This window comes from Physcomitrium patens, chromosome 23 (genome assembly GCF_059467195.1).
Source record: "Physcomitrium patens ecotype Gransden chromosome 23, ASM5946719v1, whole genome shotgun sequence".
NCBI classification, from domain to species: domain Eukaryota; kingdom Viridiplantae; phylum Streptophyta; class Bryopsida; order Funariales; family Funariaceae; genus Physcomitrium; species Physcomitrium patens.
Genome location: NC_143432.1, coordinates 365,407 through 426,354, shown reverse-complemented (window position 1 = coordinate 426,354; position 60,948 = coordinate 365,407). Strand labels below are relative to the sequence as shown.

Below are 60,948 nucleotides of genomic sequence, written 5' to 3'. Positions count from 1 at the left end.
AGCTGAAAAGGACTATTTGATTGGGGCAGTAGTAGTAATTGAAACAGATTGCTTGCCATTGCTTGGAATGATTATTAACTGTTCAACGCCAGATATTGCAATGTTGAGATGGATTGCTTATATTAAGTCACTAAATCTAAAATTTAAGCATATTACTGGGAAGGACAATTTAGTAGCAGACATGCTATCTCGAACAAGATACGAGAGAGAGGACAAAATGGTTGAAGACATTGATGACGTCGGATTGAAATTCTATTCAATATCAAATCTCAACAGAGAAGACAAGCTATTTCTTGAAGAATCTTATGAAGGAGAATTATTGAATATTGGTCATTACTTGAATACCTTGACTAAGCATGGGAATTGGTCTACAGAAAAATTCAAACAAATAAGAAAAAAAGCATATGGATTTTTACTTCGAGATGGATTCTTATGGAAGAGACCGAAGAAAGGAATTGAGATGCCACAACGAGTGATAGGCAAAAGGGAAGAAAAACTAAAATTATTAAAGGAGTTTCATGATAGTTTATGGGCAGGGCATAGAGGAATCTGGGCTACTTTTGCTAAACTCAAGGAACGATATTGGTGGAAAAATATGTATCGAGATGTGCTCTCATTTGTAGAGTCATGTGAAATCTGTCAATCGTATTCTAATATCCAACATCGAGATGGTCTTCATCCTACGTATCCTCTCGTTATTCATTTTAAATGGGTTGTTGATTTGGTTATTATGCCGGTTGGGTTATGGCAGATGAGATATTTGGTTTTAGCTCGTGAAGATTTATCAAATCTAGTAGAAGGAAGAGCATTGAGGACAAAATCTACAGAGGAGATTTGTAGGTTTTTGCTTGAAGATGTCATTTGCAGTTACGAGTGCGTAGGAAAAATCACTGCAGATCGTGGAGAATTAAATGCACAAGAAGCTCGTAAGTTCTTTGAAAAATGTGGAGTTAAACTATCACTGACTACTGCTTATAATCCGGAAGGGAATGCGAAAAGCGAACGCGGTCACCAGCCGATTGTGAAAGCATTGGTTAAAGCTTGTAATGGGAAGGTTAAAGAGTGGCCACGGCTTTTGTCATTTGTATTATGGGCTGATCGAACAACACATAGTTCGGTGACAGGATATATGCCAGTAGAACTTATGACAGGTCAAAAACCAATTATGCCGATTGAAGAAAAGGTACTTACTTGGAGTATGCTACCATGGGAAGATGGATTGACAAGAGAAGAACTTCTGGCTATTAAGATTCGACAATTGGAGCAAAGAACGGAAGATGTCCAGATAGCATTGGAAAGATTAAAAAGAGCAAGGTTACAAAACAAGGCGCGATTCGATAAGCCACATCGATTGAGACCAAAAACAATTGAGGAAGGTCACTAGGTACTTGTTTATGACAATAGTCTGGATAATCAACATAGTACTTTGCGGAAATTTTCAAAACGTTGGTTTGGACCATATGTTGTAACAACTGTTCATGATAATGCGACTTACTCATTACGGGAGTTAGATGGTACAAAATTAAAAATACCAATTGCAGGGAAGCGAGTAAAAATATTTAAACGAAGACACGTCGAGATGAATATGGAAGACCTTAATGAAGGTATAGAGATTCCGCAGCAAGAAGATGAAAGTGATTTAGATAATGAAGGTGATGATGACGAATTGGGCAAAGACGTAGAGGATATATTCTGAATCAAACATCAATTGAGTAAATTGGTGCATACCGGAGGATGCACAAGTTCAGAGGGGGTGGATGTCGTATTGTAACACGAGTATACCGTGAAAATATAAAGAAAGGGGACTTTTATTAATGTTCAGTTACCTTGAATATTGGGAGCAACGACCAACTCCGGTGCAAATACTGAGTGGCCAGGTTCAGTCACCCCGTTACAATCAGCCGAGGGATACTGAAATGCTCCATTCAATTCTAATAACGAGAGTCAGCAGGAAGAGAAAGGACCAATTCACACGACGGGTGAGCCTGGTTCGAAGAGCCAATTGGATCCAATTTCAAGAATCCAATCCGGGTCCTCTTACCCAATACGAGACCCACATTGGTCGGGCAATCCAATGCAGTCTAATTACGGGAAAATCCAGGTCTTACTACGGGCCTCAGCTAGTTTGATGCGAAGGACCAATTTGATCCAATTACGGGAACATCCGGGTTACTACGGGCATCTTACTCAATATGAGACCTGAATTGGTCGGGCGACTCAATGTGGACCCGAGTATGGGGTTTCGATTCTATTTCAGGCTGTCCTATTCTCCGTGTCGTTTCAGGGAACGTTGTTTTTGGTAAATGGATCTCTTAAAGGTAAAAACGGAAGAGAAAGCTCTGACGACGAGAGCCAATTTTGGATCTAAGCTCTGACGGTGGGAACCAATTCCGTATCCAAGACGGAAGATTGAAGAAATTCAGAGGATAAGGTTTAGGGGGGGTTTTTTGGATCGAAGAGCTAGCTTCAAGTTTTTTTTTCAAGGTTACTAGTTCGGTTTCATTAGGGATTTTTTGAAGATCAGGGGGATTGGAGAGGAGCTTCATGCTTCGGGTCAGGGAAGAAAAGACAGAGAATTGGGTTTTTCTTCTTCATAGGGTTTTGGGAAGACTGAGGCAATCGTTGCTGAAGTCAGTATTGTAATGGTGAATCGGGATTTTTTTAATGAAGTGGATTTGATTACTCTTGACTGTTTTATAAAATCGAGTTACGTCTGTGATTAAAGAATTAAAAGGGTGTCTATAGGATTGAGTATGCGAAGTGAATGAAATTTATTGGGTTAATCTAACAAGACAGTCAGTGGATACAAGATCATAAGTACAAAGCGGTATCGGAGATTAGGAGATTGGGTTATTCGGTCATCAGCCTCCATCTTTGACTTTAATATTGATCTTCTAGCAACAATAATTTTTTATTGAATTATTAAATTAATCTCAAATTTTACATAAGTATTAGAAGTAAAGTCAACTATTAGCTCCAATAAAAATCACTTCAATCCAACTGGCAAATTATTATAAATCTTAGATGACTTTATTAGGTCTAAAAATATAATTTTGAGACTTTAATCGACTTGAAATTTAATAACCTCCAATCTAACCATCCAATTAAGCTCAAATTTATAACACATGTTCAACACAACTATATTCAAAACTTTAAAAAAAAATTACTTGTAGATCTGCTACAAAACTCACAAAATTATTCAATTTATAAATCCTATTTTATTCCACAAAATCAAGAGTCACCTAAAATAATCTTGACTTTATAAAGCTCTTAAAAATTTATTATAAATTCAAATCTCTCAAAATCAATGTTCTAAAAAAACTTATAAAGTCTTCTCTCAAATTTTACTTTCTAATTTGTAAAAAAAACCAAAAAGTCATTGTAGATGCATAATTTTGTATCCTAGGGTCTAATTTTAATCCAAATTGATAATATGACTTTTTTTAGTATCAATTTTTGATAATTTGAGGTAATTTTTGCTTTAATCTATTATTAAATCTTTTTTAAATATGTCTATATCAATTTCTTACATCATTTATTTTAATTTAGATCATTTATTCTTCTAAAAAGTAAATAGAAGTATCTTCTATAAAAAATAGTATTTAGATTAAATCTTTTATTACCTTTCTATCATTTATCTTAATTTTTCCATTACATCTTTCTACTAGATATTTCTATAATAATATCTATATTTTTTTTATTATATATTCATGTTATCACATGGCATCCATTTCTTCAAAATTTGTACATCCTCTTATATGCAGCAAATAATCCAAATCTTGTATGATTCACATTATGTTCTCATTGTCTTCATCTAAATCTTCTTTAACATTTTTACTATGCAAGTCAAATTCATCTTTTTGTCTTAAAAGATTTATTTCTTTTATAAGATTTAATGAATCTTTATAATCAAAGATCAAATATCATATTTGCCATAATTTACTTCTCATAATGATCAAAACAAAAATCCATTTAAAATGAATAGCCAAAAAATATGTTTGATGTAGACTATTTTGATGTCATATATTAGAATACATTTGACAAGTTTCATAGAATTCTACAAATAAAGCATTTCTCAATACATATTATTTTACCAATATTATTCTATAATTTTAGCAAAAGTAATTCATATTTTCCTCTATCATGCCTATGAACTATTGTGAAATCCTTTTAATAATTTTTTTTGCTCTTTCATATTCATATGACATGTTATAGCATCTTAGTCTTTTTTTTTTTATCTTTATAATAACTTCTAGTATTTGAAAAGACTCAAGTATAGGATAAACCTTCCTTAAATGAATTTCTATAATCTTATCATTCTCTTCTAATCCAATAGATGCAATTAATTCCAAAGAATCTTCCAATCAATTTTCTTCATAAACACCTAAAATCTTCTCATTATTTTTTAATATTCTTAACTTATAAAATTCTTTTTTAATATATATATATATCTTCAACTTTCTTACATATAATACTTTCATTTTCAAACATGGTAATAAAAATTGTATCAAAGGCATCTAAATCTTACGAGAGTATCTCCCCTTTCGAATCTCTATAATCATAATTTATAGTGGTATTTCTCCAAAATCCTTAAATTCTTCAATAATTCTTGACAATAGCTTTTCTTTCAACATATCTCAATTTTGTTTATAATTAGGAGGTATAGTTAAAAATTATACTATTTTCCTTCCATCTCTTTTATGTATCCATGCATAGGCTAAATAATCATCAAACACTTTTGTTTCCATCCATATTGCTATAGTATATGGTTGCCTTAAAATCATCAGATAAGATGTTGTATCTTGAAGAAAAAAATGTTGTTCTATTGGAACATCCTTAATTTGGATTGTAACATTTTAAAAAATTCTATATAATTCACCTTGTATGTCATTAACTGCTCATATTTTTCATCCATGCTCCATATTTATTGGCCAGTTTTGCTTCTTATAAAGATCCTTAGACATAAGATTTAACTTGGAATTGTGGTCAACTAAAGCAATAGTTGTTTCTTTTATATCTACTACTTTCATCAATACTTTTGTAGTTGCTCTTGCCCAATGCTTTTGAATAAAATAGCTTAAAGGTTCTATTTCCTTATTACTATAATCTTCAATATATATTTTTTAATTATAATCATTCTCTTCACTTCATAATTGTTTGTAATAATTATCAACTTCTTCTTCATCCTTATATATCTTTATATCAATATCATAATTCATTCCAACTTCATCTAGTATTATTATTTTTTTTAATGCTATCAATAATAACATCATGAAATTCTTTCTTTATAATATCATCAAAATTTCTTTGTCTTTTTTCTTCCATCAAGGCTTTATATTAATTCTTAGCAATATAGGCATAGATTGAAAGAACCTCTATAGGATCTTACTAATCTGTTGCACCACATATTATTATAGTAGTTTTTAATAATACTTTCCAAGTTTTTTTTTTTTTTTTTTTTTTTTTTTTTTTGCATTATAGAAATGGCAAAAGTTTAAAATCTTCTTATCTCTATACTTTTATGAAGGTCATCATCTATTCTAACACCATAACTTATACTTTCTTGTATTACTACTTCATATATTATCAAATAGTCTTGAATTAATACTTTCATACCTCCCTTAATAAATTTGGTTTGAAAGAGGCCTTATGTATCTTTTAATGCTACCTTTCTATCTTTCCAAAAAATCACTCTTTGTTACATCATACCATTAAATTTATTGCAATCCTTTCTAATATGAGAAGCATCATAATACCAAAAGTATCATTGTACATATATTTGTTTTAAAATAACCTTTAATTTTTTTTTATAGAAGTCTTTACTTCAAGTCTTATCAATTTGATTTGAAGATTTTGCATATCACATATAATCTCTTCAACTTCCATATCTTCTTTCTTTAATATAATTATTGCAAATTGAGTAATAGGTATTATTAATTATATTATATATACTTGAATTTTAGGTACTTATATTATTTTTGGAATATTTATCCTATCCTTTTTCTTCTCTCATTTTACAAGAAAATCCACAATGTCTTTAATATTTTTGTACTTTTTAGTCAATCTTTCATCTTTCTTTTTTTTTCTTTTTTTTTTTTAAGAAGTAATTTCAATTTTTCTTATAATTTTCTATTGGTTAATTGAAAAAATAATTCAACCTTATTTAGCTAAAATACTAATTTTTTATCTTAATAATTAAAAATATTATCTTTTGAACTTTCTTAATAGTTTTGTTGCTAATAAATTCTTGATAGGCCATTCAATCTATTTTAGAATTATTTTTTTAATAACACAATCAATGTCTTTTAAGAAATATTCATCTTTTAATGTAAAAAAAAATATCTCCTATAAAATTCTATAATACTTTATAATTGATATAATATATTCTCATATCTTTGATTGCCATAGTATCAAAGATATGAGAATATATTATATGAGCAATTTCAAATAGCTCAATCGTCTTCTTTTCAAAAATTCAATTTAATTCTATTTCTTGTACATAACATCTTAGATATTTTGAGATGTTGCTTCACTCAAATTGGTCAACTTTATTAATCACTGCTTGTAATGCTTTGGTTGCCAATGCTTCTTTGCCATCATTACTTTGTTTTTATTGCATAGACAATATAAAAAGCTTAAAACATGCTTATAATGGTTAGATCAATATACATACTTTTTCATTTAGTTGAAACTCCACAAGAAGCTCTACTTCAAGTTCTACTTGAAGCTCCTCCTATAGCTCCTTCAAAACCCTTATTCTCATTCTTCATTAAATAAAAATAAAAATAAAAATGTACAAACTTCAAGATCTTCTATCTCAAGCTTATATGTTAAGTTTACCACTTATGTTATATTACATGAAGTCTTGCTTGAGAATGTGGTGGGCACCTAAGAAACAAAAAAAAAACGTCATAATTTACACACATGTTGATTGGCTTCTAACTTTGATCTTAATGTTGGTCTTCTAATAGCAATAGTTCTTATTAAAATATTAATTTTCTTTCAAATTTTTCTTAAATATTGGAAGTCAAGTCAACTATCAACTCTAATAAAAATCACTTCAATCTAATTGGAAAATTATTGCAAATCTTAGATAACCTTATTATGCCCAAAAATCCAATTTTTGAGATCTTGATCCACTTAAATTTCAAAAAAATTCAATCCAACTATCCAATTAAGCTTAAATTCATAAAATATATTTAACACAATCATATTCATAATTTTACAAAATTTCACCTTTAGATCTACTACAAAATTCACAAAATTGTCCAAATTATAAACCCTATTTTATTTCATAAAACTCAAAGTTACCTAAAACAACCATGATTTTATAAAGTTCTTATAAAGTCATTACAAACTCAAATCACTCAAAATTAATGCTTTAAAAAATCATATAGAATATTTTTTCTAATATTATTATCTAATTTGCAAAAAAAATCCCAAAGTCATTATAGGTGTCTGATTTTATACCTTGAGATCTGATTTTGATCTAAGTTGACAATAAGTCCTCTTTGAATATCAATTTTTAATAATTTGAGGTAATTTTTGCTTTAATCTATTATTAATCCTATATTAAATATGCTTACATTAATTTCTTATCTCATTTGCTTTGATTTGGTTATTTATGCCCTTACAAAGAAAATAGAAGTATCTTTTACAAAAAGTAATATTAATATTAAATCTTTTATTACCTTTCTATCAATTTTTTTTTATTATCTCTTTTTACTTGATTCTTCTGTAATAATATCTATATTTTCATAATTTAATATAAAATCATGTTACCATATAATAATGCTAAAAAATTGTGTAGTTGAAAGAAGCAAGTAAATCAGCTTCATAACCAAATTAACAAAAATTTTCTTCTACAAACATAAAGGAGGCAAGGATTAGTATACTCAAGAAATTTGATAGAATAAGATCAAAATTTTGAGAATTTTTTCAATAAATTAAGTTCTATGGAAGCTTGCATCTTTTTTAATACCCCGATAGATTTACTTAAGTTGGATTCATCTATATATATATATATATATATATATATATTTGGAAGTATTCTTACTTTGTTTGTATTTTTAATGAAAAATAATTCACAACTCTTTTATGATTTTAATTTATTCTTAAAAGTATTTATGGCTATATTTGGAAAAAATGATCAAAAAAGAGTAGCAAAGACTAAGCTCTTATTTTTATGATAAAGAACACAATCAACCACCATATATATTATTGAATACCAAAACCTTACTTGTGACATGGATTGGAATGACAAAGCCTATATCAAACAATTTCAATATGGATTAAAGAATAACATCAATGATTTATTATTAACAATATCAAAAGCAAATTCTTTGAAATAATTTATTACTTAAGCCATTGCATGTAATAATTAACTATTTGAAAGGCATCAAGAATAAAGATTTGGTTGGAGAAGAATAAGTCAAGTAATGACAATGGCTTCTAAGCTTTCAAAAACTTATTCATCAAAGTATGAATTAATGCAAATTGATATAATACGCTTTAAATCTCTTACTAAGTAAGAAGAAATTTAATGTTGTCGAGAAGGTTTTTGCTTATATTATGGAGAAGCTAAAAACACTATTCAATATTGTCCAAAAAAGCAATGCAATTACAAAATGAGGAGCACAATTGCCAAAGAAGACAATGTCTTGAAAAACAAATTTCTCGAGGTGTAATAGAGGCTATGCGGCTAGAATCATATACAACATCTATTAAAGATTCATTTCTTTTCTTAGATTCTTTACCTTATTTCATAATAGATATGTATTTAGAATCTAAAAATCATAAAGTCTTTTTTTTTCATTAGATTCAAGGACATCAACTTATTTTTATAAATGAAGACTTTGTCAAAAAACAAGAAATACCATTAGTGAAGAAAATTAAATCCATATTTGTAGAAATCATAGATGGTCTTTTGTTGTCTTTTGAAGATGGTATTTATAAGATTATTTTTTTAGATGTAGCAATTAAAGATCATAATAGTGTAGTAATATTGAATATGATAAGATCTCCCTTGAATCCAATTATTTTAGAATTATCATAGTTATTAAAGTATAATCTTTAGATAGATTGGATTTTTTATAACCTTAAATTTTCTTATTAAACCTATAGACTATTGAGGACTTTATAAGATCATCATTAAAAATAGGTATCTCCTATCTTTAATTTTAGGACTTTTTGATCTATTGATTTAATAAAAGATCTATATAAAAATAGATATCTCCTATCTTTAATTTTAGGACTTTTTGATCTATTGATTCAAGCAAAGATCTATATAAAAATAGGTCTATAAGAAGAATATAATTTGATATGCATTAAAAAAATGTAATATATAAAAAATTATATTTGAAACCAGATATTGATATTTTGAATATAATGTCATGCCTTTTGGACTCATAAATGCACCAAATACTTTTCAACATCTAATAAATAATATCTTATATGAATTTTTGGATGGTTTTTTATTTATTATTTAAATGAAAACTTAATTTACTTTAAGAACACAGAAGAGTATGAACTTCAAATTTGTTATATGTTAAAAAAACTAAAATTTGTAGGATTATAAGCCAAGATAAAAAAAAAAAAGTGTGTATCTTAAACTATTCAAGTTGACTTCTTAGAATACATCATCTCAAAAAATGGTCTTATGATAGATCCTAAAAAATTTTAGACTATTATGAATTGAAAGATCTTAAAAATGATTAAAAATATGTAATTATTTTTTAGAATTTGCCAATTATTATTAGATCTTTATCAAGAATTTTTTTGTAACTTGTAGCTCCTCATATATACTTAACATATAAAGACAAACTTGAATGGAGTAAAGAAGCTCAAACATCTTTTAAAGCGTTGAAGACTATATTTATTTTTGTACAAAACTTATATCATGTCATTTTTTTGAAGGTGTTCTTTATAAAAAAAAATGCATTAGACTTTGCTATGAGCATTGTTTTGTAAAAAATTAGAGTAGATGAGAAGCTCCACTTAGTATCTTTTCATTCTAAGAAATTTTCAACAATCAAGATTAATTACAAGATCCACAATAAAAAACTTCTTGTAATTATAGATTCATTTCAAAAATTACATCATTATCTAGAAAGAAATTCTAATTCAATCATTGTATATATGAATCATAAGATTTTTAAATATTTTATATCAATGTATATTTTAAATCATCACCAAATCCATTAGAGCATGTCATTATTAAGATTTGATTTTAAGGTCACTTATTGATTTAAAAAACAACAAGATTTGTTAAATGTATTTTTTAAAATATTCTTATTTTGTACCAAAAGAAGGAAATACAGTTTTTTATCAATAAAAAATAATTCTCTTAAAGCTAAAGTATTTTTATCTTCAAGCAATGAAATAAACATTGATTGTTGACTTAATATTTTTCAAGAAAATCCAATTAAGTATGTCTTATGGTCTTCATATTCACAATATTAAGAACAATTCTTCTAAGTCTCACGATACTTTTAAGTTTGAATTCAAGAAAAAAAATTCTCTATTTTGAGGGGAATTAATATTTTCAAAGACAGTGCACAATTACATGTTTTTTAAGATCATCACAACTTTCTTGCAATCGGATATTTTGGATAAAATAAGATTTTGGAATTAATATTAAGAGATTTTTGGTGGCCTCAAATGTAGAAGGTAGTTAAAGACTTTGTATAATCATGTGACATTTGTTCAAAATAAAAATAAAAATGAAAAAACTCCTTATTATTGATCTTATGGACTTCTTCAGCTATTATCTATTTCAAAACAACCATGGTTTTTTTTTCTATGGATTTTATCATAAATCTTCTAGCATTAAATTCGTATGATTCTATATTCATGATAGTAGATTTTTTTATTAAAATCGCATATTTTGTACTATATACGAAATCTATCATGTGTGAAGAAATAGATGAGTTCTTTTTTTACAATATCTATCACTATTATAGATTGTCCAAAGATATTATATTAAATATGGAGACTTAATTTGTGTCTATATTTTTAAAAAACCTTTTTAAGATTCTAAAGATAGATATAAAGCTCTCTTTGGCTTTTTATCCTCAAATCAATTGAAAAATAAAGCATGTAAATCAAAATTTTGAGAAATATTTTAGATGTATTATCAACTATCAACAAGATGATTAGATAATTCTTTTGCTATTAGTAGATTTTACTTATAATAATATAATATATTTTTTTATGCAAAAAATATATTTTTTTTAATTAATTATAATTATCATTCATATCTTGATGTTTTGACTTGTTAAAAGGTGATAATCTTATAGTAGAAGATTTGACAAATTATTTATTTGAGTTACATACAACAATGAAGATACAATTAAAAAATAAAATAAAAAAAAAACTCAAGAATGATAAAAGACCAAAGCAATTGCCTATTACAAGTAATAACTTCGATTTTATATTAGCAATAATATATGATTATTTTGTGACAATATCAAGAGTAGTCACTCTTGTAACAAGTTAGATTACCATAGGCTTGGACCATTTTTTATTTGTAAACAAATCAATTATGTTGATTATCCATTATATCTACCAAAATCTATGAAAATCTATCTTGTATTTCATGTGTCTCTTCTTGAGCTACATAAGATAGTGAACATCTTGAGAAGAAGACAAATGCCATCTTTTCTTATAGAAGTGGATAATAATCAAAAGTTTGAAATAGAAGAAGTTTTAAATTTAAAGTTACATTAAAATAAGTTGGAATATCTTGTTCAATGGCATAGATATGGTATTAGTGAATGTACATGGGAGCTAACAAAGAATCTTGCAAATACAGCCAAGAAAGACAAGACTTTTTATTAATGACATCTATCAAAACTAAGATAACAAAAATAAAGATCCATGAAAGATGATGACCACTTCTTGTAGAATTTGTCTCTACAAGGAAGGATAATGCCATAGATATATATATATTTAATCTAATAATTATTTAAATGATTAAATAGAAGTAGGTAAAAATAAAATTAATTTTATAATATCTTTTAAAATATTTTCTTAGAAGCTTCATAGATATAGTGTTAAAAACATAAATCTTAAAAAAAAATCCTCAATATACTCTTGTGTCACTCAAAAAAATTAAAAAATTACTTTTAAATGTTATAATATTAAATTAGAATCGCTATTGCTAAAGACAAAAAATTTTAAAAGTCTTGAAACAAGACTAAGGACTAAAAAGATGTTGACAAGAGTGAAGAAGGCTTCACTATTGCTTCTATATACACTCTCTAACTAAGAGCTACATGGCAATATTCTACACGATCTTAACATGTTTTGACTTTGCTAGATACATGACTTAACTTGCAAGATAAGTTATTTATATATATCCTACATAACTAACTTGTTCTACAAATTATTTACATGTGCGTCATGTAGTTAACTTGTTGACCAAGTTTCTAGTCTACCAATCAATTACAAACACATGTAAAGTCAAAGTAGCATCTATGAAGCTTCTAAAAATCTTTTTTAAAAGATATTATAAATTTAATCTATTTTTATTTACTTCTAATTAATCTTATAAGTAATTATTAGAATAAATATGTATGTTTATAAAAAAATAATTTTGATTTTACATGTGTTTGCAGTTGATTGGTAGGTTAGAAATTTGGTCAATAAATTAACAATGTATTGCACGTCTTGATAACTTGTGCAACAAGCTAACTACATGGTGCATATACAAAAAACTTGTCTACAAGTTAAGATAAATGTCTTACAAAGTCAACATATATTAGAGGTCCTATAGAACATCACCATATTGCTCCTAGTTAGATAATATATATGAGGCAAGAATGAATCTTTCTTCAATCTTATTAAAGCCTTTTTAGTTCTTAGTCTTGTTTCAAAACTTTTTAATCTTTTTGTCTTTGGAAATACCTATTTAAATTTAATACGATGTCATCTTTGAATGATTATTTAGTCTTTTTGAGTGACACAAAAATGTCTTGATCTTTTAATTCTTTAAGATTCATATCCTTAATATTTACTTCTAAAAAAAATAAGAATAATAAATTATGACCTTTGTCAAACTATCAAGAATATAAACCACAAACAACTAAAAATTAAATATATTCTTTTGTTATTAAAGAAAAATAGATATTTATTTAAAAATAATATAATATCATAATTAGAATAGCTATTGCTAAAGGCAAAAAGATTAGAGACTCTTTAAACAAGTTTAACAAATAAAAATGTATTGATAAGAGAAAAGAAGGTATCATTCTTGCCTCCATATGTATTATCTAACTATGAAGTACATAATAATGTTCTATAGGACCTTCAATACATGTCCAACTTGCAAGACATATGTCTAATTTTCATACCAAGATCCCTATATGTCCATTATATAGCCAACTTGTATTGCAAATTATCAACATATGCAACAAATAGCGAATTTGATAGCCAAGCTTTTAACTTATTAATCACCTACAAATACATATAAAGTCAAATCTAAATCTATAAAGCTTCTAAGAAGCTTTTTTATAAGATAATATCAAATTTACTTACTTTTACTTACTTCTACTTACTTCTATTTAATTCTTTTAATTTATATAAATATGTATGTCCATGATATTAATTATAAAAAATTTAATCATATTTATTTTTATTATAAATAATTTTGATACTTTTATTTAATGATATACATATTAGACCTTATTTTTATATTTAGTTTATTAATAATAATACATAAAAAATATCTTGTTGTAAATATCTAAATAAAAAATAAAAAATTAAATAAAAATTTTATCAAATTAAATATATGTATATTTTAACAAAATAATTATTTTTAGAGATATTTCTTAAATTCACAATAGAAGTAGGCCAAATCATGGAAAAGTAAAATGTCTTGCTACATCACTTTTTGTAGAACTGAAAATATAAAATTATTCTTTTATCTTTATGTTGTGCTTTCCATCAAACACACATACGATATATATATATATATATATATATTTGACCACCTACTCTGTCTAAGAAGTTCTTTTGAAATTCTTCCAGAATGTTTTTTTTCTGGACACAATATTTTTGACCCAAGAGGATACTTTACAGATATTTAAACATTCCATGAATTCCAAAAACGTTTCTCCCTTATTTCATTTCAATAAATGGTAAGGAAATTACATATCTCACAATATTTGATTCTTCTGAAAAAAATAGTTTAAAAAAATGATTGTCTTTATTTAATATTTCTCTTGAAAATTTATAAATTTTTCTACACATTTTTCTACGATTAAAAATTCCTCCAAGATTGTAGATTGGGTTTATACAACATGTTTCCCAAAAACACTCAGTCTACTCTAGTTCTACAAGTTTTAGTATTATTTTTTAAGTCTTTATTGTCTTCCTAATCAAAATTTATCTTGTAAATAAGTGCCTGATCATTTATTTTATCTTATTTTTATATTATAGAAAATATCAAAGAATATCATCATTGCAATTGTTTTGTAGTATAAAATTCTTTGAATTGCAAAGCAATAATTTATTAAAACTGCATTTTTTATTAAATACTTAACTGTTTTTCATTTTTTTAACAATTGCTGCTGTTGTTGTTATTATTAGTATTTAAATGTTAATTTTAATAATACATCCAATTATAGATGTATTTTTGTTCAAAACAAATTATTTAGTTGTACTTACACGATACAATTTCTTAATAAGAAATGATGCTAATAATACGAAATATGCATGTATGTATGTACATCATTATTGAGTAGTACTAATAAAGTTCAATGTTGAATAGTATCTTTGGCTTTATTCAGATGGAAATAGAAGCTACTAAATTATTTATTTATTCATTATTTATTTATTTTAAAACAAAAATTTCTGTAAAGATGAAGATCTTAAAGCATTGAACAAGACAATAATAATTATACATGAAATAATATCAATATTAGCCATTTGTATTGTACATGCTGTAAAATAAAAATGTTTTAGAAATGGTAGAATAAGAAAATCAAAAATCAAAAAATCAATCTAATTTTGATCTTCTTTGTGCATGTTTACTCATTTTTTGTATATCTTCCTTGTAATACATCTTGTAATATTAAAATTACTTTTATTTTATTTTATTTTATTAATATTAAAATGCTAAATTTAAAATTTTAATAATCTCAATACATTTTGTGAAAAAAATCAATCAAAATATTTTTGCACAATGAAATAATCCTCATCTAATATTAGATTTTGAGAATATTTTAGTTTAATCATATTTCAAACATGTTTAACAACAAGTGAATTTGTGTGTGTGTGTATATATATATATATATATATATATATATATTCTTTTCATCTTCCTTTGGCTTCATGACAATCTTTAGTCAAGCATATTTTATTTTAATTTGGTTTAAATTGTTAATAAACTCTTGTTACATTTACTTTAAAAAGTGATTCAAAACTATACATGCTTACACAAATGATTTTAGATATTTTGAATAATATACATTTTTTTTTTTTTTTTTTTTTTCATTTCGTGACAATCCCAGTTTATTTTCATTATTTTATTTTATTTTTACTGAAACATGACTCAAGTGTTTCAGTAATGAAACAGAAATTTGTACGAAGATGGTATCGATAATCCACACATTGACTACGTGGTTGTGAACCACCACATCGTCTGCATATCACATGAACCTCTCACTCACTCTGGAATAGGTCTGTATGTATGTATGTATGTATGTATGTAATTGGCTCTTGACCACCCTGTAAGATTAATTTTCACTTCATTGTAGTTACATTAATATTTTAGTCTTATCCTATCTTATCAACTTGGATTCCATTGAGTAGTACTATAACTCAATTGCCAAGATTACTGCCATTTGCCGTGCTTTCACAAGAAAGTTCAAATGCCGGCGCTGAGAATCAGTGAGAGTGTGTGTGAGAGAGAGAGGCAAAGCGCATCACCAGAGGACCAACAGAACAGGTGGAGATTCGAATGCACACACGCTGACAACTTCCAACGGAACACCCATCGCATCCGAGAGGAGTAGTCTCTTAGTGGAGTCCGATTGTTGGGAGTGAGTGGTAAGCCACAGCCAGTGAAAGGCAAATACTATATAAAGAAAAAGAGGGTGCGAGGGGGACACGACTCCTTCTTCACCCACACCCAGAGCCAACAGCTCACCAGCGCCAGCGCAATGGCGATGAATGCCCAGGCAGGCGGGAAGGAAGGAAGACAAACGACAAACAAGACAAAAGAAGCTCCCTCTCAAAAAGAAAAAAAAAGCATGTATATATATACATATATATACATATATAGATTGCAGAATGGAGACCCCAACCCCAACCCCACTCCCTCCCTGCCACCTCAATCTGGATTGATTGTGAGGAGGGGGGCCAAGACCAAGAGGATGAGGAGGTGGGGCATGGCGCGGCGTGCGTCCGTGCGATCATGCCAGTGCCCCAGTATAAGCCAATGTGTGCCGTCGTCGCAGCTCCCCCCGGCCCCCTTCCCCCTTTTCTCTTGCGCTGCTGCTCTCAAGGGGGAAAGTGAAAGAGCAGGTGAAAGGGACTTTAGTACACCCAGGCAGTGCCAAAATCATCGAGACCCACACCAAGGCACACAAGCCAAAGACATCTTCCTAGACCCAATAAGAAAGTAAGTGGAGTTGTGTCGGGCTTAAAAGGAACTAACTACTCGGAGGGAGGGAGTCCTTCTGCGCGAGGAGGGTGCCCGAGCTGGGACGGGGAAGGGCTCTTGATTGCACTGCTGGCTGCCACTGAGCCCTGGTGCTGCTACTCACTCCCCTGTGGAGGCCAAAGTGCCCCAAGGAGGAGGGGCCCGCGTTGTTTGTGGGGCGCCTAGGCAGAGACAGACAGAAGGGAGAGAGAGGCGCAGGGCACACTGCAAGGTGGTCCGGCGTTGGACACCAGCACCACCTGGGTTTTTCCCGAAGCTTCGATTACAAAGAGCGAGGAGGGTGGGAGGGCCACTGGGTGTAATAGGTGCGCTCCTTTCTCTACCCTCCGATGCCACTCTTGCGCGAATACTTGTCGGCCCTTCGATGGTGGTGACGCGACATGACGCTGGTAGATCTAGATTCCCAAGTCGCTGAGGGTGTAATCGGTTGACGGTCGAGTCAAGCTTTTTGTCTTCCTGCCGAGAGAGAGAGCTGGGTTGGGGCTATATTTTTCTTTCCAAGGGGGAAACGATTGCAGTTCCACGTGGTGGAATCGAAGTGCCCAGGCATCATCATTGCGCTGCTTCACGCCTGCCAGATGGGGTGTGTCTACGGCGCCAAGCAACAAACGAGTCTTTTCACTGAAGCTTCGGTGTAGGTGGCTTCCGAGGCGAGAAAACCAGCTGCTTCTCTTACTGCTGCTGCTGCAACGGGGAAGTGGTTGGGGTTGCTGCTGGTGGAGGCAGGTGCGTGAGCCTTGTCGATTCCGTATGCCTGGAAAGGCCTGGTTGTCGTCGTGGAGGGGAGTAGCGGACTTGAGTCGGAGCGGTGTGTTACGTCAACCCTGAGCTAGAACGTCATTGTTTGGTTTCCTCTCTGAGTTATATATATATATATATATATATATTTTCTTTGTCCTTTTCGTTTTTCGTTTTTTGGGGCAGACTGACTTGTAAATCCCTTAGCTTTTGAGGATTTCCCAGAGAGAGCGGCGTTGCCCCTTGGTGAACGTGTCGACGCGTTGCGTAGCGAGAGTGTCTGCTTGTAATGTTGGAAATCATCGTTCTTAATCCTTTGCAATGCTTCGGAGGTTTCTTTGTGTTGGGCGTTGAGGTTCGGAGTATACGATTTTGTGGCTGTTCCGCAACTCGTCTCCATCTGCAAACGCAAGCATGGTGCTGCTCATAACGAGTAAGGATTTGGATAGTTATTTGAAAGCTGTGATTTTCTGTATTTGTCCTGCAGAATTGTAGATTAGTAGAGGGGTTTAGGCGGAGCCGATGCTGTATTCTATACTTTGGTGTCGGAAGACATCGGGCAGGCACTGAGGACCCGTTGAGCAAATGTACGAGGATTGCACGTTCCTGGAGCCGTAGAATGGGCTCATCAGGAATGACAACGACGAAGGAGATTGGGCTTAGAAGTTGACAAGGGAGGGAATTAGAGGTTTTCATCATGGCCGGCATCATGAAATTCTGGAAAAGGAAAAAACGATCTAATTCAGATGCAGGTGGTGGTGGTGCTGAGGAGGATTCTCGCACAGTTCATTGTAATCGACCTGATCATGGTGCCTTATTCAGGTGAGCGTTACTCCTTTTTCTTCTAGCCCCCACCAACAGCATGTAGTGGCTGCGTCCTTTATATTGAATAATCAACATTGAAAATTGAGCAGTGACGTCGTAGAACATGAATCTTCAAAAGATCGAACGTGCTGTTGATCTTGTGTTTCGATGGTTTTGATGAGGGCAGCTACCCAGGGAACAAAACGTCGACCAGAAAATACACGTGGTGGAACTTCGTACCACTGGCGTTGTTTGTTCAGTACCGAAGAGCAGCTTATTGGTATTTCACGGCAATGGCCGGGCTCTCCCTAGCGCCATTCGCGCCCTACAGCCCCGTCAGTGTGTGGCTGCCTCTTATCTTCGTGCTCGTCTTGGGCCTACTTCGCGAAGCGTGGGAGGATGCGCGGCGAGGCAGGGGTGACAAGGAACTTAACAACAGAGCAATCGATGTACACGACGGTAGCGGACACTTTGTAGAGAAGAAATGGCGGGACTTACGCGTTGGAGATCTTGTTAGGGTAAGAGATGGCGACTACTTTCCGTCTGACTTGCTGCTGATCTCGTCGACTGGAACCGATGGCATGTGCTACGTCGAGACGATGAACCTGGACGGCGAAACCAATCTGAAGGTGAGGTTTAGTACAAGAGTGCCAGTTCTCTTCAGTTTTGTGCTTGTATCTGAGCTGTTCAAGCAAAGTTAATGCGCTCATGATCTGGTTGCTCGGTTGATGTGCAGGTTCGACAAGCGTTGGAGGTCACCTGGGGAATAGATGGTAAGGACGAAAACAAATTGCGGGGCTTCAAGGCGGAGTTGCTGTGCGAAGCCCCCAATGCCTCTTTGTACACATTTTCAGGTCGGCTCAAGATTGATGAAACTGAGCCCCCTGTGGGACCTCCTCAGCTGCTACTCCGAGACTCCAGCCTTCAGAACACGGGAACCATACTGGGCGTGGTTGTGTACACCGGCCACGACACCAAGTCGATGCAGAATGCCACCCCTCCTCCTACGAAGCGCAGTCGGGTGGACCGGTCGTTAGACAAAGTAATCTGGCTCATGTTTTTGGTCTTGCTCGCCATGGCCACTTTGACCGCTCTGGTTCTGGCTCTCCGCACCAAGGCGGAGGGTACCAACCTGTGGTATATGCGGCCCACGGAGGATAATCCTTATTATAATCCTAACAATGCTGCTGTTGCTGGCATTGTGGGATTTTTCAGTGGCCTCGTGCTTTATGGGTACTTGATTCCCATTGCTCTCTACGTTTCATTAGAGATTGTTCGAGTCGCTCAAGCCCTTTTCATGGTGCACGATATGCACATGTACGATCCTGCCACAGACAAACGTGCTAGGGTGAAGTCGCCAGGTTTGAATGAAGAATTAGGTCAAGTTGATACGATATTCTCCGACAAAACAGGCACACTGACTAGTAATCAGATGGATTTCTTCCGGTGCACAATTCAAGGGGTTTCGTACGGTAAAGGATCAACAGAGGTTGAGAGAGCAGCAGTGAAATTGGGCATGCCTATGGGCCCTTCTCCACGTGATCCGAAGCACGAGAACGTAGACGAGTCGAATTTAGAGACGGGACCTGATAACAACCCTTACAAGCAGAAGGGATTCAATTTTTACGATGAACGTCTTCTCGGGTGCAAATGGCTTGACGAAAGAAACTCTGAAGGGATTAGGTTTTTCTTCGAAATCCTTGCACTCTGCCACACTGCCATCCCGGAAGGTACTCCCGAGGACCCTGATGGAATGCGGTACAGGGCCGAGTCACCGGACGAGGCTGCTCTTGTTGTAGCTGCGAAGCAATTTGGATTCTACTTCTACAAGAGGACACCCACAACTTTACATATTAGAGAAACTCTGAGATCGAGTGACCCACCAAAGGATCAAGTATACCAGCTCCTGAATGTTTTAGAGTTTAGCAGCCTGCGAAAACGAATGTCCGTCATCGTCCGCTTTCCTGACGGACGTTTGCTGCTACTCTCGAAAGGAGCTGATTCCGTAATTTTCCAGCGTGTCGGTCGAAAGAATGGTGGCCCTATCAGAGAGACGACTAGACATTTGAAGCAATTCGGAGAAGTTGGCCTGCGTACCCTTGTTGTGGCTTACAAAGAACTGGACGAAGACGAGTATGAGAGCTGGCAGAAAAATTTCGCAGAGGCTAGATCATTAATAGGGAAAGAAAGAGAATCACGCACAGAAGAGTTGGCAGAGGAGATTGAACAGGGTCTTACTGTTGTTGGCGGCACTGGAGTAGAGGATAAATTGCAGGTAGGGGTTCCAGAGGCTGTTGATCGTCTTGCTCGCGCAGGCATCAACATTTGGGTCTTGACCGGCGACAAGGTTGAAACTGCTATCAACATTGGCTATGCTTGCAGGTCTGCCTATCCTTTTCTTATTTCGCGATGGACCCACTTTTGGAAGATTAGTTGCTTCAAAAGTTTTTTGTTTGTTCGTTCGTTTGTTTGTTTGTTTTTTGTGCTGTCGATTATTAAATTGGACTTTCTTTCTCATCTTTTTATGGGTTTTGATATGGGTTGCAGTCTACTTAGACAAGGGATGGACAATCTAATTGTGAGTCTGGAGAGTGCGGGAGCTCGAGCAATTGACGAAAAAGCGGAGAGAGAGAATTGGTCGCGCGGTAAAAAATTTGAGGTATATACCATACTCATCTTGAGCCGAATTGTTATTAGTTTGTGTGCATCTTAATTCGTGTCATGATTGAAATGCTGAGGAAGTGCGTCTCTTCTTACTTCAGAAACAAAAAGAGTTCGTAGCGAAGAAGCTTTCAGATGCCTTGGAACTGGTCTTAGGAGGGCACGCCAATCCTCGAGGAACAAGTACCAGCGAGAGAAATACCAGCTTCTCTGAAAGCCTGCAAAGTGCCCTTTCCCGCAGTCTCAGTAAGAACAGTGCCACTTTGGCACGAAATCTGAGCAATAGCAGCGCAACTCTTGCACGCAATCTAAGCACGCCTAGTGCCCGGCACTCGCGTCATCCAAGCGCCGGACAGAAAGTTTTTGAAATGTTACCCTTGGTAGATGGTCAAGAAGTGGGTGTCAATGGTGAAGGGCTGGATCAAAGGGAGAGGGCTTACAGTAAAGAGAATGTGGTTACACGTTCTCGACGAGCGCGTCCTGCGGAGCCGATTGATTATGCGCTTGTTATAGATGGGCAATCTCTCACATTTATTCTTGCCGAAGAAGAGCTTCAAGAGCTCTTTTTGAAAGTCTGCATCAATTGCTCTTCAGTGCTTTGTTGTAGAGTTTCACCTCGCCAAAAAGCTCAGGTAACTACTCTTGTGAGGAAGGGGCTGGGTCAACACCGGCTGTGCTTGGCTATTGGAGATGGTGCAAACGATGTGGGAATGATTCAAGCTGCTAATGTTGGCGTTGGCATTCTGGGCGTCGAAGGGGCTCAGGTAATTATCAATCTGCAATGCAAAAAAACGCTTTTTGATTATCTTTTTTCAATCCTGGCTGCCGATCGCCTTGGGATCTGCAGTTCGTTTCATCAGAGTGCCCTAGATACGGCTCGGAATGATGTGTTCTTTTCCATTGCAATAGTCTGGTACAATCGTCCATGTGTTCCGATGTTGAAATGGTTTTTTCTTGTGGCGCCCAGGCGGCAATGGCAGCAGACTTTGCCATCGGGCAATTCCGATTTCTGGAGCGCCTACTCCTTGTACATGGAAGGTGGTGTTACCGACGAGTTTCTCTCATGGTATTTCCTCTCTTCAGCTCCTCAGCTTGTATTACAGTCAGGGTTGGGAATAAAATTTCCGCCTCTCGTGTCCGAAAGAGTATTCAACAGGACTTGCTGATGATATTTTGTTGGTCTGTTCCTTAACCTGCTCCCCGGATGTTGATCAACTGGTTGGTGAGTACAGATTCTCTACTTCTTCTACAAAGTCTGCATCATGGGTTGGATATCCTTCTTCTCCAACATATTCACTTACTTCTCAGGAAACCCACTGTACAATGATTGGTACGCTTCTTTTTACAACACAGTCTTTACGGCGCTTCCCATAATCGTTATTGGGATCCTCGACCAGGACGTGACTCCTGTTGAAGCGTTCCGCTACCCACAGCTCTACCAATCTGGGCAGCGTGGCGAGCTCTTCAACAAGAGGTTAATTATATGGTGGCTGGCGAACTCCCTGTATGCTGCTGCAGTCATCTTTTTCTTCCCACTTCTGATCTACTCAGGGTTAAGTGCTATCCGGCCCGGCGGCCAAGTAGCGGCAGCGCAAGAGTTCGGGGCGGCCATGTTCACTGTCCTAGTGCTGGTGCCTAACTTGCAAATCTACACGGCATTCCACTATTTCACCTGGATTCATCACGTAGCCATTTGGGCGAGCATAGTGAGCTGGTACTTGTTCATTATCATTTATGGTGCATTGCCAGTCGGTTACTCAACCATCGCGTACCGGGAATTTGTAGAGGTGTTGGCGCCCTCAGCAACCTATTGGTTGCTCCAGCCACTTGTTGTGATGGCAGCTTTGTTACCGGACCTCATGCTCAGGAGTGCAAAAACAGCGTACTACCCACCAGATTACCAGATCGTGATAGAGCACACTAACAGAGGTACGGAGCATCCAGCTCAGGCCTGAACTCTTGTACGATAATGTAGATTCCCATTTTCGATGTTCCAACTGTGTCTTGCTTTTTTCACGAGACTCCCTTGCAACCAAGCGATGTCTGTAGGTAGTCGTAAAGCTACAGTGTGCCTGTAGGGGCACAAGATCTCGTGTTCTTCCCTCACAAGCCTGCCAGTTATGAAGAGGCAGTCGATCAAGCTTTGAATTCCAGAAGCTTATTAATTCCAGAAGCTAATCAATCCATGAAAGGTGTACGCTACTGATTCTTAGAGTTGTAATGTGAATGCAAGGAGGTACCCACCTGCTAGCAAGTATTTATGTAGAGCTCTCCATTCATTCAGCATATGCAAATGGAAATTGTGTTGAAATGCAAAGTATTGATGCTCATTGCATTAGGGTTCCAATTCACCTTTCTTACTTTGTATATTGTTCACAATTGCTTTTTGGAGCCATTCTCTAAGATTCAAAAGAATGATGTGAAAATTTTGTCAATTTATTACTCTTTAATTTGTGGCTTCTAGTCATGTGTTGCATTAAAATTGTGTCATGCAACCATTAATTAATTGTAGTTATGTTTTATTTTGATATTTGTCTATATGATTAATTATATGAGCATGGTTTTATTTGAGAAGTTTAGAATATAGATACTATTTGAGATATGTTCATTACATGTTTTTAGAAGACAATTGATATATTATTTTATTACTTCTAAAATAATATAATTTAAAAAAATATATTGATAGTTTATTTTATGTTCAAATTTATACTATTATTAATAGATTCTAATGCTTCAAAAAAAAGTGTTGTTAATTTTAATGTTAGTTGTTATTTAAATGGTGATTTTTGAACAATAATTACACAATCAGAGGTTTTGAAGTATCAAGAAATTTATACAAATGGTTGATAAAATCTTATTAGAATTGGTAGTGTGTAAATTAAATTAAATTAAATTAACCATTATAAGTTGCCACAATTGAACATTATATGTATTTAATATAAACACCATCATAAAATTTAATTGAAATATAAATGAGATTCTAAAATACTTAAATAACCAAAAATATTTTAATTTGTAAACAAAATTATAAATGTATTTGGATAATTCTTTGCCAATGCAAGTAATTTATCTTATATGTGCTTTAGTATTGGCATGGTAACCAATAAGTTAAATACTTCTTTTACTAAAAATGATAATTTTTTTATCTTATGGAACATTATTGTTCTATATTTTATTATTTAAATTGTATTGTAATGATATTATCTAATCATGAGAGAAACGCTTGAGATGCATCTTTAATTTGTTTGTGTCTACTTATTGACTTAATTAGAACATCAATTATTGAATTTTGTAGATTTGATTTAATTTTATTACATCCAATGCAAAACAATTTATGATAATGCATTCACTCAAGGCTCATAGATAAGCGCAAACTCTTGATTAGAGCTTTGATAATTAAATTTGTGTTACAATCTTTGTTTCAAGCTAATTCAAATAAGTTATTTTATTAAGCAAGGATTCTAATTGGTTCTTGTCTTTCTTACCTTTGTCTATTTGCAAGTAATATTAGTTATGTTTTATCTATCACATCTTATGCCAAAGGTGACTTCTCCTTGATGACTTACCAACTAAGCTTAGGTTTAACAAATTTCTCATTGGAAGGGGTGTTGTACTCTAAACAATACCACTTGCTTTAGTAAGCATTTGCACATCCTTACAAGGAGAAGCAATAATCTTTACTTTGGTCTATTTTGACTTATTGAGCTTAAATTCATTGATTTTCCATGATATCCTTCATGACCTTTATTAGTAGAAATTTGTATCTTCTATTTTTGTATAGAACAAGTAAAATAATGTCTTATATTAAAAGATTTTGCTAATGACTTTGATAAATATATGCATGATCTTATAATTGATTATTATGTAAGTAACATATAAACTAAAATTTAATTATGAAAAATATTTCTTGTAATATCAATAGATCATGTTAAATTATAATATGAAAAATAATATATTAATAGATTAATCTTGAATATATCTTAAATAGCTCTTATAGTAATACTTTTTAGATTATTTTATCTTTTGATTGATGATATGAAGAAATAAAACCTAATAGCTTATATTAAAAAATGAGACATTTTTATTATAATTATTTTAAAAATTAAGTAATAAGATGATTATTTATTTTAGTTATTAGAATGGAATGTTAATAAATTTATTCATAAATTTTTTTTGATTTTAAAAATTTAAATACAATATTAAAAAAAGATAATAAAAAATAAGAATATAATTTTTTTTTGTTATTTGTAATTAAATAGTTACAAAATATATCTTAAGATTTTGATTATAAACATCTTGTTATAACAAAAACTATATATCTATTATATAAAATAACTTAGATATAAGATAAAGATTAAAAATATATATATTTTGATTAATTATTGAAAGAAAATTCTAAGGACTTTGAAAATACAAAGTAGTTGGGATCCTTAGCACCTCCAAAAACAGAGATGTTGGGATTTTCAAAAATTTCTAATAATAGCTTCTTTGCTCACTATAATTGCCTTGTAAGATTGCAACTCAGGTGCAAGGTCTATTGCTTACACTTATACTATGTTCTCCATTATAAGTCGTATTGTACTTTTTATTCTATGCCATTATATTGTACTTAGCCTTGATTTGCTTTATTTTATCATAGCCTATATTAGACCGATTTTTCAAAGCTTAAAGCTTATAAGTGGGATTTATTGTACGTAGATTTTGTCTATTTTTGTTTTCATTTCTTTCTTCTAGAGTAGGGTGTGGTTTATTCTAGATGAGTAATTTTGTATGTTAATCAAGGAAGCCACTATATTTATTGCCATTGTAAACAAAGAATATTATACTATACTACAAAATAGAACTTAGATGTAATAATTGAGACTTGCAAAAGTGTTGGTATTTTTGCAACAAGGATATTAAAAAGGTATTGGAAAAAAAAATTACTCATTTCCAATTTTGTAGTTGGAATCTAATGACATGGATGTTACATGTATCAAGCTCACTGTTGATGGGCGTTGCATTGAATTAGGTGTTGTATGTGTAAAGATCCTTAGCATCTTTACATACATCTATAATAATGTAATATATCATATTATTTTATTATTATTATTTCTTTTAATCTTTTTTATTTATAAGTGATATATATTCAAAAACTTAACAAAAATAATATATATATATATTTTTATAATTTTTAAAATTAAATCTATCACAAATCAAGAATTAAATCTATTTGATATATATAATAAAATTTATTACTTATTTTATAGCAATAGTAATATATGCAACTATATATGATCATCCAAAGCAAATATAAAAATAAAACTTCACAAATTGAAGATTTGATATTACATAGCAGAAAAAAATTGAAAAATTTGCAACTAATAATAAGCCACAAATAAGTACAATCTCTTCCTTTGGAAAAGTTTTTATCTTAGAAATTTGAAGTTTATCACTTTAATCTATTTTTTATAATCCAAATTGATTTGGCATATTTATTAGTGCTCAATTTAAGTATTGCTTGCCATTAAGTTCTATCATAATAATTGTGAATAAATTATTCCATAATAGTGTAGTTCTTTTCTTCATAGAAAATTGTATAATGATTATCTTTAAAAAAACCATTAGAAATTTTTCAAAGATGCAAAATATCACCATTTTTGAGGTCTGTAATCTTCATGTACTTAATGTAAATGCTACTTTGGAGTTTGAAGACATCCAGCATGAATTGTATCTATTTGATACGTATATTACAACATCTATTTCTTAGACTCACATTTCTTTCTCAAATTTGTAAAAGCTATTACAGTAATAAATAGTTATTTAGTCCAACCCCTTGCAGTATATGTTAGAAATTCAACCACAAAAGTATCCTTCTCCCTTTAAAAAAATTATATTATAAGTCAAACCAATTTACAATAAAAAAATTGTTGATATTGAAGTTCTAGATTTTTTCTTAAAAATATAATATACCACCTCTATTATTTCATTATTCATTGTCATCTTTTATCAAGACTACTAACTTGTTTCATTGTTGATCCTTATCTTCTATCATGACTATAGGCTTACTTCAACTCTGCTATGCTTTATCATAAATATTTTAATAGAAGAAAATTTCTTTATTGATTATTTAAGGATATGGTAGATATTGGTATATGATTGTACTTATTATTATATTGGGTTGTCTATTTAGTATTTGATGGCTAAGATGTTGTATGTAGCAAGGTAGATATTAGTGGACATTGCATTAAGATAGGTGTTATATATTGCAGGGCATGAAAAAATTTGTCCTTCACAATGGAAAGAGTGAAGAAGATATATTGTTCATTCCATTTTTGGTGAGTATGTATATAATACTTATGTATGTTTATTTATTTGATGTTAGTTTAATGTGTATGAAATATAGTAGAATTAATATTTATATAAATCATGATTATATAAATTGGTGATGAATTAATAATATTCTATTTTTTATAAATTTATCTACATTTAATAATTAATGTTGCTAATAGTGATATTATGTTGATAAATGAAATTATGTGGATATTATATTATACCAAAGATATTGACTTTGATTATTTTTTTATTACATTCACTTGAAATTAAAAGATTATATAATTTATATGATAATTTGAAGGTTGATAGCAATAGTTTCTAAAAAATCTTTGATTTTTTATTCAAAACATTTTTATTCCAAAAATTTATTGAAAGCACTTGATTTACATAGTTATAATTTGAGCTTTTTATAAAAAAAAAAATTAATATATTTTTTTGCACTAATTGATGGATAAGTAGTATTTTAGAGATTAATATTGAGGAATAATTGCTGTCCATTGTCTTCTAGAGATATTATTTATGAAATATTTTTTCTAAAAATAATAAATAATGGTCATATTAGCTTTGTGGTATTTAATATTATTAAATCTCCTTCTAATGTAATTATTTTAGATTTATTGTAATTAAAAAAGTAAAATCTTCAAATATATAAGATTTCTTGTAGCCTTGACTTTTTTAAAAGTATAAATAAAAGTGTAGTTAATCAAATAAAAAGTCATAAATCTTATACAATCAAACTTATATTTGTAGATGCAATAACTTTCTTGTATGCTACAAAAAAAAGATCACCTTATGTAATTTATGCCACACATATTTTTAATAATGAAAAGACTTTAAATAATTTTTTAGCCAATATCAAGATTTTTAAGATACATTTGAAAAAAAAAATGTAGATACTCTTTTAGAATATTGTTCCTATGACTGCTCAATCAACCTTCAAGAATGAGCTCAATTATCATTTGGACCACTCTACAATTTATCATAAAATGAGTTGGTTGAATTCAAAGAGTATATTGAAGAGAATTTAGCTGAAAAATTTATATGCTATTTCAAACCTCAAGTAGAAGCTCCAATTTTATTTATGGAGAAAAAAGATAGACCATTGCAAATGTGTGTTGATTATTATGAGCACAATTAATAGCTCCAATGGTTAGTTATAATCAATTTTGTGATTTTTAACATATTTTTACTAATTTTAATACTAATATGATTAACTTATGAATCCAAATTAGCCTTTTTAGTTAATTATGACTTTTTTTATATTTTTAGGTTATTAATTAGATAGATATTTTTAATTATTAGATTGAGTGATTGTTAAAAATTCTAAAAATATTAAGTTTAGAAGTTCTATGATTTTTTTTTATCTAATATGAATTCTTTTTTAGTATTAAAATTAAAATTTTAGTAGAATTTTTCTTCTAAGTCTTAAAAATTATATCTTGAATTAATTCACAATCTTAATTTTCAATTCCAAGGCTAATTCTTAGTTTGACTATGGTTAGAAAATTCCTTAATTCTAATTGCTCTATCTTCCTATTTAATTTTAAGATTTTTTAAGCTTAAATTTCATGCTATAATTTAAATGGATTAAAAATATAAAATCTGATTGTTAAATTAATGATGATTTCTAGAAGATTGAGGTAAGCTGATTTTTGTAGTGGAATTTATTTTTTTAGTAATTTTAATCACTATTTGGAATTAAAAATTGGAAAAAAAGAAAAAATCACAAGTGTATTAATCCAAGGCCAAATTGCAATTGGATCTTAGATTTGCTAAGAGTTCATGTTTAAGGAAATTTAAATTGAAGAATGGTGATCATCATGGCTTTGATGGCAAGAATCCTTCCTAATCTCCAAGTAGACTGATTCAAATTAGAATTATAGTTGAAAATTACAACTAAATTAGTAAATTAATTAATTTTTATGATTTAAAATCGGATTTAGATTCAAAGTGATTGTGGATCTTTGATCTTAGTTAGGTATTTTTTGATTTGGATGGTGGAGATGTGACCGCCACTTTTGGTTCTCCTCCTATCTAGTTAAGAGGGCTTAAGTGGCCACTTTTGTAAAGCAAAGTCTTGCCAAATTATTTCTAGGCTTTTAATTGAAGGAATTTTCTCCCATCTTGTCACCGCCTCAATATTTTTTTCTTTCTAGTCACTCAAATTTCTTATGCTTTGAGCAATATTTGGTACTCATCTTTTTCTAGTTACTAACTTTTCAACAATATAAGCTATGAGTAATTTGAAGCTTGGACGGATTTTTGGCGAATTTCCAAGTGGTAGGGGATTTATTGCCTTTGGCAACATAGAAGCATCAACTTCAAAAATTTGTAACTCAATGATCTCCAACTCAAATTTAATGTGATTTACTATTATGAATGTAATTTAAAGTCTAGTTTATTAAAAAAATTGAATCATTAATCTTCAAGTTATAACAAATTTTTGAAGAGTTTGCTATCTTGACAATTTAGAACAATTAAGTTTAGAAAAACATAGCTTAATACCAACTCATGTTTTTTCATTGAATCTCTATTTTTTGGAAAAAAAGCCTTGCTAAATATAGTTTGTGGAAAAAATTATAGTTGTTAACTTTGAATCATTAACCAATTCTTAATAAATTTTTAAGTAGAAAGAGGTCTACTTCCAAGGCAATCTAAGTGGCTCTACTTGGAAAAAACCATATCTCAAGCATTTCAGGTTGGATTGCGATAAAATTTAGAGAAGTAGAAGCATGCTAGAGTTAATATAAATCACACCAAAATTCACATACATGGAAGTCCAGGGAATTTTTGGTGAATTCTTGAGTGATAAAAGGTGGCTGCCTCTAACTTGATATACTTAAAGAATGTTATTTTTTTTTCTTTTCTAATCATCTTCTAATCACATTCTTTTAGCACCTAATCTAATATATTAGTTTTTATTCATCTTATTGTTATTAATTAATATTATTTAATAAAATTTAAGAATTTTTTTCTCATTCTAATAATTAATGATAATTTTTTATCTTTTCATCCATCTTTATCTTTAAAAGATTAAAAAAAAAATCTTATCTTTTTAGTTTTATCTTTTACTTTTAATCATAGTTTATAATTTTTAATTTTTACCTCTAACTTTTTATTGTGGTTATTTTAAATTCTTTATTCAATTTTTAGTTATTAATTATAATTTATTTTATTTTATTTTATTTTTATTCATTATTTTTAAATTTTAAGCTTTATCAAGTAAACCTTGGAAGGCAATTAACTAATTAGACTATAACGTTTATGAAATCATAAAAATTATTTACTTGATTTGTTGTGTTTGGTTGGATTAATTGTGATTATTATATTATTTATTTATTTTTATATTTATTTATTTATTTATTTTATGATTTATGTGGTCATATTGATTAATTTTGAATTTTAATCTAAATTACAATTTAATAAAATTCAACTTAAGTAAGAAGAAAAAAAAAATTCTCACAATTATCAAAGGCTCAATAAGATCACCATCAAGAATAAATAATCTCTACCTTTGATATTAGAATCTCTTGATTAGTTGAACCAAGCTAAGATCTATATAAAAATAGATTTACAAAGAATATACAATTTGGTATACATCAAAGAAGGAAATGAATGGAAGATTGTATTTTGAACCAAGTACTAACATTTTGAATATAATGTCATGCCTTTTGGACTTACAAATGCACCAACAATTTTTGAATATGTAATGAATGATGTCTTTTGAGAATTTTTGGATGATTTTTTTGTTTGTTATTTAAATAATATTTTAATCTATTCTAAGAACTTAGAAGTACATGAATTTCATGAACTATGTCGATCCAAAATTCATCATCATCTACCCTAAATCCTAAACCCTAAACTTAAATCCAAAATCCTAAACCTTTATTTTTGTACCAATCTTGTATTGTGTTGACTTTTCTAAGCCATTTTTTTATGGAAATAGGCACATTAAATTTTTCTTTAGATGCCATATTATTATAAATGGGAATAAATAATAAACTTCATATAGTAGTTTTTCATTCCAAAAAAATTTCAATATCTGAGATCAACTATAAGTTCTACAACAAAAAACTTCTTGCAATCGATTTATTTCAAGAATTATGCCATTATTTTTAAAGACACTCGAAGTCTCCTCATTGTATATATAGATTACAAGAACCTTAAATATTTTATATTAGCACAAGTTTTGAATCATTGTCAAGTCCATTGGAACATATTTTTGTCAAGATTCAAATTCAAGATTACTTATCAACCAAAAAAACAACAAGATTTATTAGATGTACTCTTTAAACAACCTTACCTTATACCAAAAGAAAGAGATGCCGCTTTTGATCAACAATAGATAATTTTCTTGAATCCAAAGTATCTTCATCTTTGAGCAATGAAATCAATTATATTTGTTGATTCAACTATCATTAAATAAATTCAGTTAAGTATGTCTTCTGATCTTCTTATTTGTGATATTTAAGAAAAAGTTTCAAAGTTTCATGATACTTACAAGTTTAAATTTAAGAAAAATCTATTATATTTCAAGAAGCGCTTATATGTTCTAAAAGATAAAGCTTGATTACATATTCTTTAAGCTTACCATAACTTTCTAATAGCAAGATATTTTGGATATAATAAGACTTTGAAACTAATATCTAAGGATTTTTTGTAGCCTCAAATATAGAAGGCAATCAAAGATTTTGTACAATCTTTTGATATTTGCTTAAGATCAAGAACTCCTACTCATTGAGATTATAAACTTTTTTAACTATTATCCATTCCAAAATAACCATGGTCTTTTATTTCTATAGATTTTATGATGGTTCTTTCAGTCTCAAGTTCTTATGATTCTATATTCTTGATAGTAGATCGTTTCACTAAGATGGTATATTTTGTATTATGTATAAAATTTATTATAGGTAAAAAAAAAATTAAGCTTTTCTTTGATAATATCTATCACTATAATAGATTATTTAAAAATATTATATTAAATGGAAAATTTTAATTTGTATCAAGTTTTTAGAGAAAGCTTTTTAAATTTTTAAAGGTGGATATAAAACTATCTTTGACTTTTTATCTTCAAACTAATAAAAAAATAGAGCATTGTCATATGGCTTCATTCTCTATTTGAGAATACATTAGATACTTAGGTGTAGATAATTTAGCTTTCACTTATTGGATAAGTTCTAATAAGTGATATTTTCTTATTATAAAATTTAAAGAAATTAAAAGTATCTAAAGCTATTCTAATGATAAAATCGTTTTATATTTAAATTTTTTTGTACATAAGGCTTTCTAAAGCATCTAGAAATGTCCTAATATCCTCTGCTACACCAAATCAAAACTAATTTTTTGCCAATAAGTTTGATTTTTCAAAAGCTTAAATATAATCCATAATCTTCTTACAAATATCCATCTTTATATCATAATTTTTTCATATCTCCATATCTCCATCTTTAACATATGTATAAAGTCTTGGCTTCCAAAAATCCCTTTACTTTGTATAAAATACCCAAATTGTAGCAAAAATCCTTAAAAACTTTTTTCTCTCGTAAAGGATTTTTTCTCTCCAATCTTTAGAAATTTATAACACTTGATCCAACCATTTAGTTTATTTCAAATTTTTAGAAAATTTAGGCTATTTTCTTAAGCTTTATCATAAAAAAATGAACCATAAATTTACTACAAATCATTTAGAATCTTAGAAATCCTAGTAGGTGCTTTAAATCCTAATTTATAAGCACCTAAATATATTTTCTTCATATCTCAAAAACTCAAACTTCAAATGCCAAAAAACTTATATATAAATTTTATTTACATAATAACACACATTCTTATAAATTTTTAGCCAAAATCTTATCAAATTCCTCAAGATTTGGCTCAAAATACAACCACTGGTAAATCAGATCACTTACTACCCTTAGATTTTAAGTGTTGACTTTAACTTCCTATAATTTCTTCATCCAAGTATAGAATTCATCAAAAATTATACAAAAAGTACAGTCAAAACAAAGTTCTCTTCAATCCTAGTCATGGATCCTTCATTTTTTTCCAAACGCGTGCGTTATGTCCAAAAGAGTGACAATAGATACAAAATAAACATCCCAAATTTGAGAGCCTATATCTTTTTTATAAAAACTCCAAATCATCCAAAATTTGCACCAAAACCATAGCCAAAAACTTAAATTCTTTGATCTTAGCCTCTTAAGTTCAAATGGCTTCCAAAGAGTAACCCTAATCCCTAAATAGAATATATTATATATATATTCTATTTTAGCATCTTTATCAGATACACTTACTCTTTTTAGGTCTTTTTCAGATTTTTGCACACCTCTTTGTTTCCATTTTTGTACACCTCTTTGTTTCTATTTTTGTACACCTCTTTGTTTCCATTTTTGTACACCTCTTTGTTTCCATTTTTGTAAGTCATTAAGCTATGTATGTATAGTAAATCCATTCTTAGATAATTTTATCCCACCTATATAAAAGATACTTTTCTTTTCATGTAAAAATACTTTCTTTGATATATCACTATATTCCCATTCTACAATAGTACTATACAAAAATCCTTAAATTCTTCATAAATCCTTGGTAATGAACTACTTTACTGTCGTATTACCTAAAGTCTTGCTTAAGAATTCACTAGACACCTGGCTATGGAAAGTAGAATGGAAATTGCAACAACAAAATCCTAACTCTAATAGAATACTAAATAAACTCTAATTAAACCTTAAAAATATTAAATAAGCTTTAATCAAATTTAAAATAAATCTTAAAGAAATTACAAAAGAAACAATAAGAAATCTTAAAAGAATTCAAAAAAAAATCCATAATAACCTTAAAAGAATCTCTAAGAAATCCTAAAGGAATATTAAAATAATCACAAATATATCTTAAATGAATCTCAACTAAGTCCTAATTTAACCTTAATTGAAATTCTAATGGAATACAATCAAACTTTAGACCAAATCTTTGATCCTAAGCAAATTCTAAATCCTAAATCTTCAATCCTATACAAATCCTAAATCAAACCCTAAATCCTAGTTCAAATCTAAATCCTAACCAAATCTTAACAAAATCCTAAGTAAATCCTAAATAAAACCTAAATCCTAAATTCTAAGAAAATACTAAACCTAAACCAAATCCTAATCAAAACCTAATCATCTCAAATTAATCCTAACTCAATTTAGAACCTTAATATCTATCAATTAAACTATTGATCTTACTTAAAATTTTATACACTTTTTAAAAAATAAGTTAGCAACAAACACACAAAATTTGAGGTTAATTACACTTACTAAATGGAAGAAAAATCCTAAAATCTGCTCGGATATTGACCAGCCTCTTATTCCAATTTGAATATTAAACTTCCAGCACCAATATCTCCTTTTCAAATTTTTCATATATTCTCAAATTTCACATATGTATAGCAAATTAAGTCTATTACTCTTAAACAATAATTTCACTCCAATCCAACTAGTATATTGTTGAAGATCTTAGAAATCCTAACTGCTCCTTAAAGTCCAATTTTCAAGACCTCAACCTACTTGAAATTCAATAGCCTCAATTCAATTGTTTTATCAAGGTCAAACTTATAACATATACTTAAGACAATTAACTGCATAAGTTTTTAAAATTTTAATTGTAGATCTACTACCAAACTCACAAAATTTTCTAAAACATAATACCTTTATTAGTTGGCAAATTCTAGAATCATCCAAAACAACTATAACTTTGCAAAGCTTTTAGAAAGTATTTACATACTCAAATCACTCAAAATCAGCGTTAAAAGAAACCTTATCAAGTTTTATTTTTAATCCTACTTTTTGATTTTCTAAAAAACCCTAGAGTTGCCGTAGGTACTTAGTTTTATACCTCAGGATTTGATTTTGATCGAGGTTCATAACTGGTCCTTTTTTAGTATCAAATTTTGCCTTTTTGAGTTAATTTTTGCTAACATCAACTTTTAACTTGCTCCTATATATGCTCATATTCTTTATTTTTATAATATACCTTTTTTTTTCTTATTTATGGCCTTGCAAAGTAAGTAGAAGCTTGCTTTGCAAAAAGATAGCATTTACACCTTTAGTCTTACTTTCTTTTAAACTATTTTCTATTTTCTAAGATAATTTGCTATAATATTTGAAGTAAGATCTTCTATGATATAATAATTTTTTCACCCTTTTCACCTATTAATTGTATTACATCACAATGTCCACTACCCCTCAACGTGTACATCCTTCGGCATGTGTCAATGATTCTTCAATATGTTGATATAGAGTATTTTTCTTCTTGGTCAGATTCTGGGTCTTTAATTTGTTCTTCTTCTCCTATCTCATTATCTCATAATGGATTTTGTTCTTCATCAAAACTAATGTTTTCACCTCTTTATTTAAATAACTTGATTCTCTTACCTACTATAAGTATTTTTAATTTTATACCATCAAGTTCTTATAACAAGTATATTTTATTATCGTATATCTATTTGACAATATAAGACTTAAATGACTTACTTACAAATTAGAATTTATTTAGGATTCTATTAAATTTTTTTAGATATTATTAGTATAATTTCCATTTTACCTTTCACAATCAAGTGCCTAGTACATTCTCAAATAAGACTTTACGTAATTCAATAACAGAAAGAGAGATATTAGATTATAGGATTTTTTTTGTGATAAATATTTTTAAGAACCAAAAAAAATACTTATTGATTTTCTATTGATGTTGGGATGAAAAAGAAATTACAATGAAAATATAACTAATTGAATGTTTATGAAGCCTATGGCATAAAATTGCGATGAGTTAAAACAAATAGTAAAAGAACTTGTGCCAAAGTTGAATGATGAATAACATAGTATATACTTAGATATCCTTGCTTTAGTAAATAAAAAACTTGAAAAGCTATATTTTAGGAAGAACCAATAGAAAGTAAAAAAAAAAATATTTGTCTATAATATAATAGCAATGAAATTTCAAAGTGATGGAAAAAAAAAATTATGTTGATTTTTCTAAAATTATAGCTCAAATTTTAAGTGATGGAAAAATTACAAATTTTATATTCACAATTATGCTCCACCATGATAAAAATTCATTTTGCAATATTCCAAAGAATATACTACAAAAAATATAATTTATCTTTTACAGATTAGAAATGGATCAACAATTATAGATCTATTAAAAAGTACTATATTTCTTTTAGAACATATGAAAGTACGTCCAATATCAATTGATTTTATTCAAGGTATTTATTTGGAATTGAATGAAGAAACACTTAAAGATGAATATTTCATTCAAAAGTCTATTTCATGTATACAAAATTATGATATTGATAATTTAAATAAGCATGCTATGAAAAGATTTTTTAAAATTTCACATATTTATGTCAATGCAAATATAGCAATTATGGAAGATGGTACTAATAATAATACTTGCTATCTAATCAAATATTTGAATAGCTTAAGTCCATTTACATTGCCATGATTTAGCTAAGAGGTCAAGGTTAGATATTCTATGATGTTGTTACAAAACATTGCTTTGTGTCAAGTACTTTGAAATAGATCATATTTGGTCATTACACAATTGATTGATGAAGTTATAGAGGGAAGACTTTTATTTGAAGACTACAAGGAATAATTGGCTTTTCTTCTATGGATCATATTATATGCATCATCTGTAAAGATTTTGTTTAAATTGTAGCAAAGAAAATCTCCAATAAAAGTGGGATTTGAAATAATCATTAAAAAATCTCAAATACAATTGTTAATGTGTGAATAGATCTTAGAAACCATGTATTTGGACATAAACAATTGTATATTACCTTGTCACAATATACTTCTTTAAATATGATTAAGATCTTATATCTTAAAAATAGTAAAGATGAAAATACTACAAAAAATATAATTTATCTTGAAGTCATTTTAAATTGGCTATTTTAGTTGTAATAAATAAAAATTATATTTATCAATTACAATGAAAAAACATAAATGATTCTATTTTTTTACATCAATCTTTTTTTTTTTTTTTTTTTTTTTTTTCTTGGTTGACATTTTTTTAGGAATAGTCAATTTTATATCATTTTTGTAGCTAATGGCACAAGTTTTCATTAGTATATATATATATATATATATATATATATTTATATTTACATATTCAATTATTTTAAAAATTATCCAAAGTAGTAAGATATTAAAATTAACAAAGAGAGAGTTGATAGATGTGATTATATTTATAATTAAATATAATATATATTAAACAATGAACAACATAGAACTAATCCATTATTAAAAATATAATGTACTAACAAACATGCAAAAAAAGTTATTTTATGGAATAAAAGATTTGAATAAGCAAGCTCAAAGTCATCTTTGGTAAAGATTGAATAAAACTAATTGAAATAAAAGATTAAAATTTAGAAGATATTATAATAAAAATACATATATATATAAGTATAAGTATATATATATATATATATATATATATATATAGTTTTACTAATATCTTAATAAAGAAAATATAAAAGAAGTTTGTAAGCAAATATCTAATCTTTCAAAAATCCTTTTAACCAATTTTTATTATTCTATTTTTTAATGTGCTTGTAGATATTTTACTGATAAATCTAATCTCAGATACCTCTTATCTTTGACATTGAGTGTTATATCATCCAAGTCTGTTAATAATTTATTCTTATTATGTAAAATTCAAAACAAACTTACATTATTAATAGACTTACTTTATAATTTTAAAATGTTGTTAAATAATGTATTTTAAATACAATTTTCAACAAACTCTATTAGACTTGAAATTTATAATCTATGCTAATAATAGAATGATGCACAATTTGCAATGTATGTTAATCATCTTTTAAAGAATTAGTTTTAAATCATGGACACGCCTGCAGTTAATTTAAATGTTCAAAGCGGCTAATATGCACTGACAATCCTTCACAGCAAAATAATTCAATTAGTCCATAAGGCTCTCATTGGACACATTAGACTCTAACGCTTGAGAAGTTTCAAGAGGTCACCAACCAGGTACAACGAGCCTGTTACAAGCACCTGCACAACACGCACCACTTAGGCTCAGTGAATTTGATTTGGTCCCACTGGTGAAAAGAAATAACACATAACATGAGCTCCAGTCTATGTCCATCACTTACAGTGAAAACACTCTCACTCCAATTGGCCCTAGCCAGTGCCTCTTCCTCACGCATAAATGTGTGGCCAAGTATCCAAAAAATGAACCTCCTTTGTGTATCTGTGGGGTTTGAGTTGGTACCTGAACCCGAAGCTGAGGGTGGTGGGTCAAACAATTGCGAAAATGGTCCAAAGCACTTGGCAGTGATCTTAGCACTGCACTTGATGGACCCAACATGTTCCCATGCTGCGGATTGCACTCTGAGGCGTCTTTTAGAGTAGACAAGAGTTCTATCTCGGGTTCACGTCTTTCCCCTCGGGAAAGACAGGCAAAACCAGATCCATCTACACATGCACGGATACTTAATTCTATGAGATGTTACAGTTAACATATAAATACCTTCGAAGATGTAAACAACTGACACTGTTCGCCACAATGGGGCAATATCCGACAGGCACGTTTACAAGGCAAACAACGAGAAACGTTAGAACAAACTTAGGGCTGCAACAATTGTCCTGCACAAAGCGGTAATCACTTATGTGATCTGTACCACTTCTATTAATCCTGAACCAGGTGGAGACAGAGCAGAATGAGGAACTAGAATGGCCAGAACCCTCTACAACACCTATCGCACATTCAAGAAATTAATTTAACCTTGCGAGATCCAGGATCATGAGTATTGCGACAATACCTGTGAGCTTATCTCGCCATAGAGACTCCCAGTGCCGCTGCAATGTGTGCTGCCAAGTTGCGTCTGTGACAGTAGGTGCTTGGTGTGAGGTGCCTACAGATGTGTAGCTAGAATAAGGTGGTACAAAGAAGGCCGCATGAATGGGAAATCCTGCCAGAGAAGATTAAAGTTAGTGATTTCCAGCGCGAAAGGAAAATTGATAAGCTTTCTTTGGTTACCATTGCATACTGTTGTGTTTCGTAAAGCAGCGTAAAGGAATGATAGAACACACCATTTTTAGAACACAGGTTTATGACAGGTTGCAGCAGTAATACAGGATCACGCTTCGGCATGCAGTTGAACAAAAGAACCTGTAGATTTACATAAACACAACTTATGAAAAGAAAAAACATTGAAAGCAACAATAAATACCAGAAAATAACAGGGATAAGGCAGTCAGCACCGCCTAAGGTTATTTTAGTCTTTAAGTAGCCCATGATTCAAGGAGCAAAGACCAAGGATTTTGATTATTTTTTTACTTGCCCTTCTCATAATGAAGCCTTTGGAATTCCACCTCTCCGGATTACTGCTCGACTGCACTACCTCGGTAGTTTCTTCATGTTTAATTCTTGAACAGAACCAATTTGCACACGCTTCCATACTTTCAGGACTGTGAGCTCCATCTATATAAAATGACAGACGTCCTGAAGGATCATGGATAACTTCAGCCCTGCCTGCCCACTTGGTCAACTGGAGACCCTTGACAAATGAGTCTGGCAATATTCCACCCCCTAAAATCTGCAATAAGTCATTGTGAGTCGTTGATATTTAAATTGCAATACACCTTGATACGATATGCAGGAACATCTAGGGATGGTTTGTTCTATCTTTGGATCCTGAATTGTTTAGCCGTCGAAGAGTGCATAAATATAACGATATGATTAACGGAGTAACAAGCACAGAACATTCAGAACAAACCTTCTGAAGCTCTTTATGCTGCTCGGAGGGAGCCCTTGTCATGACCCACTGCTTGCACAATGCAACAGCCAAAGCAGCATTGATACGTTGGTGCTCACCTCCCAACCCAAGTTGCAAATCGGACAAACCATAATCTTCAAGAGCGGGCGCTACCTTCAAAGTAATCTGCAACCAAGTGACAAGTAGAGGCTTCACAATGTTTTCCATGGTTCAAAAGTTATGCAGTACATCAATGTAAACAGCACATAACAGTAGTCTAATTCCAATCAGGAGCAGATGCCTTATCTTCACGATAAACACATTTGTAAGCTATTCTAGTCACCCGGATCATCACCAAATTGAATGCACTCAGTCACAGAAGAAAAAAATGAACTCAATTATGCCTCTACTAAGAAGTATGCTAATTGTTCGTAACGGATGATTAGTCTATTGTGGGAATCATAAGCTAAAATGAAAGAACAGAAGAACGCAAATTGCCCAACACCCATAGAAACTTTTTGCCAAATAACAGTGGACAAGGGTGATGAAGGATACCCCTAGCTCTCTAGCTCTTTTTTGAAGGGAGCCCATAGCTTCTTCTGGTTGCGGAGCAGTGAATGCAGGAACACCTGCCTTCATGCAATAAGTTAATAATTAGACTTGGACCGTACACGGACTTTTGACTTCTCTGGTTACTCAAACCTCTACATATGAAATACGAGTGCGGTAGGTTAGACGACCCAAATGGAAACGTAAAGAATTTCAGGTCTTGATATCTACTCAGAAGCGAATTTCTCCAGGAAAAATAGTACGTAATAAAAATAACTCATTCCAACTAAGTATGCCACACATTTTATACTTCATACAAAAGTACAGTATTAGTTCAAGAAATGATTAATAATACCTTGAAGATACCAGCTTTCTCCCATGCGATTTCTGCGAGGGTGTTCCCTGTGAACAACCATACATTCAATCAAAATGCAATATCCAGAAGTAAAAGTGTCACGATGATTAGCCTACGATGATCTTCTCCAGTTGTCAAGCTCCTTAGTTCCAGAAAGGAAACAGCTACTGTGGCCTTGCACATCGCCATTTCCCGACAAATCTAGCTTGTAGAACAAATGATGTATTGTCATGAACCTAATGCGCTAATTTTTGCATGACTAAAAGAGATAAATGGACACTGTGGTCATGGCAAAAGTCTAGATACCGAGCAGCTCCATGTGATCATATCCCAAGGATGCTATGCCACAAACCACAGGAGACTCAACCTGGAAGAAAAAGATTTGCTTGTGATTATGATCATTAAAAATACACAACATGATTTAGACAATATCGGCGATAAAACCCAGAAAGAATGATCACACTTCCCAAGCAGTAGCTCCCACAAGTCGGAGTTCGAGACCAAATACACGAATCTAGATAAGGGAAAGATAAGAGGCAATAAATTATGTGCACTCCAACGCGGTCAGAGTAACATAAATCACAGAAGCACTGCGATAAGTTGTCCCAAAATATTAATATTATAGTATCGATGATGAAGCTTACAATATTGGTTGCGTCTAGGCGGCCCCCAAGTCCGACTTCTAGAATTGCCACATCCACCTGCAAACACGACATAGTGGCGTTAAAAGAATACATCAACAACCAATTAGCAATGGAAGTGATACTTAAAGGTGAAATGACGTAGTACAAATTAATACAGAGTCTAACAGTATTGCGATACTTCAAAAGTCAAGTACATGAAGAGTTTCTCAAGGTCTTTATTCCGTACGGTTTGGAGTTTTTAAAACCACAGTTGAGATCATCAAAATCACAGAATGAGCTTGTTAATCTTCTAGACGAGACCAAAGTGGGGCACTAAACCAACCTTTTCTGCAGTGAACATGCGTAGGCCCAACAGAGTGCAAAAACGAAAAAATCCTGGCAAATCCGCATTGTTAGCCTGCAAAATCCCCAAGAACAGAAAAAGTGCATCAGACAAAATCTATGACAATCATGTATGCCAGATGCAAATAAATAAGATGAGATGAGGGCAAGAGACCAGCGATCAATCTACAGTATCGTCTATCATGAGCAGAGATGCATAGCCAGGACCTTAGTTCAAAGCAGCAGCAGCTACAATGTGATCAATATTTCAGATCTGTGCCATTCTACTAATACGACTGCAGATGAGATATTTGGAACCAACTCATTTAATACCTGAAGACGATCCCAACACCACCAGAAGTGATAAAGAAATCGATCCTTGGATATCATCTCACTGTCAACCAGGTTATCACGTTCGCACGAGTCTCAGAACACTACCAGTAGGCCATGCACATGATGTGTTGTTATCTCTTTCACTATAAAACAGGGCTCTCACCTTTCACAAAAGAAATTACTGAAACTAAGTGTCGAATCTTTATTTGATAGGGGAATCTGTGATTTGCAAAATAAATGTGGTAAAAAGCAGCTTTACACGGCTGTCGAACATCTTCATCTTCTAATGTGTTTGGGGTTAGGAGTGTATCGGAACTTAGATTGGGAATACAGTTTCCGACACGATAGATAGATACAACATGCTGAGCTAACTTTTCTGAAACTACTCCAGGCATCAATCCAATCCCCCAATGATGGCGACCAGCTCTGCAACATTGGAGATTAAAAAAACCATCTCAAATGCATCCACAGCTTAACACTACACATATTCGACCAAAATTACTGATTCTGTGTTGAATATTTTAATTTATTTCAGCCTTGAACGTGTGTGCATGCATAAACATTAGAAGGATCTGCCGCGCAATTTGTTTAAACTAAAAACTTACCCGTTAAAACGAAAGCGTTCGCGAACATCGAGGAGATGAGGTGATGTGAAGAGACCCGTGCGGAAGCCAGATTCCCGCAACATTCTCTCTGTGAATGCACACGTAGACCCCTGAACCGCCATCGGCATAACCATTCCATCAGTTATTCAAAAAGTGCAACTACGCCTATACGTTACAGACTGCTAAAAGGTTCATACTAGAAGAATCTTTATAAGTGAAATTAACCTAGCATTTAGACCCAATTCAATTACTGACACCTCTCCTACCACTAGATGAGGTTCGGCTTTCAGACAAAATTTCCTACATAGAATTCATCTTCCAAATGAGCCCATAACCCTTTGAAAGTGAAAACGTAATTAAAAGGAAACTTGGACGACCGAAAACAACTGCAGGATTACTGTGACACAGAATCAACACTAACATCGCATCAAGCCTTGAGATAAAGCATCCATGCAAAACAATCTGTATCATGCTAAATTGTACAACAGGCCAGTAAGAAAAGTGAACTTCCGACGCAAGTATCACCCTCTGTAAAGACAATTCAAGCAACTGTCGCTTCTATGGAAGCTCATGAGAGAGCGTACCTTTCCTTTCGTTCCTGCAACGTGAATTACACTAAGACGTGCAAGAGGTTCCTTCATTTCCAATATCTGAAACCATCAAATCCTTCGATGGTCATGAAAGCGACATTGCCTCAAACAAAATGAAGATGAAAAAAATTCATTTTCTAAATGAAGACGAAAAAAAAAAAAACAAACAAACAAACAAACAAACAAACAAACAAACAGACGACAACAACAACAACAACAACAAAATAAAACAAACGTGAGAGAGTCAGCGGTGAGGCACTAGATAATACTGTTAAGGCTGAGAATTTTGAGGGACGTAGTTCACGTGACGACTAATTTACTTTTGACAGATTCCTGAAGACTAAGCTACAACGTGAAAACTACAGAGAGCGTTAACAAACCTCGATAAATCTGAAAAAGGACCGGAAATGAGCATTCCAATTCAGAGCACCAGTAGTAGGGTCACGCGGCGGCAGGTCCGCCGTGGGAGTGATAAGAGAGTTCATCGCAACAACTGCATCCTCGTAAGACCTGTTACTGGTTTGCATTGTAGCTGTTCCACCGTCCGCCATCTTTCAATGCACCACCATTCACAACCTCCCAAAAACGCAAGTCCTCTGTTCTTCCCCTTTGGCTCACAGAGACAAGCCCACTCCTACCCTTACCATGATGTCTCCACTCCCTTATCACAACCCACAACTACAAAACCTCTCACGACACCGCCATGAATCCTGCAACGTGACCAGCTTACATTCATCCCTCCAAAATCCCTCGAATCAGTGTGAGAGACGAAAACCCTGTCGCCAGTCTAAACCCTCGTCACCATACTGGAGGAACCTTTGCCATGGCCTCCCGCATAAAATCTGACAACGAACTCCGTAAAGGTGGTAGTGGGGATTGAACCCAATTGCGGCATTAAGACGACATGAGAGAGAGAGATGTCGAAGCAGAATCCTTGATCAATCGGAGCCTCCTTCCCTCCACTCTCCAGGAGGTAGAGGGTCATTACGGTGTGGAAGGGGAGGACGAGGTGGTGCCTTTCTTGTTCTTCTTATGTGCCTTCCTTGACCAGGGCATTACGCGGCGTCATGGGCGTGCGTCTGGAGTGTAATTCCTTGCCTTTGTTTCTCAGTAATTTTGGCTCTTCTTCTTTGTCGCTTGGCATTCCATTAGTTGCTTTTGTTTCCTCCCTTTTACTATGAAGGATCAAAACCAACTTAGATTCTGAGTTCATGAAATTACATGAACTAACAACTTTCATACATAAGACAATACCCTTCAAAAATATATATATACATATATATATATATATAAACGAGAAAATTTGTATAAGATTTTATTTGAAAACTAAAGAAGTACTTGTTCAAAGTACTATTTTTGAAATTCTTAATAAAAAGAATAAGTATGTTGATATGACCTTAGCAGACTCAAAGATGAAATAACAATGCATGGTGAATCACTCAGATTTAGATAATGCTTTGGTCAATTGGGTGTTGCAATGTCAATATATAAAAATTCCGCTTATTTAGTTTCTTTATTCAAGTCAAGGCCAAAACATTTGCTAACTAGTTTAGCATTTCAAAAGATGAATAACCAGAGTTTTCCAAAAGATGGCTTGAATCTTTTTAGAATCATCAAAACTTCAAATCCTTTCACACACATGGAGAGGCCACTTCAGCAAATATAGATACAATAGTCAATAGTTCATCAAATATCATGCAAAAACCGAACAAATATTCTTTGTATGATATTAACAATATAGATAAAATATTATTATTTTATTCTATGGCTCTAGATTGTACCACAACTTCTAAGCAAATTGAGGGAATAAAAAAAGAAAAAACTTGATTGTTTGTAGCCTTTACCAACAATGTTGATGGCAGTGATAAATTAGATCCTTTGTTCATTTGCCATGCAAATAAATTAAGATGCTTTAATAAAAAGACTAGTATTGAATTTGGATTCTATTATTTCAATAATAAAAAAAATTAGTTGACTAGAGTTTGTTTTAGAAATGGCTTAAATATATCAATTCCAAAATGAAAGTTGTCAATTTTATTATTCTTCTCATTCAAGACAAAGCAACATAACACATACTTAAGAAACTCATCCTTACAAATGTTAAAATTCTCTTCTTGCCTCCAAATACCACTTCAAAAATAAGACCTATAGATGTTAGAATTATTGATTGTTTGGAAAATTGCTACGAGAGCTTTTATTTTTAATATGTTATGGACCATGAGATAGATGATAAATTATACAATGACATTTATAACATGGAATAGCTTCAAGCAATGAAATAGGTTAGGATACCATGGAATGATATTTCTTCTAAGACAATCTCTAACAGCTCAAAAGACACAAATATCATATCACCTTGCAACCATAAAGATGACTAGCTTATTGTGGAAGACATCTTATAAGATGTGCCTTCCAATAAAGTCACACTATTTGCTTTCAACATAAAGGAAGAGGAATAAGCATTAGAAGAAGAGCTCACGTACCAAATGTCTACTCATAGAGTGAAGAACTCCATGTCTATTGAGATTTTGTTGAATCCTGAAGATCATAAAGAGATTCATCATGAGTTCATAGACAAGGAGCTTCTTGAGTTGGCGATTGTTATTTAGGAAGAAATCCTGAAGGAAGGAAAAGAAATGGAAGCACATGGGCCCCAACTTAATTTGAATGTTCAATCTTTGGTGCTGAGAGATACTATGAGAATTGTAGAGGAGTATATAGAAAATGGTGCAAGGCTCGTTCTAAAAGCATTGAAAAAGATACAAAATCTTGTCTATAAAGAAACAAATGTTGAAAAGTATCGTCACTTGATTCAACGGTCTTCAGTCACATTCTTCTTTCTTTGTCAACCTTAAGGTTTGTAACAAATGAATGTAGAAAGCTGATTTTTTTTATTAGAATGAAAAAACTTAATAAATTTTGTACTTTGAAAATCTATATTTTTCTAATGCATTTATTAAATATCTAGTATTGAGAATTATTGATTATCAATTAAGAAACCAAGTTGGTGGATTGAAATTGCAGCAGCTATTGCAGCATATTGGATATAACAGCATCAGATTTGGCAGGTTTGATTGCATATACCAACTGCCTCTAAATCAATTTTCAAGGAATGATGAACACATCAAATTATTTAGAATAATATTTCTTATGTTTAGTTAGATTTTAACTATTGTTAAATTTCATCTGATTACAATAATTGGTTTTGGAACCAATTTTGTAAACAATAACTAACATCTATGTACTGGTTTACTTTAACTAAATATTATAGAAGTATTTATATATAATAAAATTGATTGGTTGTCTTGAAATTACTATAAAAAAGATTATTGTCTTCACAATCATGTAAAGCATGTTAATGGCACTAGAGTATGTAGACTACCATTGTGAAGCATTATTTAAAATTTATAAAAGAAATATAAGTAAAAAAAGAGCACAATTAAGTTATCAAAAGAAAATATTATTTATCAATAAATATCAAATAACTCTATTAATTATTGCTTCTTCTTATCACCGTTTTTGAATAAATTAAAAAAATATAATATTTTTAATATTCTACTAAATAGAATCAGAATTTTAAATTAAATTGCACGAAAAAATAAATACCAATATTAAGAACGTTAATAATTATAAATTCCAAAAAATTAAAAGTTACTATATACATAAAAAAATTAAAAGAGTAAAATTATACAAAACAAGAAAAATTAACTATGTTAATATGTTAAATAATTTTGGAAATTGTAGATTGCTAATATATTAAAACAGTAAAACTCAGAAGTCAATAAAATATCAAGTAATACACCATTATTATCTCATTATCTGAAGGATAAGTAAGCTTAGGGATATAAACAATCAGGAGATAAAGAAGGCTTCTAATGCAACAATTTTTGTAATTGTTTCTGTTTCACAGCTGGTAGGTGAAAAAAATATATAAAAACACATTCATTCTGCAAAAAGAATCGATGTGGACATTTTTTTAATTTCAAGCAGTCACACTCTAAACATAGCAAAATAAACTCTCTTGAGAACGTAATATAATTTAAAACATTAATAAATTAATAAGTAACAGCCATCAAAAAATAAATGAAGTAAATGTGTTTGGGAAGAATTTTGCATCTTCTAACGACATAAATTTATATCACTGATTGTATAATATCAAAAAATATTTTCTTATATAGAAGTAGCAACATCATGGTGTGTAAATTTGTGGGAATTTTCATTAATATATTTTAAGCATTTATTTTCAGCAAAAAAATCTATAATATAAAAATAAATATATAGCATAGTAAATATCAAATCACATTTGTCACAATGCCAAAAGCACAATTTGTAGCTGAGTTAAAATAAGTTCAAAGATATGCTTAATTAATACATATATATGTGTTAACAAATAAATTAACAAATAAATTAACAAATAAATTTATATATATATATATATATATATATATATATTTTTCTATCTATATATATATATATATAGATACTAAAACATACATATTTACTATTTTTCAATGTACATTTTTACAAGAATATCTCCAACCTCTACTAAAACAACAGTACTTAAAATGAAATACTGACATAATGTATTTTCATAATGAGGTATGCTAGGGCTGTTGGCTTTTAAAACTTTAGCACAACTATGGCTTTGTTATTTTACAGTAGATGGTTGGAAGTTATCATGAAGAAAATGTAAGTAATTACTACATTCAATAAAATATTCAAGTGCATCAGCAAAGCTCAACTCATGACATGTTTCCATGTATATATATATATATATATATATCTATTTATTCAAAACACTAAGGAAACTTGTGTGTCCCAGGAAAGTATTTTTTTAGATAGAGAATCATACATATGGACATTGATAACCAATTTTTTACTAAAATCCTCAACAATCTCATAAAACTTGGTAAATTCTTTTAGAAACATCTGCATTCTACTAAAATACTCTTTTAAAATCTCAATAAGTTATATTGAAAGCTTACACAATATGTTGTAAAATAACAAAAAATATATGTGTTAAATATAATTGAAGTAAAAAATTAATCTTATCAAATCCTTTCTTTGAGTCTTGTTTACCTTGCAGCTTATTCTTTTATTTTTATTTTGATAAATTCGTACTATTCAATTTTATTTATTTCAATACACACCCAATGCTTGCATACTTGATTTTTAGTTGCAGACAACCAAAAATGAAAGAGTAGAAGTACTATTTTTATTTTTACAACATGCATTAATAGAAATATATAACATTGAATGTTGATCTACACACTCACTTCATGTAAAATCAATGAAATCATGAATTAAGAAGTAACATGTTTAACTTTAGCACTGTGCTGTTCAATACAATATTTAAATATAAAACTTAATTTATCCTATCAGAATCACAAGATAGATTTGTTATCATTAGTATTGACTATATGATCATTCTCTAATTCCTAAGAATAACTTTTATTCAAACTACCAAAATAGAATGATTATCAAAAAGAAAAACAAAAAAAACAAAAAAAATAAAAAAACAAAAAAAGAAATTGATCCTTGACCTAATTGAGATATTAGAAGCCATTAAAATGCAGATGTTCACAAAAGATAGAGAAAACAAGAGCAGTGGAAGAGCATCAACCATAATGGAGAAGAGCTCTTCAATAACTAAGTTAGTTTGGAAGCCATGTGTACTACACTCTAAGTTAGTTTGGAAGCCATGTGTACTACACTCTAAGTTAGTTTGGAAGCCATGTGTACCACACTCTAAGTTAGTTTGGAAGCCATGTGTACCACACTCTAAGTTAGTTTGGAAGCCATGTGTACCATATTCTAAGTTAGTTTGGAAGCCATGTGTACCACACTCTAAGTTAGTTTGGAAGCCATGTGTACTACACTCTAAGTTAGTTTGGAAGCCATGTGTACTACACTCTAAGTTAGTTTGGAAGCCATGTGTACCATACTCTAAGTTAGTTTGGAAGCCATGTGTATCTCATTCTTTTCATGCACACTCTCTTTCTTTTTCTTTCACTCTCTCTTTCTCTATCACACTCCTTTCTTGCACAAACTCTCACTTTCACATTCTTTTCTAGTACAATTTTTCTATTTCTCTAGAAAAATATATACACACACATACACTCTCTCTCAAACATACTTCTCTCTTATATATATATATATATATATATATATATATATATTTTTTTTCTCACAAATTCTTTTCTTGCATACATCTTTCTTGCACACTCTTTCTTTTTTTTCTCTCACATACTCTTTTTTTGCATACTCCATTTTTTTTTTTTTTTTTTTTTTTTTTTTTACTCTCTATCTTTCTCTCTTATATTCCTCTCTCATATACATTCTCACTCTAATAGTCTTTTCTTGTATAATCTCTTTTTTTTTTCTTGCAAACACACTCTCTCACTCTCTTTCTCTTACACTCTTTTCATGTATACTTTTTCTCTCTTTCTCTCACACATTCTTTTCTTGCACATTTCTCTCTTGTACACACTCTCTCTCTCTCTCTCTCTCTCTCTCTCTCTTTCACACACACACCTTTCTTATACACACTCCTTTTCTCTCATTCTTTTTTTATACAATCTTTTTTTTTTTTTTCACACACACTCTCTTTTTCTCTCTCATACTCCTCTATTGCACACTTTCTCTCTCTTTCTTTCACACTCTTTTCTTGTACATGCTATTTCTTTCTCTTTCACACTTTCTTTCTTTCTCTCTCATATTCTTTTTTTTATATAAATTCTTTTTTTTTCTTGCATACACATTTTTTTTTCACTTTCTTATTTTTTTTCTCTCAAACATTCTTTTCTTGCACACCTCTCTCTTGTACAAACACTCTTTCTCTCTTTCTTTCTCTCATACATTCTTTGCGTAAACATTCTCTTTTTTTTTCTTTTATACTCTCTTTCTTTCTCTCTCACACTCCTTTCTTGCACACATTCTCTTTCTTTCTCTTTTATACTCTTTTTTTTTCTCTTTCACACTTCTTTCTTACACACACTTTCTTTCTCACATTCTTTTTTCTTAAAATCTCTCTTTCTCTCTCCTACTCTTCCATTGTATATTTTCTCTCTCTTTCTTTTATACACTCTTTTCTTGTGCACTCTATTTCTTTCTCTTTCACACTTTATTTCTTTCTTTCTCTCTCACACTCTTTTTTTACACAAATTTTCTTTTTCTCTCGTATACACATTTTTTTTCTTTTTTTCTTTTTTTCATACATTCTATTCATGCATACTTTTTTTTCTTTCACTCTCTCTCTTTTTCTCTCACACTCCTTTCTCTTATATACTTTTATTTTTATATTCTTTCCTTACATAATTTTTCTTCTTCTCTCCTAAACACAGACATATCTACATTTTTTTTTTTTTTTTTTTTTTTTTTTTTTTTTTCTCTCTCTCTTTCTATCACTCCTCATGTACACACATACTCTCTCTCTTTCTCTCACATGCTCTTTTCTTGCATATTTTTTTCTTTCACACTTTCTTTCTTTCTCTCTCACACTCGTCTTGTGTACACACTCTTTGTCACATTCCTTTACTATACAAACTCTCTTATTCTCTCATACACACACTCTCTCTTTTTCTCTCATATATCCCTTACTTTCACCCTCTTTTTTTCTTTCTCTCACAAATTTTGTTCATGCATAATTATTTTTTCTTCTTTAATTCTTCTCTCTTTCTTTCTCTCTCACACTCTTTTCTCATATACACTTTTACTCTCATATTCTTATCTTGCACAATTTTTCTTTTTCACTCCTAAAAACACACATATTCTCTCTCTCTTTTTCTCTTTCACTTCTCTCTTGTATATACATATTCTCTCTTTTTCTCTTTCACTTCTCTCTTGTATATACATATTCTCTCTCTTTCTCTCTCACTTCTCTCTTCTATACACATACTCTCTCTTTCTCTCACACATCTCTTTTGTATACACATACTCTCACTCTCTCTCTCACTTCTCTCTTGTATACACATACTCTCTCTCTCTCTTACACACTTCTCTCTCGTATATACATACTCTCTCTTTCTCTCTCTCTCTCTCACTTCTCTTTTGTATACACATACTCTCTCTCTCTCACACTTCTCTCTTGTATACACATACTCTTTCTCTCTCTCTCTCTCACTTCTCTCTTGTATACACATACTCTCTCTCTCTCTCTCAAACACTTCTCTCTTGTATACACATAATCTCTCTCTCTCTCTCTCTCTCTCTCTCACTTCTCTCTTGTATACACATACTCTCTCTCTCTCTCTTTCTCTCTCACTTCTCTCTTCTATACACATACTCTCTCTCTCTCTCACTCTCTTACTTCTCTCTTCTATGCATATACTCTCTCTTTCTCTCTCTCTCTCACTCTCTCTCTCTCTCTCTCTCTCTCTCTTTCTCTCTCTCTTTTTCTCTCTCTTTCACTTCTCTCTTGTATACACATACTCTCTCTTTCTATCTCTCACTTCTCTCTTATATACACATACTCTCTCTCTCTCTCTCTCTCTCTTTCACTTCTCTCTTGTAAACACATACTCTCTCTCTCACATCTCTCTTGTATACACATACTCTCTCTCTCTCTCTCTCTCTCACTCTCACTTCTCTCTTATATACACAAACTCTCTCTCTCTGACTTCTCTCTTGTATACACATACTCTCTCTCTCTCTCTCTCTTACACACTTCTCTCTCGTATATACATACTCTCTCTTTCTCTCTCTCTCTCTCACTTCTCTCTTGTATACACATACTCTCTCTCTCTCTCTCTCACTTCTCTCTTGTAAAAATATACTCTCTCTCTCCCTCTCTCTCTCTCACTTCTCTCTTGTAAACATATACTCTCTCTCTCTCTCTCTCTCTCTCTCTCTCTCACTTCTCTCTTATATACACATACTCTCTCTCTCTCTCAAACACTTCTCTCTTGTATACACATAATCTCTCTTTCTCTCTCTCTCTCTCACTTCTCTCTTGTACACACATACTCTCTCTCTCTCTTTCTCTCTCACTTCTCTCTTCTATACACATACTCTCTCTCTTTCACTTCTCTCATGTATACACATACTCTCTCTCTCTCTCTCTCTCTCTCTTACTTCTCTCTTTTATGCATATACTCTCTCTTTCTCTCTCTCTCTCTCTCTCTCTCTCTCTCTCTTTCTCTCTTTCTCTCTCTCTTTCTCTCTCACTTCTCTCTTGTATACACATAATCTCTCTTTCTATCTCTCACTTCTCTCTTATATATACATACTCTCTCTCTCTCTCTGTCTTTCACTTCTCTCTTGTAAACACATACTCTCTCTCTCACATCTCTCTTGTATACACATACTCTCTCTCTCTCTTACACACTTCTCTCTCGTATATACATACTCTCTCTTTCTCTCTCTCTCTCTCTCTCAAACACTTCTCTCTTGTATACACATAATCTCTCTTTCTCTCTCTCTCTCTCTCTCTCTCTCTCTCTCACTTCTCTCTTGTATACACATTCTCTCTCTCTCTCTCTCTCTCTCTCTCTCTCTCTTCTCTCTTGTATACACATACTCTCTCTCTCTCTCTCTCTCTCTCTTTCACTTCTCTCTAATATACACAAACTCTCTCTCTCTCTCTCTCTTTCTCTTTCACTTCTCTCTAATATACACAAACTCTCTCTCTCTCACTTCTCTCTTGTATACACATACTCTGTCTCTCTCTCTCTCACTTCTCTCTTGTATATACATACTCTCTCTCTTTCTTTCTCTCTCTCTCTCTCTCTCTCTCTCTTTCTCTCTCACTTCTCTCTTGTATAGACATACTCTCTCTCTCTCTCTCTCTCTCTCACTTCTCTCTTGTATACACATACTCTCTCTTTCTCTCTCACTTCTCTCTTATATACACATACTCTCTCTCTCTCTCTCTTTCTCTCTCACTTCTCTCTTGTATACACATACTCTCTCTTTCTCTCTCACTTCTCTCTTATATACACATACTCTCTCTCTCACTCTCTTTTTCTCTCTCTTTCACTTCTCTCTTGTATACACATACTCTCTCTTTCTCTCTCACTTCTCTCTTATATACACATACTCTCTCTCTCTCTCTTTCTCTCTCTCTTTCACTTCTCTCTTGTATACACATACACTCTCTCTCTCTCTCTCTCTCTCACTTCTCTCTTGTATACACATACTCTATCTCTCTCTCACACACTTCTCCTTTGTATACACATAGTCTCTCTTTCTTTCTCTCTCTCTGTCTCTCACTTCTGTCTTGTATACACATACTCTTTCTTTCTCTTTTTCTCTCACTTTTCTCTTCTATACACATACTCTCTCTCTCTCTCACTTCTCTCTTCTATACACAGACTCTCTCTCTCACTTCTCTCTTCTATACACATACTCTCTCTCTTTCTCTCTCTTACTTCTCTCTTGTATGCATATACTCTCTCTCTCTCTCTCTCTCTCTCTCTCTCTCTCTTTCACTTCTCTCTTGTAACGACATACTCTCTCTCTCACTTCTCTCTTGTATACACATACTCTCTCTCTCTCTCTCTATCTTTCTCTCTCACTTCTCTCTTATATATACAAACTCTCTCTCTCTCACTTCTCTCTTGTATACACATACTCTCTCTCTCTCTCTCTCTCTCACTTCTCTCTTGTATACACATATTTTCTCTCTCTCTCTCTCTCTCTCTTACTTCTCTCTTGTATACACATACTCTCTCTTTTTTTCTCTCTCTCTCACTTTTCTCTTGTATACATATACTCTCTCTCTCTCTTTCTTTCTCTCTCTCTCTCTCTCTTCCTCTCTCACTTCTCTCTTATCTACACATACTCTCTCTCTGTCTCTTTCTCTCTCTCTTTCACTTCTCTCTTGTATATACATACTCTTTCTCTCACTTCTCTCTTGTATACACATATTCTTTCTCTCACTTCTCTCTTGTATACACACACTCTCTTTCTCTCTCACTTCTCTCTTGTATACACATACACTCTCTCTCTTTCTCTCTCACTTCTCTCTTGTATACACATACTCTCTCTCTCTCTCTCAAACACTTCTCTCTTATATACACATAATCTCTCTTTCTCTCTCTCTCTCTGTCTCTCACTTCTCTCTTGTATACACATACTCTCTCTCTCTCTCTCTTTCTCTCTCACTTCTCTCTTCTATACACATACTCTCTCTTTCTCACTTCTCTCTTCTATACACATACTCTCTTTCTCTCTTCTCTCTTGTATACACATACTCTCCCTCTCTCTCTCTCTATTACTTCTCTCTTGTATACACATACTCTCCCTCTCTCTCTCTCTCTTACTTCTCTCTTGTATGCATATACTCTCTCTCTCTCTTTCTCTCTCTCTTTCACTTCTCTCTTGTAAAGACATACTCTCTCTCTCACTTCTCTCTTATATATACATACTCTTTCTCTCTCTCTCTCTCTCTCTCTCTCTCTCACTTCCCTCTTCTATATACATACTCTCTCTCTTTCAATTCTCTCTGGTATACACATACTCTCTCTCTCTCTTTCTCTCTCACTTCTCTCTTCTATACACATACTCTTTCTCTGTCACTTCTCTCTTCTATACACATACTCTCTTTCTCTCTCACTTCTCTCTTCTATACACATACTCTCTTTCTCTCTCACTTCTCTCTTCTATACACATACTCTTTCTCTGTCACTTCTCTCTTCTATACACATACTCTCTTTTTCTCTTCTCTCTTCTATACACATACTCTCTCTCTCTCTCTCTCTTACTTCTCTCTTGTATGCATATACTCTCTCTTTCTCTCTTTTTAGCTCTCTCTTTCACTTCTCTCTTGTAAAGACATACTGTCTCTCTCACTTCTCTCTTATATACACATACTCTTTCTCTCTCTCTCTCTCTCTTTCTTTCTCACTTCTCTCTTATATATACAAACTCTCTCTCTCTCTCTCTCTTACTTCTCTTTTTTTCTCTCTCTCTTTCTCTCTTACTTCTCTCTTGTATACACATACTCTCTCTCTCTCTCTCTCTCTCACTTCTCTCTTGTATACACATACTCTCTCTCTCTCTTTGTCTCTCACTTCTCTCTTCTATACACATACTCTCTCTCTCTCACTTCTCTCTTCTATATACATATTCTCTCTCTCTCTCTCTCTCTCTCTCTCTTTCTTCTGTCTTGTATGCATATACTCTCTCTTTCTCTCTCTTTCTCTCTCTCTCTTTCTCTCTTGTATGCATATACTCTCTCTTTTTCTCTCTTTCTCTCTTTCTCTCTTTCTCTCTCTCTCTCTTTCTCTCTTTTTCTCTCTCTTTCTCTCTTTTTCTCTCTCTTTCTCTCTCACTTCTCTCTTGTATATACATACTCTCTCTCTCTCTCACACACTCCTCTCTTGTATACACATACTCTCTCTTTCTTTCTCTTTCTTTCTCTCTCTCTCTCACTTCTCTCTTCTATACACATACTCTCTCTCTCTCTCACTTCTCTCTTCTATACACATACTCTCTCTCTCTCTCTTTCACTTCTCTCTTATAAATACATACTCTCTCTTTCTTTCTCTCTCTCTCTTTCTCTTTCTCTCTCTCTTTCTTTTTTTCTCTCGTTCTCTTTCTCTCTCACCTCTCTCTTGTATATACATATTCTCTCTCTCTCTCTCTCTCACTTCTCTCTTGTATACAAATACTCTCTCTCTCTCTTACATACTTCTCTTTTGTATACACATACTCTCTCTTTCTCACTTCTCTCTTCTATACACATACTCTCTCTCTCTCACTTCTCTCTTCTATATACATATTCTCTCTCTCTCACTTCTCTCTTCTATACACATACTCTCTCTCTCTCTCACTTCTCTCTTCTATAAACATATTCTCTTTCTCTCTCTCTCACTTCTCTCTTGTATGCACATACTCTTTCTCTCTCTCTCTCTCTCTCACTCACTTCTCTCTTGTATACACATACTCTCTCTCTCTTTCTTTCTCTTTCTTTCTTTCTCTCTCTCTTTCACTTCTCTCTTGTATACACATACTCTCTCTCTCTCTCTCGCTCACTTCTCTCTTCTATACACATACTCTCTCTCTCTCACTTCTCTCTTCTATACACATACTCTCTCTCTCTCTCTCTCTCTCTCGCTCTCTCTCTCTCTTTCTTTCACTTCTCTCTTGTATACACATACTCTCTCTCTCTTTCTTTCTCTCTCTCTCTTTTTCTCTCACTTCTCTCTTTTATATACATACTCTCTCTCTCTCAATTCTCTCTTCTATACACATACTCTCTCTCTTTCTCTCTTTCTCTCTCACTTCTCTCTTGTATACACATACTCTCTCTCTTTCTCTCTTTCTCTCTCACTTCTCTCTTGTATACACATACTCTCTCTCTCTCTTTCTATCTCTATCTCCTCTCTTATACACTCTTTCTCTCTCATACTCTTTTTTTACATAATTTTTTTTTTCATACATTTTTTTTCTTTCTTTCATATATTCTTCTCTTGCATACACGCTTTCTTTTTCTTTTGTAAAATATTTTTTGGCATAATCCTCTCTTAAACACTCTCTCTTTTTTCTTCTTACATACTTTTTTCTTGCACATTTTCTTTCTTTCTCTTTATAACTCCTCTCTTGCACACACTTTCTTTCTTGCACTCCTTTCTTACACAATCTCTTTATTGCTCTTACATACACACTCTTTCTTTCTTTCTCATACTCTTTTCTTGTACACACTCTCTTTCTCTTTCTCTAATACATTTTTTTCATACATTCTATTTTTTTCTCTTTTATATTATCTTTCTTTTTCTTTTACAGTCCTCTTTTACATACACTCACTTTTTTATACTTCTTTATTATAAAATTTCTCTTTTTCTTTTGCATATACATTCTCTCTATCTCTCTCACCTTCTTCTCTTGTATACACACTGTCTTTCATTCTTTCACATACTATTTTCTTACACACTTTTCTTCTTTCTCTTTTAGACTCTCTTTCTTTCTCTCTCACATTCTTCTCTTTTATATACTTTTTCTTTCATACTCCTTTATTGCAAAATCTCTCTATTTTTCTTATACATACAAATTCTCTTTCTCTCTCAAACTCCTTTCTTGTATATATATATATATATATATTTTTATTTTTCTCTGTCTTTTTCTCTCTCTCTCTCTTTCTCTCTCTCTCTCTCTCTCTCTCTCTCTCTCATATACTCCTCTCTTGAACATAAACTATTTTTTTCTTTCACATGTAATTTTTGCATACACACTCTTTACAATCTCAAACTCCTTTCTTGTACATTTTTACAATCTTTCTTTCTCTTTCAAATTCTCTTTCTTTCTCTCTTATAATATTCAATTGCAACCACTTTCTCTCTCACACTCCTTTCAAATAGTTTTTTTTTTTTTTTTTTTTTTTTTTTTCTCATACAATCCCTCTTTCTTTTATTGCACACACATTCTTTCTCTCTCTCTCTCATACTCCTCTCTTGTACATTTTTTTTTCTCAGACACTTATTTTTTGCATATATTTTTTTTTATATAATTTCTTTCTTTCTCTTTCACACTCTTCTCTTGCATATATTCTTTTTTTCACATTCTTTTCTTGTAAAATCTTTTTTTTCTTGCATATACAATCTCTTTCTCTTTCTTTTTCTCTTTGTCTTATACTCTTCTCTTGTATATTCTCTCTTTTTTTTTTTCTTACACATTCTTTTCTTGCACACTTTCTTTTCTTCTCTGACATACTCTTCTCTTATACACACTTTCTCTTTCACATTCTTTTCTTATACAATCTATATTTTTTTCTTATATACATATTCTTTCTTTTTTTCTCATACTTCTTTCTTATGTATTCTATGTCATGGACATATGCATGTAAGCTAATAATTACATGTATAAATAGGTAGAAGTAAGTAAAAGTAGATGAAAGTAAGTTAATTCTATAATATTTACTATAGAAGCTTTCTAGAAGCTTCATAGATGCTGCTTTGACTTTATAGGTGTTTTTAATTGACTTTTTGGATTAGAAACGTGGTCAACAAGTTGGCCATGTGCCACACATGTTGTTGGCTTGAAGACCAAGCTAACTATGTGGTCCACACGTAGAAAAACTTGCCTTGTAAGTCAAGGCATGTGTCCTACAAAGTCAACATATATTGGAGGTCCTATAGAACATCGCCACGTAGCTCCTAGTTAGATAATATATATAGAGATAAGAGTGAAGCCTTCTTCACTCTTGTCAATTCTTTTCTTACTTTTAGTCTAGTTTCAAGGCTCTCTAGTTTTTTTGGCTTTTGGCAATAGCCATTCTAGTTTCTTTCTTAATATATATATCAAGTCATTTTTATTTTTTCATCTTTCTTTGAGAGAAGTCTCACTTATTTTATTTTTTTATCATGTTTTTGTCCTTAAAAAATTCACAAGAGTACACTTACAATATCAGAGCTTTGTCTAATCTTGATTAAGAGTGGATTATCCCTTTCTCTTGATAGGATATAAGCATATTAGAAGTTGTAGATTGTCTTCTTCTAAACTGATATTATCCTTAGTATTTTCTTTGTTCTCAAGTCATCTCTTCTATTTGTCTTGAGCGATATTAGACATCTTCTCTTTTCTAAGTATTATCATGGCAAAACTTACTAAAATGAAGAATGCAATGGTACAAATACAAGAGTAATTGAGGGAATTAATGCTTGCGATGCATCAACTCAATTTACGACTACAAGGAGCAACAAGATTGACAGGAAGTGAAGATATAGAAATGATTGGAGCTGCTTCAACATCTGTACCAAATCATGTCACTTCTCCTATAGTAGAACGCCCTTCTAGTGTTAGAAAACCAATAATTGCCCTATCCCAGAAGTTTGATGGTACCAGATCAAAGTTTAGAGGATTTATCAATCAAGTACAACTTATGATTGAACTTCAATCCCAAAGCTATCCAACTTCAGGATCACAAGTTAGATTCATTGATACACTTCTTTCAGGTTCAGTATTACCATAGTTTTCATCTTTTCTTGAATGACAAGATCTAATACTCGATAATATAAAGGCTTTTTTGGCGGAGTTTTGATCCATGTATAGAGAACATGATGCAATTTATGTTGCAACCAATAAGATCCATATTTTGTAAGAAGGCAATCAATCAGTAATGTTGTATGCTTCACAATTTTGACAACTTGTAACTGATATCAAGTGAAATGATGCTGCACATATTAGCCAATTTCTCTACAGATTATAATATGAGGTAAAAAAATTAATGCTCAACTTACTTGATCCTCAAACATTGAGTCAAGCAATTGACTTTGCTATGAAGTGCGACAATCGTCTTTTTGAATTCTGATTTGAGAACTATATAAGTGGACCTCAACATTAATATAATTCAATGGCAACACCAATATTTCTTTAACACATACATTCAAAAGTAGAAGATATGCAAATTGATGCAGTATGTTTCAAACTTCTTACTGAGCAAGAAAAGACTCGTTGTCGTCAAGAAGGATTATGCTTATATTGTGGAAAACCTAAGTACACTACTCAACATTGCCCAAAGAAAAGACGTAACTATAAAATGAGGAGTACAACAATCAAAGAAAATAGCATGTCAGAAACAAATTTATCTAACTACAGTAGGAACCGTGTGGCTGGAACCTTGTACAATGCCTAGTGAAGGTCCTATCCTCTCCTCAGAATCCTTTCCATATTTTACGTTAAATATTATTCTAGGACCTAAACATCACAAACCTCTACCTTGTTAGATTCAAGATCCTTAGCATGTTTCTTAAATGAAGAATTTGCTAAAAGACATAGCATATTTTTAGTGAAGAAAACTAAACATGTTCATGTAGAAGTCATAGATGGTCGTCCGTTATCTTCAAGAGATATTACTCATAAAATCCTTCTTATAGAAATAACAATTAATGGTTATAGTAGCTTTGTAATATTTTATATCATTAGATCTTCTTCTAATCCACTCATTTTATGTTTATCATGGCTAGAAAAATATAATCCTAAAATAGATTGAACTTCTCGTAGTCTTGATTTTTCTGAAAGTATAACTAAGAGCGTAGTTAATCAAATAGAAAGTTATAAGTCTAGTATAATTAAATCTATATTTGTAGGTGCAAGAGCTTTCTTGCATGTTGCAAAAAAAGGACCACCTTGTTTCATTTATGCCACACCTATTTCTATTAGTGAAAAGACTTCGAGTGGCATTCCAAGCCAATATCAAGATTTTCAAGATATATTTGAGAAGAAGAATGTGGATACTCTTCTAGAACATCGTTCCTATGACTGCTCAATTGACCTTCAAAAACGAGCACAACCGCCATTTGGACCAATCTATAATTTATCTCAAAATGAGTTGGCCGAATTCAAGGATTATATTGAAGAAAATTTGGCCAAAAATTTCATATACCATTCCAAATCTCCAACAAGAGCTCTATTTTTATTTGTGAAGAAAAAAGATGGATCATTGCAGATGTATGTCAATTATCAAGGACTCAACAAAATCACTATCAAAAACAAGTACCCGCTACCTTTGATATCTAGACTCCTTGATCAGTTGAATCAAACTAAGATCTATACAAAAATAGATCTACAAGGAGCATATAATCTGGTATGCATCAAAGAAGGAGATGAATGGAAGACTACATTTTGAACAAGGTATGGACATTTCGAATACAACGTCATGCCTTTTGGACTTACAAA

General features: G+C 31.7%; 2 protein-coding genes across 3 annotated transcripts; one reads left to right on the top strand and one right to left on the bottom strand.

Moving 5' to 3' along the window:
- Positions 1–16,831: 16,831 nt before the first annotated feature.
- LOC112275907 (putative phospholipid-transporting ATPase 8) lies at positions 16,832–23,225 on the top strand. Of its 2 annotated transcripts, none has more exons than XM_024506654.3 (8): positions 16,832–17,474; positions 17,892–18,226; positions 18,396–18,837; positions 18,945–20,590; positions 20,756–20,867; positions 20,971–21,633; positions 21,837–21,935; positions 22,102–23,225. In XM_024506654.3, exons 2-8 carry the CDS (start codon positions 18,102–18,104, stop codon positions 22,822–22,824), a joined length of 3,810 nt encoding a protein of 1,269 aa, XP_024362422.1. In that variant the 5' UTR covers positions 16,832–17,474; positions 17,892–18,101; the 3' UTR covers positions 22,825–23,225. The 2 variants fall into 2 exon arrangements, with proteins under 2 accessions (XP_024362422.1, XP_024362425.1); XM_024506657.3 differs by lacking the exon at positions 16,832–17,474 and adding an exon at positions 17,689–17,837 and having other exon boundaries at positions 18,157–18,226.
- A 14,789-nt stretch (positions 23,226–38,014) lies between these two features.
- On the bottom strand, positions 38,015–44,329 carry LOC112275496 (folylpolyglutamate synthase). The gene is made up of 15 exons (XM_024505882.3): positions 43,716–44,329; positions 43,330–43,395; positions 42,746–42,855; positions 42,141–42,201; positions 41,809–41,883; positions 41,487–41,543; positions 41,149–41,209; positions 40,843–40,889; positions 40,494–40,571; positions 39,960–40,124; positions 39,525–39,779; positions 39,274–39,352; positions 39,003–39,152; positions 38,453–38,655; positions 38,015–38,232 (listed from the first exon to the last, which is right to left on the bottom strand). Exons 1-15 carry the CDS (start codon positions 43,884–43,886, stop codon positions 38,173–38,175), a joined length of 1,638 nt encoding a protein of 545 aa, XP_024361650.1. The 5' UTR covers positions 43,887–44,329; the 3' UTR covers positions 38,015–38,172.
- Between the last annotated feature and the right edge of the window lie 16,619 nt (positions 44,330–60,948).

Bases quoted from the DNA above. Each gene is read 5' to 3' on its own strand.
- LOC112275496 (XM_024505882.3), bottom strand. From the start codon at position 43,886: ATGGCGGACGGTGGAACAGCTACAATGCAAACCAGTAACAGGTCTTAC. The intron at 41,210-41,486 runs GTAAGCTTCATC...TTTTTCTTCCAG, and splicing joins GCCTAGACGCAACCAATATT to GTTGAGTCTCCTGTGGTTTG. The intron at 40,890-41,148 runs GTATCTAGACTT...GGTTGTTCACAG, and splicing joins TGATCACATGGAGCTGCTCG to GGAACACCCTCGCAGAAATC.
- LOC112275907 (XM_024506654.3), top strand. From the start codon at position 18,102: ATGGCCGGCATCATGAAATTCTGGAAAAGGAAAAAACGATCTAATTCA. The intron at 21,634-21,836 runs GTAATTATCAAT...TGTGGCGCCCAG, and splicing joins TGGGCGTCGAAGGGGCTCAG to GCGGCAATGGCAGCAGACTT. The intron at 21,936-22,101 runs GTATTTCCTCTC...TGGTGAGTACAG, and splicing joins ACCGACGAGTTTCTCTCATG to ATTCTCTACTTCTTCTACAA.